Source organism: Mustelus asterias, unplaced genomic scaffold (assembly GCF_964213995.1).
Source record: "Mustelus asterias unplaced genomic scaffold, sMusAst1.hap1.1 HAP1_SCAFFOLD_2308, whole genome shotgun sequence".
Taxonomy (NCBI): domain Eukaryota; kingdom Metazoa; phylum Chordata; class Chondrichthyes; order Carcharhiniformes; family Triakidae; genus Mustelus; species Mustelus asterias.
The window spans coordinates 1-59,304 of record NW_027592253.1 but is presented as its reverse complement, the minus strand read 5'-3'; the positions used below and the strand labels follow the sequence as shown (position 1 = coordinate 59,304).

The 59,304-nt window shown below is 47.9% G+C and overlaps 1 protein-coding gene across 1 annotated transcript; it reads left to right on the top strand.

Annotated features, from left to right (window-relative positions):
• Positions 1 to 24,233: 24,233 nt before the first annotated feature.
• tspan11 (tetraspanin 11) lies at positions 24,234 to 57,331 on the top strand (the record flags this gene model as incomplete). Its single annotated transcript, XM_078207423.1, has 7 exons — positions 24,234 to 24,245; positions 28,559 to 28,654; positions 36,153 to 36,344; positions 44,615 to 44,689; positions 45,076 to 45,180; positions 49,261 to 49,419; positions 57,245 to 57,331. Coding segments are annotated over exons 2-7 (705 nt in total), but the record flags the coding sequence as incomplete, so codon positions are not given.
• Between the last annotated feature and the right edge of the window lie 1,973 nt (positions 57,332 to 59,304).

Sequence of the window (59,304 nt, the reverse complement as noted above, 5' to 3'; positions counted from 1 at the left end):
GCTGTCCATCTCCTGACTTACTCCATTCACCTATCACCCCAGTGCTTGTTGACCACCCAAGTAACAATTTATTCCAAAATCCTCATCCTTGTTTTCAAAGGTTTTGTCCCTCTCAGTATCTCCCACAGTTCTGCAACATAGAAGCATAGAAGATAGGATCAGGAGGAGGCCATTCGGCCCTTCGAGCCTGCTCTGCCATTCACCACAATCATGGCTGATCATCCAACTCAACAGCCTAATCCTGCTTTCTTCCCATAACCTTTGACCCCATTCGCCCCCAGTGCTATATCCAGCCGCCTCTTGAATACATTCAATGTTTTGGCATCAACTACTCCCTGTGGTAATGAATTCCACAGGCTCACCACTCTTTGGGTGAAGAAATGTCTCCTCACCTCCGTCCTAAATGGTTTACCCTGAATCCTCAGACTGTGACCCCTGGTTCTGGACTCCCCCGCCCCCAAACCCCCCACATCTTCCCCTCCCCCAACCCCCCCACACCTTCCCCTCCCCCCCCCCCCCCCCCCCCCCCCGCCCACCAATGGGAACATCCTCCCTGCATCTACCAGTGAATATGTCCCTGCATCAACCTTCTGAGATATCTGCTCTGGCCTCTGACCTCTTGGGCAACCCCGATTTTAACTACTCGATCACTGGCGGCCGTGCTTTTACTTCCTGAAGCCCGAAGGGCGTGATCTTACCGGCCGTTCCCCGCCACACTCCCGCTGCAGCGAGGTCGGAGAATTTGGCGTCCGGTGAAATCTCCGTTCACTGCACCGGGATGGGAAACTCCCGCCGGTGTGAATGGTGGTAATGTTCCGGCCCTAAGCTCTGGAATTCTCTCCCTGAACCTTTCTGTCCTCTCCACCTCGCTTTCATTCTTTATAAACAGCTCAAAACCTACCAGCTGATCAAACACCTCCTAACTGCAAGGCCTGGATAGAGTGAACGTGGAGAAGATGTTTCCACTGGTAGAAAAAACTAGAACCAGAGGGCACAACCTCAGGCTAAAGGGACGATCCTTTAAAACTGAGATGAGGAGGAATTTCTTCAGCCAGAGAGTGGCGAATCTGTGGAACTCTTTGCCGCAGAAGGCTGTGGAGGCCGGGTCACTGAGTGTCTTTAAGACAGAGATAGATAGGTTCTTGATTAATAAGGGATCAGGGGTTATGGGGAAAAGGCGGGAGAGTGGGGATGAGAAAAATATCAGCCATGATTGAATGGTGGAGCAGACTCGATGGGCCGAGTGGCCTAATTCTGCTCCTATGTCTTATGGTCTTATGGTTTAATGTGCCTCAGTGTCACGTTTTGTTTTATAACGCCCGGGTGAAGCATGTCGGGATGTTTCATTATATTAAAGGTGCTATATCAGTTGAAGTTGTTGTTGTGTGGCCCAGTTTCATGTGGTGTCTGTGAATTATTGCTGTGAAGAGTTTTGGGGTGTGTTACTATGTTAAGGATGTTGTATAAACACAAATTGTTCTTGCATGTCAAGGGGGAAAATAAATGTTTGGCAAAAAAAGAATGAAATAAGCTTCTGGGAAACAACTTTGGCAGTGGAGATGTTGGAGTTTCAGAAGAAAAAGGGCGGCACGGTGGCGTAGTGGTCAGCACTGCTGTCTCACAGCGCCAGGGACCGGGTTCGATTCCCAGCTTGGGTCACTGTCTGTGTGGAGTTTGCACATTCTCCCCGTATCTGCATGGGTTTCCTCCGGGTGCTCCGGTTTCCTCCCACAGTCCAAAGAAGTGCTGGATATGTGCATTGGCCGTGCTAAATTCTCCCTCAGTGTACCCGAACAGGTGTCGGAGTGTGGCAACTAGGGGATTTTCACAGTAACTTCACTGCAGTGTTAATGTCAGCCTACTTCTGACACTAATAATAAATAAACTAAAAACCAAAAAAGGATCATTCGCTGAACCACAAAAAAATTAAAGTTAAAGTTTATTTATTTGTCACAAGTAAGGCTTACAGTAAATTAACTGCTTCTGAAGCCTGTGGAGGAACAGAGAGATCTTGGGGTCCATATCCACAGATCTCTAAAGGTTGCCACTCAAGTGGATAGAGCTGTGAAGAAGGCATATAGTGTGTTAGCTTTTATTAACACCAGGTTAAAGTCCAACAGGTTTATTTGGTAGCAAAAGCCACACAAGCTTTCGGAGCTCTTAGCCCCTTCTTCAGGTGAGTGGGAATTCTGTTCACAAACAGAGCTTATAAAGACACAGACTCAATTTACATGAATAATGGTTGGAATGTAAATTGTAAATTGAGTCTTGTAAATTGAGTCTGTGTCTTTATAAGCTCTGTTTGTGAACAGAATTCCCACTCACCTGAAGAAGGGGCTAAGAGCTCCGAAAGCTTGTGTGGCTTTTGCTACCAAATAAACCTGTTGGACTTTAACCTGGTGTTGTTAAACTTCTTACTGTGTTTACCCCAGTCCAACGCCGGCATCTCCACATCTTAGCTTTTATTAACAGGGGGTTGGAGTTCAAGAACCGTGGGGTTATGCTGCAACTGTACAGGACCTTGGTGAGACCACATTTGGAATATTGCGTGCAGTTCTGGTCACCTCACTATAAGAAGGATGTGGAAGCGCTGGAAAGAGTGCAGAGGAGATTTACCAGGATGCTGCCTGGTCTGGAGGGTAGGTCTTATGAGGAAAGGTTGAGGGAGCTAGGGCTGTTCTCTCTGGAGCGGAGGAGGCTGAGGGGAGACTTAATAGAGGTTTATAAAATGATGAGGGGGATAGATAGAGTGAACGTTCAAAGACTATTTCCTCGGGTGGATGGAGCTATTACCAGGGGGCATAACTATAGGGTTCATGGTGGGAGATATAGGAAGGATATCAGAGGTAGGTTCTTTACGCAGAGAGTGGTTGGGGTGTGGAATGGACTGCCTGCAGTGATAGTGGAGTCAGACACTTTAGGAACATTTAAGCGCTTATTGGATAGGCACATGGAGCACACCAGGATGATAGGGAGTGGGATAGCTTGATCTTGGTTTCAGATAAAGATCGGCACAACATCGTGGGCCGAAGGGCCTGTTCTGTGCTGTACTGTTCTATGTTCTATGTTCTAAGCCGGATGGTGCAGGGAGGAAACCAGACCCCAATCTTTTAGCTTAATACTAGATTTACAGAATTCAATATTACAAATGACTACCTCCTCCCCAGCCAGCACTCAATGTCCCTGAAATCTTTCTTTCCAATCTTCTGAGAACCAGTAAAATAGATGAAGTGACAAATTAACTAATTAGCTAATTGAAAGTCTCTTAATACTCTTTTAAATAAATCAATCATCAATAAATTAAACACAAGTGACAGGAGTGACAGCCCCTGGTGGGGCGCTGTAACTAAAATAGAATATCAAATCGGAACTTAGCTAATTAAAACAAAATATCATTCCTGGGGGTCATGGCGCACCCCAGCCCCTCCTGGTGCCCACCAGTCATGGAAGGAAGTCTCTCTTTACATGTGTTCACGATATTTAATCAATCAATGCCCCCCACATGTATATTTTTAACCTTAATAATACAAGTAGCATAGAATTGGGTCGGCACGGTGGCACGGTGGTTAGCACTGCTGCCTCACAGCGTCAGGGACCCGGGTTCGATTCCCAGCTTGAGTCGCTGTCTGTGTGGAGTCTGCATGTTCTCCCCATGTCTGCGTGGGTTTCCTCCGGGTGCTCCGGTTTCCTCCCACAGTCCAAAGATGTGCGGGTCAGGTTGATTGGCCATGCTAAATTGACCCTTAGTGTCAGAGGGATTAGAATCATAGAATCCCTACAGTGCAGAAGGAGGCCGTTTGGCCCATCAAGTCTGCACCAACCACAATCCCACCCAGGCCCCATCCCCATAACCCCACATACTTACCCTGCTAATCCCCCTGACACTAGGGTCAATTTAGCTTGGCCAACTAGTCGGGTAAATATGTGATGTTAAGGGCCTGGGTGGGATTGTGGTCGGTGGGCCGAATGGCCTGTTTCTGCACTGTAGATATTCTATGGTTTCTTTTAAGAAATAACAAGGAGTAGATAATGGTACCAGCATGGATGTAATGTTTTTGGGTTTTTAGAAGAGTGTCGATAAGCCATTGCATAGAGAACCCAAGACTAAGGACAGGACATGTGGAGTTCGTATAAGCAGCAGAGTGGACAGCAAACTGGCACAGAAAAGGAAACAGATGGTAGGGGTTTTGAGATAGTTACTCAGATTGGCAAATGTTGGGAAGTGGTGTTCGATAGGAACCGGTGCTGAGATCCCAGTTGTTCACTATTTGGAGTTGGGAATTGGAAGTTCATTTTCAACATTTGCGGTTGACATCAGTGTTTAAGGATTCGCAAATAACCAACACAGACAACAGAACCATTAAATAAAACCCAATAAAGCATTGGGGTTCATTTCTAAAAGATGGGATTGGAAAGCAGAGAAGTTGTATTAAACTTGGATCAGACCATGGTTAGACCATGAACAGCTACAGCCTCCATATTTCAAAAGTGATGAAGAGGCGTCAGGGAAGATTTGCAAGGATGATATCAGAAGGGGATCAAAGGGGGGAAGGCGGATTCACACTATTGAGTTGGATGATCAGCCATAATCATAATGATTGGCAGAGCAGGCTCGAGGGGCCGAATGGCCTCCACCTGTTCCTATTTTCTATATTCTATGAATGGCAGTCAAGATATAAAGAATGTATAGAAATATAGAAGTTACAATGTGCAAATAGGCCGTTGACTCAATCTGGCCATGTTGCCATTTATCCCACACTTGAGCAAATAGTTCTAATCAGAACCCGCACCCCGCCCCCCCTCCCCCGCCCCCCCACCCCCCACCCTGTTCCCTTCCCCTTTCCTCCAATCTCCTCTCCAACCTAATCTTCAATGTAGATCTAGTTTCAGCCTCAACCACTAATCCTGGGAGTGAATCCTACAACCTCACATCTCTCTGACAGAAGACATTTCTTCTGCTCCCTGTTCGAAATCTCGGACATTTAATCTTGTATCTTGCCAGTTTGCCTTTCTGACTGAAACATAGAAGCATAGAAGATCGGAGCAGGAGGAGGCCATTCGGCCCTTCGAGCCTGTTCCGCCATTCATCGCGATCATGGCTGATCATCCAACTCAATAGCCTAATCCTGCTTTCTCCCCATAACCTTTGATCCCATTCACCCCAAGCGTATATCCAGCTGCCAATGTCTTGGCATCAACTACTTCCTGTGGTAATGAATTCCACAGGCTCACCACTCTTTGGGTGAAGAAATGTCTCGTCATCTCCGTCCTCAATGGTCTACCCCGAATCTTCAGACAGTGACCCCTAGTTCTGGACTTCCCCACCATCGGGAACATCCTCCCTGCAGCTACCCTGTCTAGTCCTGTTAGAATTTTATAAGTCTCTATGAGGCCCCCTCTCATTTGTCTGAAGATGGCCGTTTCTTGTGTGTGTAGAGCTATCTGTTGTGTGTTCTAATGGGGCCGCAGAGCCTGATTGCAGAGCTGCGGGGCTTCCTGCAGCACAGGCCAGGTTGAACTGTTGGATTTTTGCTGGGATTACTTGGCCTTTTGTCTTTTGCTGCGTGTGTCCTTAGCTGCTTGAGGAGACAACGGCACTGCTCGGCAGATCTTCCCTGTCTGTGCTGAACAGGCCACATTTCCTGAGGTTCACCTTCAAGGAGTCCTTGACCCTGAATCTCAGCCCACCTCGCAGGCATTGTCCAAGTTTAAGCTGTAAAGACATGGCAGCCTTGGGGATTTTATCATCAGTTACTCGCACTGCATGTCCACCCCATCTGAACTGAGCTTTGATGATGACTGCTTCGATTCCAGACATTCCCACTCCTTGGGGTGGTCACTTTGTCTCCCAGTCAATCTCCATGATTTCCCGGAAGCATCTCATGTGGAATCTGTCCGGCTGCTTAAGTTTATTTATTAGTGTCACAAGTAGGCTTACACTAACACTCCAATGAAATTAGTGTGAAAATCCCTACTGAGGGAGAATTTAGCAAGGCTATTGCACCTAACGAGCATATCTTTCAGATTGTGGGAGGAAACTCGGAGCACCCGGAGGAAACCCATGAGGAAATGTGCAGTGACCCAAGCCGGGAATCGAACCTGGATCCCTGGCACTGTGAGGCAGCAGTGTTAACCAATATTATCATAGAACCTCTACAGTACAGAAGGAGGCAATTTGGCCCATCAAACCAGCACTGACAACAATCCCACCCTATCCCCATAACACCACATACTTACCCTTCCAATCCCCCGAAACTAGCATCAATTTAGCATGGCCGAATCAACCTAACCCACATATCTTGGGACTGTGGGAAGAAACCGGAGCACCCGGAGGAAACCCACGCAGACACGGGGAGAATGTGCAGACTCCACACAGACAGTGACCCAAGCCAGGAATCGAACCCGGGTCCCCTGGCGCTGGGAGGTAGCAGTGCTAACCACTGTGCCACCGTGTCGCTCTCAAAAACAATGGCGCCCAACGTGGGGCCCTTGCCACGCATGCATTGAGGAGAGTTGGTACTACCACAACTTTGGGCACAGCAAAGTTTGGTTGTGAATCTCATTACTCAGCCATGATTAAACAGAGAATATGCAATCAATTAGAACACAGTATTTTAAACATTGATCTAATGTGCATTTATTATGGTCCAACTAGACTTTGCGATGTGAGTTTAAAATTGAGTCCGTAATTTACATTTCGACATTTATGTGCGATGCTGCATTTAAAATAGACCTTCAATTTCCCTCAGTGTAAGGGGGCCACTGATGGTACAATGTAAGGGGGTCACTGATGGTACAGTGTAAGGGGGTCACTGATGGTACAGTGTAAGGGGGTCACTGATGGTACAGTGTAAGGGGGTCACTGATGGTACAGTGTAAGGGGGTCACTGATGGTACAGTGTAAGGGGGTCACTGATGGTACAATGTAAGGGGGTCACTGATGGTACAGTGTAAGGGGGTCACTGATGGTACAGTGTAAGGGGGTCACTGATGGTACAGTGTAAGGGGGTCACTGATGGTACAGTGTAAGGGGGTCACTGATGGTACAATGTAAGGGGGTCACTGATGGTACAGTGTAAGGGGGTCACTGATGGTACAGTGTAAGGGGGTCACTGATGGTACAGTGTAAGGGGGTCACTGATGGTACAATGTAAGGGGGTCACTGATGGTACAGTGTAAGGGGGTCACTGATGGTACAGTGTAAGGGGGTCACTGATGGTACAGTGTAAGGGGGTCACTGATGGTACAGTGTAAGGGGGTCACTGATGGTACAGTGTAAGGGGGTCACTGATGGTACAGTGTAAGGGGGCCACTGATGGTACAGTGTAAGGGGGTCACTGATGGTACAGTGTAAGGGGGTCACTGATGGTACAGTGTAAGGGGGTCACTGATGGTACAGAGTAAGGGGGTCACTGATGGTACAGTGTAAGGGGGTCACTGATGGTACAGTGTAAGGGGGTCACTGATGGTACAGTGTAAGGGGGTCACTGATGGTACAGAGTAAGGGGGTCACTGATGGTACAGTGTAAGGGGGTCACTGATGGTACAGTGTAAGGGGGTCACTGATGGTACAGCAGCCAGCACTGAGTAAAGACACCAGCCTACAATCTGGTTGGCGTTGCTCACAGATTAGTAATGAAAATTACTCTTGTGTTTGACAAAGGTTCATTTAAAAAGAAAATGCTACTTGGGGAACGAGAAAACGCCGGATTCCGTTCCTCCGAATTCTAATGTGTTTGTGGCACTGAATGAGTGACCACAAATTGGGCGCCATGCAATGGACTACCATGAGGAGATGTGGGCATGAATTAAAGATGGGGCAATCACTGAGGGGGAAAACATGAAAACTCTGTTAACTGAGTCCACCAAATGGAAGGGATTCAAATTTTAGATTCTGACATCTTCAATTATACAACAACATTGAATTAACTGTGTTACTGGTGGCACGGTGGCACAGTGGTTAGCACTGCTGCCTCACAGCGCCAGGGACCCGGGTTCGATTCCCGGCTTGGGTCACTGTGTGGAGTCTGCACGTTCTCCCCGTGTCTGCGTGGGTTTCCTCCGGGTGCTCCGGTTTTCTCCCACAGTTCAAAAGACGTGCTGGTTAGGTGCATTGGCCATGCTAAATTCTCCCTCAGTGTGCCCGAACAGGCGCCGGAGTGTGGCGACTAGGGGATTTTCACAGTAACTTCATTGCAGTGTTAATGTAAGCCTACTTGTGACACGAACAAAAAAACCCGACAGAATCATAGACTCCCTACAGGGCAGAAGGAGGCCATTCAGCCCATCATGTCTGCACCAACTCAGCATCCTACCCTGGCCCACCCCCTTGCCCTCTCCCTGTAATCCCACAAATTTATCCCGCTTATCCCCCTAATCAACACATCGTTGGACACTAAGGGGCAATTTCGTACGGCCAATCAATCCAACCAGCACGTTTTTGGGACTGTGGGAGGAAACCGGAGCACCCGGAGGAAACCCACGCAAACACGGGGAGAACATGCAAATTCCACACAGACAGTGACCCGAGCCAGGAATCGAACTTGGGTCCCTGACACTGTGAGGCAGCAGTGCTAACCACTGTGCCACCGTGTCGCTTCTCAACTTGATTTTGCCATTTAAAAAAAAACAAGGCTTCAACCTATCTTTCACTCCCATTGAACCCGCACCTAGTAAAAATCTAGACTTTTCAATATCCGTGGTGGCACAGTGGTTTTCACTGCTGCCTCACAGCGCCACGGACCTGGGTTCAATTCAAGGCTTGGGTCACTGTCTGTGTGGAGTCTGCACGTTCTCCCCGTGTCTGCGTGGGTTTTCTCCGGGTGCTCCAGTTTCCTCCCACAGTCCAAAGATGTGCGGGTTAGGTGGATTGGCCATGCTAAATTGCCCCTTAGTGTCAGGGGGACCAGCTAGGGTAAATGCATGGGGTGACGGGGATAGGGCCTGGGTGGGATTCTGGTCGGTGCAGACCTGATGGGCCGAATGGCCTCCTCCTGCACTGTCAGGATTGTATTCTATTCTATCCCATTTGTGCAAATTAGACTGTCAGTAACCAGCTTGGAACAGTTCAGAGTTAAACACACACATTGCAAATTCCGAATGATACAAACTTCTCCATCTTTGAACTTTTTAAATGTTCTATTTAGGAATGAATCTATTGGGATATATATAAAGTATCTGCTACAGAGGCTACAGTGCGTCACTGAGTGAGCACGGTCGGGGAAGATGATAGTTCACTGAATACTGGTATTGAAGGGTGAATGCATGGAACACTCAGCACAAACTGGAGGCTGTTTTCAGGGAGCTTATATTTAAATAAGAAAGGAAACACTACTTAACTGACTCCCCATTAGAAATAGGAGCAGGAGTTATCTCAAAGTTATGGTGGCACGGTGGCACAGTGGTTAGCACTGCTGCCTCACAGCGCCAGGGATCCGGGTTCGATTCCCGGCTTGGGTTCACTGTCTGTGTGGAATTTGCATGTTCTCCCCGTGTCTGCGTGGGTTTCCTCCGGGTGCTCCGGTTTCCTCCCACAGTCCAAAGATGTGTACGTTAGGTGAATTGGCCATGCTAAATTCTTGCTTAGTGTCAGGGGATTAGAATGGTACACACATGGGGTTACAGGGATAGGACCTGTGTGGGATTGTTGTCGGTGCAGATTTGATGGGCCGAATGGCTCCTCCTGCACTGTAGAGATTCTCTGAATCATATAGGCCCACCCTATAGGACTACTCAATCCTGTCATCCGGGAATCTACCTTGTGAACTTTGCTGCACCATTAGAATGGCAAGTACATCCTTCCTTAGATATAGAGACAAAAATCTGGGTATAATACTCCAAGTGTGGTCTCACCAAATTTCGGGATAATTGGCAATCCCAGTGCATTTAATGCAATCATGCCATTTGCCTTCCTGGTTTTTTGATGTACCTGTGTTTGATGTACCTGTGTTTGATGTACCTGTGTACCTGTGCTGATATACCTGTGTTGATGTACCTGTGTTTTCTGATGTACCTGTGTGCTAATGTTCTGTGTTCCTTGAATGTGGCACAGGAATCTTTCTGACTGTCAACATTTAAACGTTCCTCACCATTTAAAACATCGGAACATGGGGCTCAGGAGCAGGAGTAGGCCATTCAGCCCTTCAAGCCTGCTCTGCCATTTCCTATCTGCCTATCTATCTTTACTATCCATCTTTCCTATCTACCCCCCTTGGTTCCCTCGTCTATCAAAAATCTGTCTTTTCTAATCTTCCTGCCAATGTGAATAATCTCTCACTTTCCAACAATTTACCCCATTTGCCAACTTATCGCCCACTCACTTATCGTGCCTCTGGCTTTGCATCCTCCTTACAGCCTACCGTCCCATCAAGCTTTGTGTCAAGAACATTATATCGTATCATCTTCTTTGGCTTCCTATGTCTCGAGACACGTGGGGAAGAGAAAGCCTCCATCTGTTTCTGTAGTTTGTTTTTCCTGTGGCAGTTTGCTAGCCTGAAGCTGTATATAGCTTGAGGAACACCACTCCGCTTACTGCCTGCCATGGATGTGTTGGGAGGATTTATAAGTTGATATTTAACCTTTGTGGCCACATGATTAACACACCGTCCATGGTCATCAACTCCTGGAGTGGGACTTGAACCCCCAGGTACACCTGGCTCAGAGGCAGGGACGGTACCCACTGCACCACAAGACCTCCATTTGTGTCATCAGAAAACATTTTTAAAAATTAATTTATGGGATGTGGGCGTCCCTGGCGAGGTCAGCATTTATTGTCTATGAACCGGGATAGATTACCCACGGTAAATAATCGAAGTCATTAATATGGACCGTCAATAGGTGAGGCCCCAGCACTGACCTTTGTGATACTCTACTCTGGGGCGGCACGGTGACTCAGTGGTTAGCACTGCTACCTCACAGTGCCAGGGACCTATGTTCAATTCTGGCCTCGGGTCACTATCTGTGTGGAGTTTGCATGTTCTCCCCACTTTTCTGGTAACTGCTGCCGGGCTACTTGTTCTCTGTTTTCTCTCTCTCCTTTCTTGAATAATGCGGTTATATTTGCTACCTTCCAATCCACTGGGACCACACCAGAATCTGAAGATCACAGTTGAAGCAACCACAATCTCTGCAGCGACTTTCCTTTTGGAACACTAGGATGTAGGTCATCAGGTCCATGGGATTTATCGGCATTTAGCATTTCTCCAGAACTTTCTCTCTCCTGATGTTAATTACTTTAAGTTCCTCGCTTTTATTAGAATTTATTAGAATCAGCGTGGGTTTCCTCCGGGCGTTCCGGTTTCCTCCCACACTCCAAAGATGTGCGGGCTATGTGAATTGGCCATGCTAAATTGCCCCTCAGTGCCAGGGGGATTAGCAGCGCAAATACATGGAGATACGGGGATAGGCCTGGGTGGGATTGTTATTGATGCAGAATTGATGGGCCGAATGGCCTCCTTCTGCACTGTAGGGATTCTATGATACTGGCCATAGCCTGAAAACTTGAAGGCGGCCCATTTTAGTCCACTTTCTGATTTTTGTCATTAGCCAGTCTTCTGCCCATTCTGATATATTATCCCCCAAGCCCATGAGAGCTTCACTTGCGTAATCACCTTTCATGTGAAGCCTTTTGGAAAATCCACTCCTCAAAAAAACTCTAATACAATTGTCAAATCCAATTTCACTCCGAGAAAGCCATATTGACTGCTTAATCGTATTACAGTTTTCAAAGTAACTTATTACAATCTCTGTAATAACAGCTTCCAGTACTTTTCTGGTAACTGCTGTCGGGCTACTTGTTGAAGCAACCACAATCTCTGCAGCGACTTTCCTTTTGGAACACTAGGATGTAGGTCATCAGGTCCATGGGATTTATCGGCATTTAGCATTTCTCCAGAACTTTCTCTCTCCTGATGTTAATTACTTTAAGTTCCTCGCTATTATTAGAATTTTTTTCAAGTTAGAATCCCTACAGTGCAGAAGGAGGCCATTCAGCCCATCGAGTCTGCACCAACAACAATTCCACTCAGGCACTATCCCCATAAACCCCACAGATTTACCCTACTAATTCCCCTGACATCCCCTAACACTAAGAATCAATGCCTCAGCAAAGCAGCCAGCATAATTGAAGACTCCAAACACCCCGGACATTCTCTCTTCCACCTTCTTCCTTTGGGAGAAAGATACAAAGTCTGAGGTCACGTACCAACCGACTCAAGAACAGCTTCTTCCCTGCTGCTGTCAGACTTTTGAATGGACCTACCTTGTATTAAGTTGATCTTTCTCTACACCCTAGCTATGACTGTAACACTACATTCTGCACTCTCTCCTTTCCTTCTCTATGAACGGTATGCTTTGTATAGCACGCAAGAAACAATACTTTTCACTGTATGTTAATACATGTGACAATAATAAATCAAATCAAACCAAAACAAATCAAATCAATTTAGCATGGCCAATCAACCTAACCAGCATGTCTTTCAGACTCTTGGAGGAAACCAGAGCACCCGGAGGAAACCCACGCAGATACGGGGAGAACGTGCAGACTCCACACAGACAGTGACCCAAGCCGGGAATCGAACCCAGGCCCCCGGCGCTGTGAGGTAGCAGCGCTAACCACTGTGCCACCGTGCTTCCCCTAAACTCTTCCCTAGTTTCCTACTATTCCTGACAGTGGGCGAGATTTTCCGGCCACACTCGCCCCAAAACCGGAAAGTCCCGCCCTAGGTCGACAGACCTTTGCATGATCTCCCCCCTCCCCCCACTCCCCCCCCCCCCCCCCCCCACCCCACCCGGTCCCCCAGGCCCCTCACCCGGTCCCCCCACCCCGGTCCCCCATGCCATTCTGATTCCCGTGGCGGGTAGAATGGGAAAACTGCCCCCATTGTTTTTGTGACTTCTGCCGTGAAGGCAGATACAAATGCCGGAATTCTCTGGCCGTTCCCACTGGCGGGATTCTCCAGTCCTGCTGCAATGAACGGAGATTTGGCTGGGTGCCAAATTCTCCAGCTTTACTGCAACGGGACTGTAGCGTGAAGTAAGACGGCGCCCAAAATATTCATCTCACTTCTCTACTGTTGCTTATTTTCCATCATAATTTCTCCTGTCTGGGTCCCGAAAGGGAGTAAAGTTTATTTTTGACAATCTCTTCCTTTTTACATACTTACAGAAACTTTTACAATCTGTTTTAATATTACTTGCTAGCTTTGAATCATAGAATCCCTCCAGTGCAGAAGGAGGCCATTTGGCCCATCGAGTCTGCACCGACCACAATCCCACCCAGGCCCTACCCCCATAACCCCATGCATTTATCAAAGCTTGTCCCCCTGACACTCAGGGGCAATTTCGCATGGTCAATCCACCTAACCCGCACATCTTTGGACTGTGGGAAGAAACCGGAGCACGTGGAGGAAACCCACGCAGACACGGGGAGAATGTGCACAGAATTTACATAGAGGATGGTGGCTGCCTGGAACTCGCCGCCGGGGGAGGTAGTGGAAGCGGATACGGTAGTGAATTTTAAGGGGCGTCTTGACAAATACATGAATAGGATGGGAATAGAGGGATATGGTCCCCGGAAGGGTAGGGGTTTTTAGTTCAGTCGGGGCAGCATGGTCGGTGCAGGCTTGGAGGGCCGAAGGGCCTGTTCCTGTGCTGTAATTTTCTTTGTTCTTTATTCCACACAGACAGTGACCCAGGCTGGGAATTGAACCCGGGTCCCTGGAACTGGGAGGCAGCAGTGCTAACCCACTGTGCCACCATGTCACCCATGGTGGCACAGCGGCCAGCACTGCTGTTCTAATCCCAGCCCATTCCCACACTTGCTCCTGCCTGGTGTCCTTGTTTATAGCCTGTATGGTATGGTTTCCCTATTTATAGCCTGTGTTTCTGATTGTGGTCTTGAATGTGTAAGGTGATGAATTTGGAATGAAGGAGCCCAGTGGTAAAAATGATAAGTTTCTCCCCCCCCCAAAAAATCTCGACATTGAAACTCTAATTGGCTCCAAACTCCAGTCAGGAGGGAGCGTTCCAGCTTTCCGCCTGCCTTCGTCTGAATAAAAGCAAAACACTGCAGACGCTGCAATCTGAAACAAAGACAGAAAATGCTGGAAAATCTCAGCAGGTCTGACAGCATCAGTGCGGAGAGAAAAGAGCCGACGTTTCGAGGCTGGATGACTCTTCGCCAGAGCCCAAACTCTGACAGCTCTAATGAAGGGTCATCCGGAGGTTTCCTCTATTATCTCCCCACAGCACGGTGGCACAGTGGCACAGTGGTTAGCACTGCTGCCTCACAGCGCCAGGGACCTGGGTTCGATTCCCGGCTTGGGTCACTGTCTGTGTGGAGTTTCCACAGTAAGAAGTCTCACAGCACCAGGTTAAAGTCCAACAGGTTTATTTGGAATCACGAGGTTTCGGAGGACTGCTCCTTCATCAGCGCTCCGAAAGCTCGTGCTACCAAATAAACCTGTTGGACTTTAACCTGGTGTTGTGAGACTACTGACTATGCCTACCCCAGTCCAACGCCGGCAACTCCACATCATGTGTGGAGTTTGCACATTCTCCCCGTGTCTGCGTGGGTTTCCTCCGGGTGCTCCGGTTTCCTCTCACAGTCTGAAAGACGTGCTGGTTAGGTGCATTGGCCGTGCTAAATTCTCCCTCAGTGTACCCGAACAGGCGCCGGAGTGTGGCGACTCGGGGATTTTCACAGCAACTTCATTGCAGTGTTAATGTAAGCCTACCCGTGGCACTAATAAATAAACTTAAAAGAACACAGATGCTGTCAGGCCTGCTGAGATTTTCCAGCGTTTTCCGTGTTTGTGGCCTTGGGTGTGAAGGCTTTGTGAGCGTTTTTCAAATAGTAGAATTTTTCAGAATGAATTAACCGGAAGATTCATTCATCTAAACTGTCTCCAAAAATATTCAGACTGATCTTTCCTTCTTCAGAAGTTTCAAGCTGATTCCTCGCTGTCAGAGTTTGATTCAATTTTGGTTTGAATGAAACGGCTTTTCGTAAACGTGTTCTGGAAAAACATCGCTGGCACCTCCCTGTAGATTGGAAAATGAAATCGCAAAAGGAATTACCAGCCATAAGACCATAAGACATAGGAGCGGAAGTAAGGCCATTCGGCCCATCGGGTCCACTCCACCATTCAATCATGGTTGATTTCAACTCCATTTACCCGCTCTCTCCCCATAGCCCTTAATTCCTCGAGAAATCAAGAATTTATCAATTTCTGTCTTGAAGACGCTCAACGTCTCGGCCTCCACAGCCCTCTGTGGCAATGAATTCCACAGACCCACCACTCTCTGGCTGAAGAAATTTCTCCTCATCTCTGTTCTAAAGTGACTCCCTTTTATTCTAAGGCTGTGCCCCCGCGTCCTAGTCTCCCCTGTTAATGGAAACAACTTCCCTACGTCCATCCTATCTAAGCCGTTCATTATCTTGTAAGTTTCTATCAGATCTCCCCTCAACCTCCTAAACTCCAATGAATATAATCCCACGATCCTCAGACGTTCATCGTATGTCAGGCCTACCATTCCTGGGATCATCCGTGTGAATCTCCGCTGGACCCGCTCCAGTGCCAGTATGTCCTTCCTGAGGTGTGGGGCCCAAAATTGCTCACAGTACTCCAAATGGGGCCTAACCAGTGCTTTATAAAGCCTCAGAAGTACATCCCTGCTTTTGTATTCCAAGCCTCTTGAGATAAATGACAACATTACATTTGCTTTCTTAATTACGGACTCAACCTGCAAGTTTACCTTTAGAGAATCCTGGACTAGGACTCCCAAGTCCCTTTGCACTTTAGCATTATGAATTTTGTCACCGTTTAGAAAATAGTCCATGCCTCTATTCTTTTTTCCAAAGTGTACGACCTCGCACTTGCCCACGTTGAATTTCATCAGCCACTTCTTGGACCACTCTCCTAAACTGTCTAAATCTTTCTGCAGCCTCCCCACCTCCTCAATACTACCATTTACCTGAGGCTGAAGATTGAATGTTCCCTTTCTGCAGCGCAGCCTGTAACTGTGTCAGGACAGGCCTGGAGAAAGGTTGTAGCTCCACTCGCTGTTAAAGAACTATTTTAGGAAGGGTGTCACGGCCCATTTGCACCAACCGGTATCACGTACCAACCGACTCAAGAACAGCCAAGAACAGCTTCTTCCCTGCTGCCATCAGGCTTTTGAATGAACCTACCTTACAGAGGGTGGTGAATCTCTGGAATTCTCTGCCCACTTAAGTGGTGGAGGCTACCTCGTTGAATATGTTTAAATCACGGATAGATGGATTCCTGATCGGTAAGGGAATTAGGGGTTATAGGGATCAGGCGGTTAAGTGGAACTGATCCACTTCAGATCAGCCATGATCTTATTGAATGGCGGGGCAGGCTCGAGGGGCTGGGTGGCCTACTCCTGCTCCTATTTCTTATGTTCTTATTAAGTTGATCTTTCTCTACACCCTAGCTGTGACTGTAACACTATATTCGGCACCCTCTCTATGCCTCCCCTATGTACTCTATGTACTCTTTGTCTGTATAGTGCGCAAGAAACAATACTTTTCACTGTATACTAATACATGTGACAATAATAAATCAAATAAAATAATATCAAATCATTGAGAGGATAAAGAAATCACCCGTCATGATCCTGCTTCCGTATTGAGGAGGGACTGAGGAAATTGGAGCTCTTTTCATAGAATCCCTACAGAGCAGAAGGAGGCCATTCAGCCCATCGAGTCTTCACCGACCACAATCCCATCCAGGTCCTATCCCCATAACCCCATGCATTTACCCTATCTCACCCCCCCCCACCCTGGCACTAAGGGAGAATTTAGCACGGCCAATCCACCTAACCCGCACATCTTTGGACTGTGGGAGGAAACCGGAGCACCCGGAGGAAACCCACGCAGACACGGGGAGAACATGCAATCGCTACACACAGTGACCCAAGCCAGGAATTGAACCTGGGTCCCTGGCGCTGTGAGGCAGCAGTGCCAACCACTGTGCCACCCTGCCCTCTTCATTAGAAGAGAGACGGTTAATAGGAGGTCTCATAGAAATGGATTCAAATTTTTAAGGATTGGGAATTGGGAAAAACAGTTTTCAGTACTTGGGGAGTCAATAAGAACATAAGAACTAGGAGCAGGAGCAGGCCATCCGGCCCCTCGAGTCTGCTCCGCCATTCAATAAGGTCATGGCTGATCTTTTCGTGGACTCAGCTCCACTTACCCGCCCGCTCACCATAGCCCTTAATTCCTTTACTGTTCAAAAATGTATCTGCTTGTTAATGTCTTTGCCTCAAGATAACTTCAACTGCTTCACTGGGCAGGAAATTCCACAGATTCACAACCCTTTGGGTGAAGAAGTTCCTCCTCAACTGAGTCCTAAATCTGCTCCCCCTTATTTTGAAGCCATGACCCCTAGTTCTAGTTTCACCCGCCAGTGGAAACAACTTCCCTGCTTCTATCTTATCTATCTTAGATGTTTTTATAAGATCTCCCCTCATTCTTCTAAATTCCAATGAGTATAGTCAAAGTCTACTCAGTCTCTGCTCATAAGCCAACCCTCTCAACTCCGGAGCCAACCTAGTGAATCTCCTCTGAACCCCCTCCAGTGCCAGTATATCCTTTCTCAAATAAGGAGACCAAAACTGTACACAGTACTCCAGGTGTGGCCTCATCAGCACCTTATACAGCTGCAACATAACCTCGCTGTTTTTAAACTCCATCCCTCTAGCAATATAGGACAGGATAGAAATTAAGCAGCGTGGTGGCACAGTGGTTAGCACTGCTGCCTCACAGAGCCAGGGACCAGGGTTCAATTCCTGGCTTGGGTCACTGTCTGTGTGGAGTTTGCATGTTCTCCCCATGTCTGCGTGAGTTTCCTCCGGGTGCTCCGGTTTCCTCCCACCGTCCAAAGATGTGCAGGTTAGGTTGATTGGCCATGCTAAATTGTCCATTAGTGTCAGGGGGGATTAGCAGGGTAAATATGTGGGATTACCGGGATAGGGACCTGGATGGGATTGTGGTCGATGCAGACTCAATGGGCCGAATGGCCTCCTTCTGTACTGTAGGGATTCTATGATTCGAAGAAGATTGTGAGCAAAGGGAGATGTTGGGGACTTTTTTCTTTGGTAGCGTTCTTTCGGAGAGCTGTCAGAGGCATGATGGGATGAATGGCTTTCTCTGCTGTAGCACTCTGTCCTGGTGTTGTTTCACAATGACCATTAGCCAAGAATTAGGAAGGTTTCATTGGCCTAGAGTAACTCGCAGCATCTTTTGCGACCACCTGAATGGGCCGTTAATGTCTCAGCTTGAGAGGCTGGGCCTCTGACAGTCAGGGCAGGGTTGGGGCTATGCTCCCAGTCCTTCAATGGCTGCCTCCTGGACTGGCTCCTTCAATGAACAAGTTTCTGACTCAGAAAGTGCCACCCACCAGGCCAGGGAGGCCTCACACAGCAAAGATACTGATTTATCTTCTGTCACTGATGTGCTATCATCATCAAGGTGCCCATGTTAGTGCCAGCTGGGGAAATCGGGAGAACGTGAACATTGCCATTTACGGTCATGAAGACAAAGCGTTCAGCCAGGATTTAGACAATAAGACACAGGAGCAGAAGTAGGCCCTTCGACCCATCGAGATTCTCCCGCCATTCAATGAGGTTGTTGTGAGCGCCATGGGGCATCATCGATAGATCTCCCCCGGGATCTCATTGAGCTTGGGCTCCCCGCTATTAGGCGAGTGGAGGTTTGCCCAATAGGGAAGGAGCCGTGGGGGGGGTTTTAAACCAGCTGGCTCAACTCAGGCCGGCAGTCAATAGACTCGGGACTTATCCGCACACTGTTAAACGGCACTGAACTACCAGCGTAAAGAAAGGGTGATTGGTTACGGGAAACTGGTCTTGGTGAGATTATTGCAGGGGTCATGGCTGATCTGATGTGATAATCCTCAACTCCACTTTCCTGCCTTATCCCCATAACCCTCGATTCCCTTACTGATTAAAAATCTGTCTACCTCAGCCTTGAACACACTCAACAACCCAGCCTCTGCAGCCCTCTGCGGTAAAGAATTCCACAGACTCACCACCCTCTGAGAGAAGAAATTCCTCATCTTTGTCTTAAATGGACAACTTCTTACTCCAAGTTGATGCCCTCTGGTCCTAGACTCTCCCACAAGGGGAAACAACCTCTCAGCATCGACCCTGTCAAGCCCCCTCAGAATCCTGTATGAGGTCACCTCTCATTCTTCTAAACTCCAATAAGTACAGGCCCAACCAACTCAAGCTCACCTCATAAGAAAATCCCTCCATACCTGGCTGGGATCAACCAAGTGAACCTTCTCTGGACTGCCTCCAGTGTCTTTCCTTAGATAAGGGAACCAAAACTGTTCAGAGTATTCCAGGTATGATCTAGCTGACTTCATAGAATCCTACAGTAGAGAAGGAAGTCATTCGGCCCATCGAGTCTGCACCGGCCACAATCCCACCCGTAATTCCCGTAATCCCTCATATTTACCCCGCTAATCCCCCCGACACTAGGGTTAATTTTAGCATGGCCAATCAACCTAACCTGTGCATTTTTGGACTGTGAGAGGAAACCGGAGCACCTGGAGGAAACCCACGCAGACACGGGGAGAATGTGCAAACTCCACACAGACAGTGACCTGAGGCCGGAATTGAACCCAGGTCCCTGGCGCTGTGAGGCAGCAGTGCTAACCCACTGTGCCGCCCCTTGTGCCTTTTACTTGGTGGAGAGGAGTGGGGAGTCAGGAGGTGAGATACCCATTGAAGGATTCCCAGCCTTTGACCTGCTGTTTTAGCACCAGTGTTTATATGGCTGGGTCCAGTTCAGTTTCTGGTCAATGGTAACCCCCAGGAATTTGATAGTGGGGTGGGGTGGGGGGAGGGGGGATTCAGCGATGGTAATGCCATTGAATGTCAAGGGGTCAGACTTTCTATTGTTGGAGATGGTCACTGAACCTGCACGGTATGAATATTGCTTCGAGAAGCGTGGGTTAATGAGATCAGCTAGCAGACTATTGTTAAAGGCAAATCATGTCAGTCTGACCTGAAGCAGCTGAGAGGATTAATAGAACAGTGCAGGAAATGTAAATATAGACAAATTGCTAAAGAGCCACCTAATACTTATTTGGAACAGGAACAAATGATATCAAAAGGACATTGATAGCTTGAATATATAATTATCATTATGAAGTGCTTCGAAAGGTTAGTCATGGCACGAATCAATTCCAGCCTCCCGGACTACCTGGATCCACTATAGTTTGCCTATCACTGCAGCAGGTCCACAGCAGACGCCAATTCCCTGGCCCTGCACTCAACCCTGGAACACGTAGATAACAAGGACACCTATGTCAGACTCCTATTTATTGACCACAGCTCAGCCTTCAACACTATTATTCCCACAAAACTCATCTCCAAACTCCGTGGCCTGGGCCTCGGCACCTCCCTCTGCGACTGGATCCTGAACTTCCTAACTCACAGACCACAATCAGTATGAATAGGCAACAACACCTCCTCCACGATCATCCTCAACACCGGTGCCCCACAAGGCTGTGTTCTCAGCCCCCTACTATACTCCTTATACACCCATGACTGTGCGGCCAAATTCCCCTCCAATTCGATTTTCAAGTTTGCTAATGACGGGGGTCGGATCTCAAACAATGACGAGACAGAGTACAGGAATGAGATAGAGAATCTGGTGAACTGGTGCAGCAACAATAATCCCTCCCTCAATGTCAACAAAATGAAGGAGATTATCATCGACTTCAGGAAGCGTAGAGAACATGTCCCTGTCTACATCAATGGGACGAAGTAGAAAGGGTCGAGAGCTTCAAGTTTTTAGGTGTCCAGATCACCAACAACTTGTCCTGGTCCCCCCATGCCGACACTATAGTTAAGAAAGCCCACCAACGCGTCTACTTTCTCAGAAGACTAAGGAAATTTGGCATGTCAGCTACGACTCTCACCAACTTTTACAGATGCACCATAGAAAGCATTCTTTCTGGTTGTATCACAGCTTGGTTTGGCTCCTGCTCTGCCCAAGACCACAAGGAACTACAAGTTCAAAGGTCATGAATGTAGCCCAATCCATCACGCAAACCAACCTCCCATCCATTGACTCTGTCTACACTTCCCGCTGCCTCGGCAAAGCAGCCAGCATAATTAAGGACCCCACGTACCCCGGACATTCTCTCTTCCACCTTCTTCCTTCGGGGAAAAAGATACAAAAGTCTGAGGTCACGTACCAACCGACTCAAGAACAACTTCTTCCCTGCTGCGGTCAGACTTTTGAATGGACCTACCTTGCATTAAGTTGATCTTTCTCTACACCATTGCTATGACTGTAACACTATATTCTGCACTCTCTCGTTTCCTTCTCTGTGAACGGTATGCTTTGTCTGTATAGCGCGCAAGAAACAATACTTTTCACTGTATGTTAATACATGTGACAATAATAAATCAAATCAAAAATCAAAAAAATAATTGCAAAGTGATAGGAGCAGAGCACTGGAGTAAAGTATTCAGTGGGACTCCAGGGATTGGAATGAGGGACATTGCTTCCCTTGTTAAAGATAAATCATGTGGATTTGGGCTTAGGGAGTAAAATATTGAAGTTTGTGGGTGATACAAGTCTTTAATAGTGAGATGGAGAGGAGGTGGTCTCAGGAGGGCTAGATTGGTGAAATGGACAGATGCAATGTCATGCGGATAAATGTGAGGTGAGGCCCTTTCAAAGGAACAACAGGGAGAGGTGGTGTTTAACCTAAATGGTGCTATGGTGAGCGCGAAGCAAGAGGATTGGTAGCAGGGGATGCAGATGTATAAATCCCTGCTAGCACAAGTTGACAAGGCCGTGACGAAAGCCTGTGGGAAATTTGGCTTTGTAAATTGGGGCGTTGAACACAAGAAGAACTTTTACAAATCACTTGTTAGACCCCGGCTGGAGAACCGTGTCCCGCTGTGGAGACACAGTTCAGTGAGGACGTCAGGATCTTGGAGAAGGCAGAGAGGAGAGTGGTATCGGGAATGAGGGACTTTAATTCTGCGAGGAGATTGAAGAAGCTGGAATAGTTCTTTTTTAAAGTGGAGAAGTTTAAGGAGGGATTTAATTGAGGGATTCAAATTCTGAGGCGTTTTGAAGATAGAGGAAGCAGGGGGGAGATTTTCTTTTGGCAAGTACACGGGCAAATGGGACTCGTTGGGAGGGCACCATGGTCGGTGTGGACCAGGTGGGCTGAAGGGCCTGTTTCCATGCTGTATTGTTCTGTAACTCAATGACTCTAAGTAGATCAGTAAAGAGAAACCATAGATTTAATTAGATGGTAAAAGACTGAGAGGAGAAATTTTTCCACAAAGATGGTAGTTAAAGCTTATTTATTAATGTCACAAGTAGGCTTACGGTAACACTGCAATGAAGTTACTGTGAAAATGCCCTAGTCGCCACACTCCGACGCCTGTTCGGGTACACTGAGGGAGAATTTAGCATGGCCAATGTACCTAACCAGCACATCTTTTGGACTGTGGGAGGAAACCGGAGCACCCGGAGGAAACCCACGCAGACACGGGGAGAACGTGCAGACTCCGCACAGACAGTGACCCAAGGCTGGGAATGGAACCCGGGTCTCTGGCGCTGTGAGGCAGCAGTGCTAACCACTGCCACCGTGCCGCCCACAACACGCTCCCTGAAAGTGGAATCAGATTCCACAGGAAGGTTTTGAAGGTGATTGGACATGGATTTGAAGATGATTAGTTTGGAGGATGAGGGGGAATGAGCAGGGGGAATATGGGACTAAGTGGATAGTACAGGCTCGAAAGGCCGAATAGTCTCCTGCCGCACAGTAAAATCCTGAGTCTGTTACAATTTTTACAAATATATTGCTCACCGTATGTGTTCCTTTTTATAGTCAACAATTCGAAAGATCAAAGGGCTTCACATATTCGGATGAGTTTGGATTTTGAGTGTTTGAGTGGGTTTCTCTGGTACTCAAGCAGTAATTATAATTCACACACACCATCCAAAGCAAAGCTCAGACGATGCAGCTAGTGAAACCAATTTACTGTATTTGGATTTTTATTGATGAAAGCGGCTTCCAAAAGGGTCCTTGAGGATAAAGTGCCGAATCTAAACAGACGTAATCAAACACTTCAGATGCTGCCTTTTACTGCAGGAGCTTTAACCCTTCATTGGGAAAGGACCACTCTCTCTCAAAGGACAGCACAGTTGGGAAGGGGGGGGTAGGGGGCAGAGATGGATGGTGGGGGGTAATTGGGAAGAGTGGGGTGGGGGAGTGGGGGGGTGGAGGGGGAGGGGGTGTGGGTGGGGGCAGGGATAGTGTGATGGGGCTGGGGGAAGTAGGGGGGTGGGGGGAAGGTGAATGATGGGGTGGGGGGGTGTATTTGGGAAGGGTGGTGTGGGGGGGAGTTATTGTGGGTCAGGTCACGAAACATTCAGCTAAATGTTCTGAGGCTATGTAAACAAATAGGAGGTCTGGGTTGTTTGTGAGCAATGTGAACCCAAGGAGATCATTTGAAATTGTAATTCTAGAATCATAGAATCCCTGCAGTGCAGAAGGAGGCCATTTGTCCCATCGAATCTGCACTGGCTTTCCGACAGAGCATCTTACCCAGGCCCTCTCCCTGTAACCCCAGACATGTATCCTACTAATCGGTGGCACAGTGGTTAGCACTGCTGCCTCATTCGATTCCCGGCTTGGGTCACTGTCTGTGTGGAGTCTGCACGTCCTCCCCGTGTCTGCGTGGGTTTCCTCCGGGTGCTCCGGTTTCCTCCCACAGTCCAAAAGACGTGCTGGTTAGGGTGCATTGGCCGTGCTAAATTCTCCCTCAGTGTACCCGAACAGGCGCCGGAGTGTGGCGACTGGGGGATTTTCACTGCAACTTCATTGCAGTGTTAATGTAAGCCTACTTGTGACACCAATAAATAAACTTAAACCTAAACTTAAATCAAACAGCTACGTTTAATGGGAAGATGGTGGTATCGCGGTAATGTCACTGGGCTGGTAATCCAGGGGTCCAGGCTAATGCTCGGCTGATAGGCCTGTAGTTCCATGGTATTCATCTGTCCTCATTTTACAATATCCACAGGCGTTGTCTTCAGGTCTCGGGGAAACTAGCAATGTTTTATTAAACTGTTGAAGATAGGGACAAAGGACTCACACAGCATCTGTCCCATCCCCGAACAGGCGCCGGAGTGTGGTGACAAGGGGATTTCCACGGTAACTTCTTTGCAGAGTTGTGAGGCTGAACACGTCCACACGTCAGTTATTGGAGTTCCGGGGAAGATATTCAGTTATTGGGGTTGAGGGGAAGATATTCCATTATTGAGGTTCAGAGAAAGATATTCAGTTAGAAACCATAGAAACCATAGAAAATTACAGCTCAGAAACAGGCCTTTTGGCCCTTCTTGTCTGTGCCGAACCATTTTTTGCCTAGTCCCACTGACCTGCACTTGGACCATATCCCTCCACACCCCTCTCATCCATGAACCCATCCAAGTTTTGCTTAAATGTTAAAAGTGACCCCGCATTTACCACTTTATCCGGCAGCTCATTCCACACTCCCACCACTCTCTGCGTGAAGAAGCCCCCCCTAATATTCCCTTTAAACTTTTCTCCCTTCACCCTTAACCCATGCCCTCTGGTTTGTTTCTCCCCTAGCCTCAGCGGAAAAAGCCTGCTTGCATTCACTCTATCTATACCCATCAAAATCTTATACGCCTCTATCAAATCTCCCCTCAATCTTCTACGCTCCAGGGAATAAAGTCCCAACCTATTCAATCTCTCTCTGTAACTCAGCTTCTCAAGTCCCGGCAACATCCTTGTGAACCTTCTCTGCACTCTCTCAACCTTATTTATATCCTTCCTGTAACTAGGTGACCAAAACTCTACACAATACTCCAAATTTGGCTTCACCAATGCCTTATATAACCTTACCATAACACTCCAACTTTTATACTCGATACTCCGATTTATAAAGGCCAGTGTACCAAAGGCACTCTGTATGACCCTATCCACCTGTGACATCACTTTTAGGGAATTCTGTACCTGTATTCCCAGATCCCTCTGTTCAACTGCACTCTTCAGAGTCCTACCATTTACCCTGTACGTTCTACTTTGATTTGTCCTTCCAAAGTGCAATATCTCACATTTGTCTGCGTTAAATTCCATTTGCCATTTTTCAGCCCATTTTTCTAGTTGGTCCAAATCCCTCTGCAATCTTTGAAAATCTTCCTCACTGTCCACTACACCTCCAATCTTTGTATCATCAGCAAACTTGCTGATCCAATTGACCACATTATCATCCAGATCATTGATATAGATAACAAACAACAATGGACCCAACACCGATCCCTGCGGCACACCACTAGTCACAGGCCTCCACTCAGAGAAGCAATCCTCCACAACCACTCTCTGGCTTCTTCCATTGAGCCAGTGTGTAATCCAATTTACTACCTCCCCATGTATACCTAGCGACTGAACCTTCCTAACTAACCTCCCATGAGGGACCTTGTCAAAGGCCTTGCTGAAATCCAGGTAGACAACATCCACCGCCTTCCCTTCATCCACTTTCCTGGTAACCTCCTCGAAAAACTCTAATAGATTGGTCAAACATGACCTACCACGCACAAAGCCATGTTGACTCTCCCTAATAAGTCCCTGTCTATCCAAATATTTGTAGATCCTATCCCTTATCACACCTTCCAATAACTTGCCCACCACCGACGTCAAACTTACTGGCCTATAATTTCCCGGATTTCTTTTGGAACCTTTTTTAAACAACGGAACAACATGAGCCATCCTCCAATCATCCGGCACCTCCCCCGTGAATACTGACATTTTAAATATGTCTGCCAGGGCCCCTGCAAGTTCAACACTAGCTTCCCTCAAGGTCCGTAGGAATACCCTGTCTGGTCCTGGGGATTTATCCACTCTGATTTGCCTCAAGACAGCGAGCACCTCCTCCCCTTTAATCTGTAAAGGTTCCATGACCTCCCTACCTGTTTGCCCTATTTCCTATTTTGCCCTAGTTATTGGGGTTTGGGGAAGATATTCAGTTATTGGGGTTTGGGGGAAAATATTCAGTTATTGGGGTTCAGAGAAAGATATTCAGTTATTGGGGCTCGGGGGAAAATATTCAGTTCTTTGGGTTCAGAGAAAGATATTCAGTTATTGGGGTTTGGGGAATATATTCAGTTATTGGGGTTCGGGAGGAAATATTCAGTTATTGGGGTTCAGGGAAAGATATTCAGTTATTAGGGTTTGGGGAATATATTCAGTTATAGGGGTTCAGGGGAAGATGTTCAGTTATTGGGATTCAGGGGAATATATTCAGTTGTTGGGGTTTGGGGAAGGTATTCAGTTATTGGGGTTCAGAGAAAGATATTCAGTTATTGGGGTTCAGGGAAAGATATTCAGTTATTGGGGTTCAGAGAAAGATATTCAGTTATTGGGGTTCAGAGAAAGATATTCAGTTATTGGGGTTCAGGGGAAGATATTCAGTTTTTGGGGTTCAGGGGAAGATATTCAGTTTTTGGGGTTCTGAGAAAGATACTCAGTTATTGCGGTTCAGAGAAAGATATTCAGTTATTGGGGTTCTGGGGAAGATACTCAGTTATTGCGGTTCAGAGAAAGATATTCAGTTATTGGGGTTCAGAGAAAGATATTCAGTTATTGGGGTTCAGGGGAAGGTATTCAGTTATTGGGGTTCAGGGGAAGATATTCAGATATTGGAGTTCAGGGAAAATATTCAGTTTTGCGGGTTCAGGGAAGTGTTAAACTGCAGATGCTGGGGTTTTTTTGGGAATGGCGTATGAGAAGAGCTTGATGATCTTGGGTTTTTATTTTCCTTTGAAAAGAGGCGGCGATTGGGTAATGTGGTGAAAATGTTTCAAATTTTGAAAGATAACGGAGAAATTGCATCTGAGAATTATTTTCTACCGCATCCAGAATTTAAGCAGGTGTGGTCATACTTCCAACGCAAGCAAAGTGAAATTGTGGGAAGAACTGTAATTTACCTGAAGGCCGGTGAGTGTGAGGAACAGATTACCATCACAAGGTGACTAAACAAGAAACATTAACAGGGAGAAGAAACCAACACTGGACTCAGCGTCATTAGACCAGCAAGAAAGGAATATTGTGGATAGGAGGGATAGATGGGGCAATGGTCTCCTGACTGAAACCATTACTATGGACATGCTCCCCCCTTCAAAATGCAGACTTTTCAATGGATCTACCTCGTATTAAAACTTCGGGGCGGCACGGTGGCACAGTGGTTAGCACCGCTGCCTCACAGCGTCAGGGACCCGGGTTCGATTCCCGGCCTCGGGTCACTGTCTGTGTGGAGTCTGCACGTTCTCCCCATGTCTGCGTGGGTTTCCTCCGGGTGCTCCGGCTTCCTCCCCATAGTCCAAAGATGTGTGGGTTAGGTTGAATGGCCATGCTAAATTGACACTAGCGTCAGGGGGATTAGCAGGGTAAATGTGTGGGGTTATGGGGATAGGGCCTGGGTGAGATTGTGGTCGGTGCAGACTTGATGGGCTGAATGGCCTCCTTCTGCATTGTAGGGATTCTATGAAGTTGATCTTTCCCTACACCCTAGCTATGACTGTAACACTACATTCTGCACTGTCTCCTTTCCTTCTCTATGAATGGTATGCTTTGTCTGTATAGCGTGCAAGAAACAATACTTTTCACTGTATCCCAATACATGAGACAATAATAAATCAAATCAAAGAAGTCAAAAATTGTCAACTTATTGTTGAATAGGAACAGGCAAAACTACAAGAACAGAAAAGGTCTGTTCATACCTGGAAGTTAGCTCAGTATTCGGGCATGTTTTTCACTTGCCTGGATGGGTGCAGCTTCAACAACACTCAAGGAGCTCAACACCATCCAGGACAAAGCAGTCCACTTGATTGGCACCACATCCACCACTTTGAACATCCACCCCCTCCACTACCGGCACTCAGTGGCATCCGTGTGTGCCACCTACAAGATGCACTGCAGCAACTCACCCAAGCTCCTTCACACCTATCAAACCTGCAACCTCTACAGCAGATGCAGACAGCAGGACAGCAGACGCAGGGGAAACACTACCACCTGCAAGTTTCCCTCCAAGTCACTCATCATCCTGACTTGAAAGTATATTGGCCATTCCTTCGCTGTCACTGGGACAAAATCCTGGAACTCTCTCCCTAACAGCACTGTGGGTGTACCTACGCAGTAAGAAGTTTAACAACACCAGGTTAAAGTCCAACAGGTTTATTTGGTAGCAAAAGCCACACAAGCTTTTGGAGCTCCAAGCCCCTTGGTGTACCTACACCACAGGGACTGCAGCGGTTCAAGAAAGCGGCTCACCACCACCTTCTCAAGGGTAATTAGGGATGGATAATAAATGCTGGACTAGCCAGCGATGCCCAAATTCCAGGAAAGAGTTTTAAAAAAGCATTGCATCAAAGAAGCATCATTTTCTTGTGAATTCTGACTGAATAATTTGTAGAATTGAAGTGTTCCTTTTGTGTGTGTTTCAGTGAAAGACGATGACAGAAAAATATAAAGAGGATTCCGAAGACTACCTGACAATCTGCTTAAAGTACCTGCTGTTTGTTTACAATTTCCTCTTCTGGGTGAGTATGCCGGAACATTCCTGAGTTAAGGAAATTACCTGGGCTTCGATACTCGTGCAGTTGCTGTGACACTCCCAGAGGGGGGAAGGGCAGATTGGGTCAGAGTTACAAAGAACAAAGAAAATTACGGCACAGGAGCAGGCCCTTCGGCCCTCCAAGCCTGCACCGACCATGCTGCCCGACTGAACTAAAAAACCCCTACCCTTTCCGGGGACGGTATCCCTCTATTCCCATCCTATCCATGTATTTGTCACGACGCCCCTTAAAAGTCACTGTCGTATCTGCTTCCACTGTCTCCCCCGGCAGCGAGTTCCAGGCACCCACCACCCTCTGTGTAAAAAACTTGCCTCGTACATCTCCTTTAAACCTTGCCCCTCGCACCGTAAACCTGTGCCCCCGAGTAATTGACTCTTCCACCCTGGGGAAAAAGCTTTGTAGAGAAACTCAGAAAACAGAAAAGGTTCAATTTCAGCATTTCCACGCTTTGGTGACTGTTTGTGATTTAAATCTTCAAAAGAGAAAGTCAAAGTATCCTCTAACCTTTAATTAGGGCAAACAGACCTACATGATAAATTGCCTCCGAGTTACAGTCACCCTTGTAAAGGTAGAGGTGTCTGAGTGATGCAGAGTGAGCACTTTGCTTTAGTCTGCTCTGAGCAAGTGGGCCTGTAAGATCACCAGGCTTGGGGTGTGGAATAATTACTGGGAGGGTGTTATTCAAAGGTGCTGAAGAAATGATTCAGATCGAAGGCAGACAGATGGAGGCTAAGGGAATGTTTGAGATACTAAATGCTTTTGCATATATCCACACTAAAGAGGAGGTTGCTGCCAATATCACAGTAAAAGAGGGGGCAGGAGTGATTTTGGACAGAGTAAGAAAAGCTAAAGGAGAGCTGCCTTAAAATGTTGAGGTCCTAGAGGTTTACAGCACAGAGGCAGGCCCTTCGGCCCAACTTGTCCATGCTGCCTTTTTTTAACCACTAAACTAGTCCCCATTGCCCACATTTGGCCCATATCCCTTTATACCCATCTTACCCATGTAATTATCTAAAGGCCTTTTAAAAGACAAAATTGTACCCGCCTCTACGACTATCTCTGGCAGCTTGTTCTAGACACTCACCACCCTCTGTGTGAAAAAGTTGCCCCTCTGGACCCTTTTGTATCTCTCCCCTCTCACCTTAAATCTATGCCCTCTAGTTTTAGACTCCCCTACCTTTGGGAAAAGATATTGACTATCTAGCTGATCTATGCCCTGTGTTAAGCGTAGAGAAGAACATGCCCCTTTCTATATCAACAGGGATGTAATAGAAAGGGTCGGGAGCTTCAAGTTTTTAGGTGTCCAGATCACTAACAACCTGTCCTGGTCCCCCAATGCCGACACTATAGTTAAGAAAGCCCACCAACACCTCTACTTTCTCAGAAGACTAAGGAAATTTGGCATGTCAGCTACGACTCTCACCAACTTTTACAGATGCACTATAGAAAGCATTCTTTCTGGTTGTATCACAGCTTGGTATGGCTCCTGCTCTGCCCAAGACTGCAAGAAATGACAAAAGGTCGTGAATGTAGCCCAATCCATCACGCAAACCAGCCTCCCATCCATTGACTCTGTCTATACTTCCCGCTGCCTCAGAAAAGCAGCCAGCATAATTAAGGACCCCACGCACCCCGGACATTCCCTCTTCCACCTTCTTCTGTTGGGAAAAAGGTTCAAAAATCTGAGGTCACGTACCAACTGACTCAAGAACAGCTTCTTCCCTGCTGCTGTCAGACTTTTGAATGGACCTACCTTGCATTAAGTTGATCTTTCTCTACACCCTAGCTATGACTGTAACACTACATTCTGCACTCTCTCATTTCCTTCTCTATGAACGGTATGCTTTGTCTGTATAGTGCACAAGAAACAATACCTTTCACTGTATGTTAATACATGTGACAATAATAAATCAAATCAAATCAAAATCACACGCCAATGACAATTGATAAGAGAGGGAGAGTTTCGGGAGCAGCCATGTAATGGAAAGAAAGTTGGAGCCTCAACAACATGAATGTAAAAGCGAATGTCACCACTGCAACTCGGACTCCTTGAGTGAACTGTAACACAACTCCGCTTAAAGAGGTAGGCAGGGTTCAGGGTTGGGATGTTACACAGACTGGAGGGGTTGGGATACTGAGGGACCCGGGTTCGATTCCAGGCTTGGGTCACTGTCAGTGTGGAGTTTGCACGTTCTCCCCGTATCTGGGTGGGTTTCCTCTGGGTGCTCCGGTTTCCTCCCACACTCCAAAGATGTGCAGGTTAGGTTGATTGGACATGCAGAATTAACCCTTAGTTTACTGGGATGTGATAGGTTAGAGGGATAAGCGGGAATAGAGCCTGGGTGGGATTGTTGTCGGTGCAGGCTCGATGGGCCGAATGGCCTCCTTCTGCACTGTAGGGTTTCTATGTACCTCAACTCTCAGAGAAAGAAACACTCTTGTACAACAGAATCTCAGAGAAAGAGACTTATTACCTGGTAGATTCCAGTCTCCAACTTCAGAGAGGGGAAGAGAGCGGGTTCCTGAGGGGTATCGACAGGGTGGATGTGGAGCGTTTGTTTCCTCCTGTGGGGGAATCTAGAACTAGGGGTCACTGTTTAAAGATACGGGACTGCTCATTGAAGACAGAGATGAGGAGAGTTTCTTTTCTCTGAGTGCAGTGAGTTGCTGGAACTCTTCCTCAAACAGCAGTGGAAGCAGAGACTTTGAATATTTTTAAGGCAGAGTTGGATAGATTCTTGATTAATAAGGTGGTGAAAGATTATCAGAGGTAGGCACAGAGAAAAGGCAACATGGTGGCTCAGTGGTTAGCACTGCGGCCTCACAGCGCCAGGGACCCGGGTTCAATTCTGGTTTTGGGTCACTGTCCATGTGGAGTTCTCCCCGTGTCTGCGTGGATTTCCTCCGGGTGCTCCGGTTTCCTCCCACAGTCTGAAAGACAAAGAACAAAGAACAAAGAACAATACAGCACAGGAACAGGCCCTTCGGCCCTCCAAGCCCGTGCCGCTCCCTGGTCCAAACTAGACCATTCCTTTGTATCCCTCCATTCCCACTCCGTTCATATGGCTATCTAGATAAGTCTTAAATGTTCCCAGTGTGTCCGCCTCCATCACCTTGCCTGGCAGCGCATTCCAGGCCCCCACCACCCTCTGTGTAAAATATGTCCTTCTGATATCTGTGTTAAACCTCCCCCCCTTCACCTTGAACCTATGACCCCTCGTGAACGTCACCACCGACCTGGGGAAAAGCTTCCCACCGTTCACCCTATCTATGCCTTTCATAATTTTATACGCCTCTATTAAGTCTCCCCTCATCCTCTGTCTTTCCAGGGAGAACAACCCCAGTTTACCCAATCTCTCCTCATAACCAAGCCCCTCCATACCAGGCAACATCCTGGTAAACCTCCTCTGTACTCTCTCCAAAGCCTCCACGTCCTTCCGGTAGTGTGGCGACCAGAACTGGACGCAGTATTCCAAATGCGGCCAAACCAACGTTCTATACATCTGCAACATCAGACCCCAACTTTTATACTCTATGCCCCGTCCTATAAAGGCAAGCATGCCATATGCCTTCTTCACCACCTTCTCCACCTGTGATGTCACCTTCAAGGATCTGTGGACTTGCATACCCAGGTCTCTCTGCGTGTCTACACCCTTTATGGTTCTGCCATTTATTGTATAGCTCCCCCCTACATTATTTCTACCAAAATGCATCACTTCGCATTTATCAGGATTGAGCTCCATCTGCCATTTCTTTGCCCAAATTTCCAGCCTATCTATATCCTTCGTGCCGGTTAGGTGGATTGGCCATGCTAAATTGTGCCCCTTAGTGTCCAAAGGTGCGTAGGTTGGAGGGATTAGCCATTGTAAATGCGTGGGGTTACGGGGATAGGATGGGATGCTGTTTCGGAGAGTCGGTGCAGATTAGATGGGCCGGATGGCCTCTTTCTGCACTGTCGGGATTCTATGGAATGTGGAGTTGAGGTTATAAACAGATCGGCCATGAGCTTACTGAATGGCAGAGCAGGTTAGAGGGGCCGAGTGGTCTCCCCCTGCTCCTAGTTCGTGTGTACAATGAGGGATTTTAGTTACATGGAGGAGCTGGGGCTGTTTTCCTCAGAGCAAGGAGTTCATTTGACAAGAGATGTTCAAAATCAGAAAGGCTTTTGATGAGAAGGAGAGGGAAGGGCCTGTGACCAGGGGGAAGAGATTTCAGATAATTGGTGAAAGAAACAAAAGGTGACAAGGGAAAATATTGATGTAACGCAGCGAGTTGCTATGGTAAAGAATGCAATGACTGAAGAACGTGCAAGAAAATTCAGTCAGAACTTTCAAACGGCAGTTTGATAAAAAGAGAAGTTACAGTTTAGTGAAGCCAATTAAAATGATATTCGGAGTTAGAGATTGTTGTGTATATTGGTATTGGTGACACTTGGTAACACGAAAACATTAATAGAAATGTGTGTGACTATTCCTTCATCACAGCAGAGGGTACGGAGGAGATTACTGTCGCTGGTGCCAGGAATGGTGAATTCTAGCTATGTATTATTAATTAATTAAGAATAATTGAAGTAAGAGTGGAAACTTTAAGTCACACGCAGCAGCCTCCAGGCACAGAGGATGCCAGACTCCTGTCTCTGTCCGGGAGGCTGCATGCGGTTACTTTCTTTGACTGGGATTTACTGGCCCTGCACATTGCCGGGATCTTCCAATCCCACCTGGATCTTCCAGTCCTGACTGATCTTCTAGTCCCACCGGGATCTTCCAGTCCCGCCTGGATCTTCCAGCCCTGCCAGGATCTTCCAGTCCCACCTGGATCTTCCAGTTCTGCCTGGATCTTCCAGTCCTGCCTGGATTTTACAGTCCCATTTGGATCTTCCAGTTCCGCTGGGATCTTCTAGTCCCGCCTGGATTTTCCAGTCCCGCCTGGATTTTCCAGTCCCGCCAGGATCTTCCAGTCCTGCCTGGATCTTCCTGTCCCGCCTGGACCTTCCAGTCCCGTCAGAAGTCGATGGACCATTGGCTGGCCTGCCTCACCTCCCACAGTGGTTCCCACCATGGTGAGGCCAGGATATCCCAGACTTTGCAACAGAGGCGGCAATGATTTGTTTATGATTTGTTTTGATTTGATTTGATTTATTCTTTTCATGTGTATTTGGATACAGTGAAAAGTATTGTTTCTTGCACGCTATACAGACAAAGCATACCATTCATAGAGAAGGAAAGGAGAGGGTGCAGAATGTAGTGTTACAGTTATAGCTAGGGTGTAGAGAAAGATCAACTTAATGCGAGGTAGGTCCATTCAAAAGTCTGACAGCAGCAGGGAAGAAGCTGTTCTTGAGTCGGTTGGTACGTGACCTCAGATTTTTGTATCTTTTTCCCGACGAAAGAAGGTGGAAGGGAGTATGCGAGAGTATCCGGGCCGGCTGCTTTTCCGAGGCAGCGGGAGGTGTAGACAGAGTCAATGGATGGGAGGCTGGTTTGTGTGATGGACTGGGCTTTGTTCACAACCCTTTGTAATTTCTTGCAGTCTTGGTCAGAGCAGGAGCCATACCAAGCTTTGATACAACCAGGAAGAATGCTTTCTATGGTGCATTTGTAAAAATTGGTGAGGTTTGTAGCGGACATGCCAAATTTCCTTAGCCTTCTGAGAAAGTAAAGACATTGGTGGGCTTTTGTAACTATAGCATCGGCATGGGCGGACCAAGACAGGTTGTTAGTGATCTGGACACCTAAAAACGTGAAGCTCTTGACCATTTCCACGTCATCACCGTTGGAGTAGACAGGGGCATGTCGTAAGGGAAGATTTAATTGAATTGTGTAAATGTGATGAGAGGCAGCGATAGAGCTGGGGCAGAATGAATAGAAAGGAGAGAGAGCGACAACTGGAGGAATGGATTTAAAGTTGGCAGTGGAAGGGTTTGTGCGGAGTTGAGGAGAAATTATTTCCATCCAGAGGGTGGTGGTGTCTGGAACATTCGACCTGATAGAATGGGACAGGCAGAACCTCTCAATGTCTTTCAATTACACTGGGATATGCACTTTATCAAGAGCTGAAATTATTTGATTTGATTTATTATTATCATATATTAGCATACAGTGAAAAGTATTGTTTCTTGCGCGCTATACAGACAAAGCATACCGTTCATAGAGAAGGAAAGGAGAGAGTGAAGAATGTAGTGTTACAGTCATAGCTAGAGTGTAGAGAAAGATCAACTTAATGCAAGGTAGGTCCATTCAAAAGTCTGCAAGAGATTGAAGTAGAGTGTTATTAGAGAGTTTAAAAGAGTTAGAATAAAGGTTTAGAAGCATTGAACAAGAGTAAAAGATAGAATTAGAAGGTATGCTGGGCACAGCTTGCAAGAAATCACCTCATGCCATCTTGACAAACAAAATGTGATTATGTGAGATTAGGCAGACACAGTCATGATGGGCTGAATGGCCTCAGTCTGTGCTGTAAATTGCTCTGATACTTGAAGGGATAGATGTCCAGGATAATGGGGAAAGGACAGAGGACTGAGATGAACTGGATAGCGCCCCCAAAGAACCAACAAAGACCGGCACTGGTATTTTGGACATGCCGGACTCCTGTTGTTCTGTAGAATTCTCGGAGCCTGGGAGAGATCCCACCACCAGACAGGTGGACACAATCCAGAGAAATGTGAAATGATGCAAGTTGGCGAGGGCAGGGGGGGGGAGGGGGGGGGGTGGGAGATAAGAAAGGGAAGTGCACCGAGTAAAGGTATGCAGGTCAGGGAGGAAGATAGTGCAGTCTGAGGTGAATCAGTTCTACGTTAAACCAAAGGATATATTGGATGGGCAGTGGAGGGGAGAGTTAGGCTGCATTGTGGAATTCTCTGTCGGAAACAGCAGCGGAGAAGAATCCACGAATAAGAAGATGGAAGGGAATGGAAAATGAGCAAGAGTGGGGGAGGGTGGTGCAGTGACGGTGGGGGGGGGGGGGGGTGGCGGCGGTGGTGTGGGGGGGAGGGGGTGGGGCAGGGGGGAAAATGGAGGCAGGGTGGGGTGTTGGGCCAGGTAGTTTCTGCAGGGAAGTATTGGAATGGGGCAGATGGACCAGAATCGCAGAATACTACAGTCCAGAGGTGGCCCTTCGGCCCATCGAGTCCGCATCGAATGGCCTCAATATCTGCTGGAACGTTCCAACATTTTTACCTTTACACTTGAAACGGTGACTGTGACATTGAACGAAGAGATTCTCTTTGGGGCTAAAGGGATATGAGAAGGGGAAGGGGGGGATCAGGATATTGAATTTGGTGATCAGCCAGGATCATAATGAATGGCGGAGCAGGCTCGAAGGGCCGAATGGCCTCCTCCCACTTCTAGTTTCTGTGTTTCGATTTGAAATGCCCCGACTGGTCCAAGATGTAACAATATTCTTATGTTTATTGTGTCACTGGTGGAGAGGTTTGTGTAATGGGCGTTTGTGGTTGTGTTCTCAGATGGCAGGAGCTGGAGTGATGACCATCGGAGTTTGGGCGCTGAATGAGAAAAGGAGCTACTTGAACCTCCTGCCGTCCAGCACGTTTGCCGTCTCTGCTGCTATCCTGGTCTTTGCCGGTGGCCTTGTGATAGTCACTGGATTCCTTGGGTGCTGTGCTGTTGTTCGAGAGCAGAAGGCCGGCCTTGTTGCTGTAAGTACTCACCCACCGGCATCGTAACAGAACACAAGCTGCTTCCGAGAATCACTGAGAATGAGGGCCCTGGCGCAACTTTCCAAAATATTAGAATGTTATCATTTGTTTCCTATTCCAAGAGTCAATCCCCTTCAACAGCACCTTCCAAATCCACAACCTCTACTTCCTTAAAGGACAAGGGCAGCAGATACATGGGAACATCACCATCTGGAAGTTCCCCTCCAAGCCACTCACCATCCTGACTTTTGATTTGATTTGATTTATTATTGTCACATGTGTTAGCATACAGTGAAAAGTATTGTTTCTTGCGCGCTATACAGACAAAGCATACCGTTCATAGAGAAGGAAACAAGAGAATGCAGAATGTCGTGTTACAGTCAAAGCTAGGGTGTAGAGAAAGATCAACTTAATGTGAGGTAGGTCCATTCAAAAGTCTGACAGCAGCAGGGAAGAAGCTGTTCTTGAGTCGGTTGGTACGTGACCTTAGACTTTTGTATCTTTGTCCCAACCGAAGAGTGTCCGGGGTGCGTGGGGTTCTTAATTATGCTGGCTGCTTTTACAAGGCAGCAGGAAGTGTAGACAGAGTCAATGGATGGGAGGCTGGTTTGTGTGATGGATTGGGCTACATTCACGACCCTTTGTAGTTTCTTGCGGTCTTGGGCAGAGCAGGAGCCATACCAAGCTGTGATACAACCAGAAAGAATGCTTTCTATGGTGCAAGATGCACAAAGGACTTGGAAATATGTTGAAATCCTGGAACTCCCTCCCTAACAGCACTGTGGGTGCACCTACACCACATGGACTGCAGCGGTTCAAGAAGGCAGCTCACCACCACCTTCTCAAGGGCAGTAAATGTTGGTCTGTCCAGCGATGCCCTTAAGCCATGACAGAATATATTTTTTAAATCGCTTGTATTCTCATGGGTGTCTGGTGAGGAGATTGACAAAACCGCCAGATAAACAGTGTAAGCAGCTAAATCTCCGCAGGTTATCCCGATTCCCCAGGCTTTCAGCTGCGGTTATATCTGGAGAAACTGCAGAAATTCCCGCCAATGTCAATTCTAAAACATTCCTGCGGTATTCCTGTTCCAGTCATTCGGGTATTGTTCACCAAGTTTCAAACTAACAATACAGTGCGGCCCCGTTATAACACGATGGTTGGGGTCCATAAAATGTTATCGCGAAAAAAGCGGGGTCGCGCTAAATCGGGGTCGTGCTAAATTTGCCAATTTTTTGCGGAAAAAAAAGGGTCCGATGATGCATCACGTTATGTCCGAATTCGCGCTAAATCGGGGCGCGTTAAATATGAGCTGAATACAACGCTCACAGGCCACTGAAGGCACACGTTAGTTGCCATGTTCTGACTTCCTGGGCCCACTGTTACCCGATAATACACTAATTGCTGCCAATTAGTGGCATGGGCGGGTTACAGACCATCAGCCCCTCCAAGGCGTGCGAGAGGGCGGGACGCCTGGTCTTGGGGACTGCAGGCCTCGATTCAGCACCAGGTAACCAGCAGCATTGAACCAGGCGTCACAGTCTGAGGATTCGGGGTAGACCATTTAGGACGGAGGTGAGGAGATATTTCTTCACCCAAAGAGTGATGACCCTGTGGGATTCATTACCACAGGAAGTAGTTGATGCCAAAACATTGAATGTATTCAAGAGGCGGCTGGATATAGAACTTGGGGTGAATGGGATCAAAGGTTATGGGGAGAAAGCAGGATTAGGCGATTGAGTTGGATGATCAGCCATGATCGTAATGAATGGGAGAGCAGGCTCGAAGGGCCGAATAGCCTCCTCCAGCTCCTATCTTCTATGTTTCTATGTGTTCTGGAAGGGGAAAAGATGCCCCCGGATTCATTGCCCGGGTGCCCTCCTGCCTGCAGCACATGATAAATGTGACCAGCGCGCGCCTGTCGCTGGGAAGAGGAGGAAGCCCTGCTGTGTGGGAGGGGGCGGCCAACAAGGTCAACAATGACAACCTGCTGAGGGGGACTAGATCCCAGCTCCATCAAATGCTCAATGACCTGGTGAGGTCAGTTGCAGGTAGCTCTACTGGTGTACCCTTGGGGCGGCATGAGTGCTTCTGCTGAGGGTTCCTCCTACCCCTTGGGGTCTGGTGTTGTTCTGCCCCCTTTCCTGAGGAACCACAGAAGCCTGAACCCCTCTCTATTCCCTTCTCCTCACCCTCCTCTCGATCTAACCCTTCTCTCCTCCTTCTTAGAGGTTGAGCCTCCAACTCCGACAAGAATCCCCATCCCTCTCATTTTGTGGAGGCTTTAAAAATGTGATTTGTCTCAGGCTAACAGGTGACCTTCCCATTGAGTAAAGATCTGAAAGTGTCCAATGTAGCAAGGTTGGGTTTGAGATGTAACCTGATGGTCTATTTGTGTAAAATCCCAGGTGTGATTGTGCTAGAATTTTCCGCAATGCCGCGTTGTCCCAGATAATGTGGAAGATGCACCTGTCAAACTCCAAAATCCTTTCGTCTCTTCTGTTATTTTTGCCTCTTACTCTTTAACACTGGGGATTTTATGGTGACACGTGTTGGGTATTTTTAGAGTTTAAGAAGGTTGCAAAACTGGGAAAGGGGAAAGAGTTTGCGGTTCCTCATCAAACTTAACTTCCACTCAGTATTCTAAAGCCTCAAACCTAGCAGGTGCTATTATTAAAAACTGGTACAGTTTTCTATATATATATACATATATAGATATGTTTCCCTATATATAAACTCATGCATGTGACTCCAAACTCTGCCTGCACAGGTTCCACATGTTTCCAATGTCAGCCTGTAGTATATCAGAATCTCTTTCTAACTCTGTGTCAGCGATAGAGTTATAGCTGACAGATTCTGAATTGTGAAGCCTGGTCTCTGACCAGTGCTGTCAATTAGTTCTCGGGATATTTTCCAGATTGCCTGCTCTGTTTTATCCGGTACCCCTGTGCCATGTATCTGTTTGTGCTTTGCTTTCAGCGAATGGAAGATTTTCTCTTTCCAGGCGCCAACTGTTGGCTCCGAGTGGTTTCGTGTCAAGAATTGCAAAGTCAACTGTAGGGTAAAGCTTTCTCTAATCTTCCCAACAGAGCGCAGCAACTGCCAAACAACAGTCTGGACACACAGCTACTGTTCCCCGTACGAGGAACCTGATTGTGCTAAATCGCATTGAACCCCCCCACTGCCAAATCTAATTTCACTGTGTCCACCACGGCTGGAGGGAGGAGGCACCTTCTCAGTCGAAATGGGTGTGATTCCGTCTGGGAATTGGGATGGGGGTAGGGGAAGGGTTGGATACTCCCTCGTCTCTCTCTGACAGAGTGGTTATCATGTGGAATTATCTACTGCATCATTCACTCGAGCTTGTTTCAGGAATGGAATCTCCTGGGCACACCTCACAGTAGATGTTTTGTTTTGGGTTTTATAATCACATACAGTGTGGAAGAGGCCCTTCGGCCCATCGAGTCTGCACCAAGACGCGAGAAACGCCTGACCTCCCACCTAATCCCATTTACCAGCATGTGGCCCATTGCGGCCTGATGGAGTACGGTCTGCATTCTACCTGTCACACACAACTAAAAGAACATGTTAACTGTGATTCTGCGCTTGGGCAGCACTTTCTGAACAACACTGAGTGCGCTAATAGCTACACTAATAACTAATTGAAGATAATCGGTCCAGTTCGTAATGTGGCTCATTTATACTTGCTGGAAATGAATGGACATTCATACAAAACATACAAAAGGAAAGTGCTTTAACCTTTTTGAAATACCCGGAGGCTTCAGGAGCTCATAGTTTCCCTTACTTACTCAAAGGCAATGATTCGGCCAATCAGAGTTGATTTGCCAACCAATCAGCACCCGTTTCTCTGAGCATAAATTGTAATAATCATTTGAAATTTGGCATTCTTGCATTTGTCCTGGTGAATTCGAGATCAGCGAGACTAATGTTGGTGGGAAGGCAGTTGCTAGAGTCCATTATCAAGGATTCCATAACTCGGCATTTGGAAGGCAGTGGTTTAATCAGACAAAGTCAGCATGGATTTACAAAAGGGAAATCATGCTTGACAAATCTATTGGAATTCTTTGATGATGTGACTGGTAGAGTTGACCAGGGAGAACCAGCAGATATGGTTTACTTAGATTATCAGAAAGCTTTCGACAAGGTGTCACGTAACAGACTACCATGTAAAGTTAAAGTGCATGAGATTGTGGATAGTGTCTTGAGATGGTTAGAAAGCTGGTTAGCAGATAGGAAGCAAAGAGTTGGAATAAGTGAGTCTTTTTCTGATTGGCAGTCAGTGACTAGTGGGGTTCCTCAAGAATCTGTGCTAGGACCCCAACTGTTTACATTATATATTAATGATTTGGACAAGGGAACTAAATGTATTATCTCCAAATTTGCAGATAATACAAAGTTGGGTGGGAGGGTGAGCTGTGAGGAGGAGGCAGAGATGCTTCAGCGTGATTTGGACAGGCTGAGTGTGTGGGCATCTGCATGGCAGATGCAGTATAATGTGGATAAATGTGAGGTCATCCACTTTGGTAGCAATAATAGGAAGACAGATTATTATTTGACTGAGTGTAAATTGAGAGAGGTGGATACTCAACGAGACCGTGGAGTCCTCGTGCATCAGTCACTGAAACTAAGCGCACAGGTACAGCAGGCAGTAAAGAAGGCAAATTGTATGTTGGCCTTCATAGTGAGAGGATTTGAGTATAGGGATAGGGATGTTTTGCTGCAATTGTATAGGGCTTTGTTGAGGCCACACCTGGAGTATTGTGTGCAGTTTTGGTGTCCTTATCTGAGGAAGGATGTCCTTGCTATGGAGGGAGCGCAGCGAAGGTTTACCCGGCTGATTCCTGGGATGACAGGTCTGTCATATGAGGAGAGACTAAGTCGGTTAGTCTGGAGTTTGGAAGAGTGAGAGGGGATCTCATAGAAACTTCTAAAATTCTAACCGTGTTAGACAGGTAGATTCAGAAAGAATGTTCCCAATGGTGGGGGAGTAAAGAACTAGGGGTCATAGTTTGAGGATAAGGGGTCAACTGAGGTGAGGAGAAATGTCTTCACCCAGAGGGTGGTGAATGTGTGGAATTCACTGCAACAGAAAGTAGTTGAGGCCAAAACGTGTGTGATTTCAAGAAGAAATTAGACATAGCTCTTGGGACTAAAGGGGTCAAGCGATATGGGGGGGGGAGGGGCGAGGGGGATCAGGATATTGGATTCGATGATCAGCCATGATCAAAATGAATGGCAGAGCAGGCTGGAAGGGCTGAATGGCCTCCTCCTGCTTCTAGTTTCTATGTTTCTGTGTAAGATGGAAAGTTTTAGCAATGTCTCTCCTTTCAGCAATATTCTGGTTGTGAATCTACTCTGAGTTCATTGTGGGGTTACCCCTGTCCCTGCGGTAGCTTGGGCCTTCTCACTGTCTCACCGAGAGGTGATTTTACTTGCAAATCATCTGCCAGTTTTCATTTCTTTCTCAGTTTTAAAAAAGACAACTAACCTTTTGCCCACAAAGTTCATGAACTCTCTGAGAGAAGACTGAATTCTTGATCTTTATCTTGTGTTGTTGATGCGGCCACACCTGGAGTATTGTGTATAGTTTTGGTGTCCTTACCTGAGGAAGGATGTTCTTGCTATAGAGGGAGTGCAGCCGTAGACTTGTGTTTCCAGCGATTCTCCTTTAATTCCTAATTTTCTGCCGCTGCAGCTTTTCTTTTTTTCTCAACTGTTCAGAACCCCGAGTTCTGGACTCCCCCACCATCGGGAACATTCTTTCTGAATCTACCCTGTCTAACCCTGTTAGAATTTTATAAGTTTCTATGCGATCCCCTCTCACTCTTCTAAACTCCAGTGAATATAATCCTAACCGACTTAGTCTCTCCTGATATGAGATCTGCCATCCCAGGAATCAGCCTGGTAAACCTTCGCTGCGCTCCCTCTATAGCAAGGACATCCTTCCTCGGATAAGGACACCAAAACTACACACAATACTCCAGGTGTGGCCTCACCAACGCCCTATACAATTGCAGCAAACAATCCCTATCCCTATACTCAAATCCTCTCGCTATGAAGGCCAACATACCATTTGCTTTCTGTTCTGCCTGCTGTATCTGTGCGCTTACTTTCAGCGACTGATGCACGAGGACAACTCTTATCACCGGCTGTTCTTTCTCCCCAAAGTTCTCTCATTTTTATCCAGTCCTCAGAAGGTTAATGAGCGTACTTCCCTCCTCTGACATAATGTCTACTCTGAAATATTAACTTGTTGAGATGCCTGTAGACTTGCGTTTCCAGCGATTCCCCTTTAATTTCTGATTTTCTGCCGCTGTAGTTTTTCTCAGCTGTCGAAATGCATCCGAGCGTATTGCTGTTCGGACTGGAACGACAGACTCGTTCTCTTTGGCCGTGTGAGCTGTCCTGGTTAAGGCTTCGCTCGGTGAGATGTGAGCTTTGTGTAGTCAGGTTCACCGTCCCAAGAGCCTCCCTGTCAGTTAGAGGGAGCAGGAGTCGACATTCTGTGTCGAGGCTGTTCCTGACCCTCCGGCAATCTTGAGACAGATTCTCACGCAGCTGAAGGCCACTCGGTCCCGATAATCAGGTTTACTTTGGCCACTCGGGAGGCCCTGACAACTGGGACTTCAGCAGCCAAGGCCCAGACTCTGGAATTCCTTCCCCAAGTCTCTCCACCTCTCCCTTCAAGTGTTCCTTTAAATGTACCTCTGACCACAGTGACTAATAAATAAAATTAAATTTAAAAATGATTTGGTTTTTTTTTCAAGTTTATTGTCACAAGTAGGCTTACATTAACACTGCAATGAAGTTACTGTGAAAATCCCCTAGTTGCCACACTCTGGCGCCTGTTCACTGAGGGAGAATTTAGCACGGCCAATGCACCTAACCAGCACGTCTTTCAGACTATGGGAGGAAACCAGAGCACCCAGAGGAAACCCACGCAGACACGGGGAGAACGTGCAGACTCCGCACAGGCAGTGACCCAAGCCGGGAATCGAACCCGGGTCCCTGGCTCTGTGAGGCAGCGGTGCTAACCACTGTGCCACCCCAGGTTGTGCAAGATTATGTTCGACAATGCTCCTGTGAAGTATCTTGGGATATTTTACTACAATGAAGGGCGCTACATAAAGGAAGCTGTTGTTGTAAGATTGTTGCCTTTCCTTACTCAGGTGTTTTGAATGGTTTTAGTACAGAGCGGAGGAAATTAGAATTCTCTCCTTTGATTTTTGCACTCAGACGCCTCGTTAATCCTTCTATATCTGGCTCTGGGACTGACACGTTGCTCTGCAGAGAGCTAGCACGGATTGGATGGGCTGAATGGCTTCCTTCTGCGCCATTGTGATTCTGTGACATTCTGCCTTGCTTTCTTTCACGCTAATGCTTCTTCTTGCATGGAATCCTGGAAAGCTCTTCCGCCTCTACCCAGGAATCATTAACCGCTCAGTGAGATATAGTCCAGGCTTGTCCTGAAATGCTGGCCAAAAATGAAGCTTGAACACGTATAAGGCTTTAGGAGGTACAAACATCTCAAAGCGGTGCACACGGTTATCTCCTGTCTGCTGGAGTGACATGAGCAGGGAAACGGTGTGTAATTTTCCGTGTTGCTTTTGTGGCTGTACTTGTCTCTATCTGTGGGCCTGGCCTCCTTGATCCTCGCTGCCACTCGTGTTCACCCTCACGCTCTAGCTTAACACACTTAACAAGAAAATGAAGCTCAGCTCTGCCAAGACAAATGAGTAGTGACACCTGGCGAACCGGTGTCCCAGCTAATTATTGACACCATCTGCTGTCAGCCAAAGAGAAGCCAATTAAAATGAACCAAACCGATTGCTAAATTCCCATTGCCAACACAGTTAACCAGGACAACAAAGAACAGTACAGCACAGGAAACAGGCCCTTCGGCCCTCCAAGCCTGTGCCGCTCCTTGGTCCAACTAGACCAATCGTTTGTATCCCTCCATTCCCAGGCTGCTCATGTGACTATCCAGGATGGTCGCATTTGAAAACTTGATATCAACCACATAATCACCGAATGTTACAGCACTGTCAGGAGGCCATTCAGCCCACTAGTGCCCATGCTGGCTATTTGGTAGGGCTCTCCAATTTTTCCCATTCCCCATCAGGTGATGAAGGAGCGGCGCTCCAAAAGCTCGTGATTCCAAATAAACCAGTTGGACTTTAACCTGGTGTTGTGAGACTTCTTACTGTAAAAGATTAATAAGTTTATGCTTGCTTTGTTTTATTTTTCAGTATTTTTCCTTGCTGCTGCTGATTTTTCTGATTGAGTTGGTGGCCGGAATTCTCGCTTGTGTTTATTATCAGCGGGTGAGTTTAAAATCTTATTTTTTTCAATCGGTGATGAGCAAAGGTGAATGTTTATGTGGGGGGGGGGAATGCGATGGTGTTGGAGATCAGATACGCTGCACTGTGGAGGAAACCGGAGCAAAATAAGGAGAGGGAAGATCTTTTCTGTTACACAGTGTGCGCTGTCTGAAAGGGCGTCGGAGTGTGGCGACGGGGGGGATTTTCACAGTAACTCCGTTGCAGTGTTAATGTGAGCCTACTTGTGACTAATAAATAAACTTTAAACAAATAGCTAGCACAGGCACATTGGGCCGAATGGCCTCCTCCTGGCCTACGCTCTACGTTTGGTCAATAGCAAGCATTGTGCTCATGTCCTTTATGCATTTTTGTATTTTGTCTGTGTGCAGTTGAGTGAAGAATTAAAGCAGACTCTGAATAAAACGATGATGGAGAGTTACGCGGACCCTGGGGAGGAAAGTGTCACCTACTCCATCGACCAACTCCAACAAGATGTACGGAACTAACCGGCGGGGAACTTTCTTGTGGGAAGTGGTCTGTGACGTGTACATATCGCCCATTGACGCGTAACTGATTACTGATCCAATTATTGGTTGATAACAGGGGCATTATCCTGGTTGCGCCGGCCAATATTAATCTCGCAATCAATCTCACAAAAATATCTGCTGTCTGGTCATCATCACGTTGCTGTTTGTGGGATCTTGCTGTGCACACAGGTTGCCGTGTTTCCTACATTACAACTGTGACTGCACTTCAAAACTACCTCATTGGCTGTACAAAGAACAAAGAAAATTACAGCACAGGAACAGGCCCTTCGGCCCTCCAAGCCTGCACCGACCATGCTGCCCCGACTTAACTAAAACCCCCTACCCTTCCGGGGGCCATATCCCTCTATTCCCATCCTATTCATGTTCGGTGGTCATGAAAAGGCGCTATATAAATGCAAGTCTTTCTTTATCATTGGTTTCCGAAAATATCAGAGATAATTTACTTTGAGCAAAGGATCTATTTTTCTGAGCATAATTTTTCTTTTAACCGCCGTACATTTTAAAGTTCTGAGAATGTTGACAACAACAACTGATATTTATGTAGTGCCTTTAACCTTCTCCGATCCAAAATGAATAAGCTCACATTGAACTCCATCTGCTCAAGTTTTCTTCACCGACTTCACCCAGGTCCCTTCAAATCCTATTGGGTGGAATTTAATGAGTGCGACAGGGGTCCTGCTCATTGGTTGAAGAACTGGTGAAACCCCTCAACCTGATTGCTTCTGCCCAGGAGGCCCGAGCCAATGACCAGGCAGTCGGGCACTTACCTGGACAGCCTCCCATGCAATCAAGCCCCGGTGAGGGTGGAAACCCCACCCCTGAGAGACAGCAGCCAATCAAAAATCGCCAGTACCTGCAGCACCACCAAGAATGTTGGCCACTGCCGGTACAACACTCAGACCAACTTCAAGGGTGGCACGGTGGCACAGTGGTTAGCACTGCTGCCTCACAGCGCCAGAGACCCAGGTTCAATTATTGGCTTGGGTCACTGTCTGTGTGGAGTTTGCACGTTCTCCCCGTGTCTGCGTGGGTTTCCTCCGGGTGCTCCAGTTTCCTCCCACATTCCAGAGATGTGCGGGTTAAGTTTATTGGCCAAAATAAATTGCCCCTTAGTGTCAGGGGGATTAGCAGGGTAAATATGTGGGGTTATGGGGATGGGGTGTGGGTGGGATTGTTGTCAGTGCAGGTTCGATGGGCTGAATGGCCTCCTTCTGCACTGTAGGGATTCTATGATTCTGTGATCACTTGTGGATCATAGAGATGGATGTGGGTGGGATGGGGGTTACAGGGAGGAGGTCACCAGCTAGGTGAGGGGATTGGGGGCGAGGGGAAGTCGGAAGCCAGATCTGCAGGGTGGCTTTCAGAGGGCACACCCCCTTTCCCGATGTTGGGTTCCTCGATTAGGCACAGAATTCTGGTGAACAAGGGACCCAGCAGGCTCACTCCCTGTCTGCGGGCGGAATGATGTGGAGATGCCGGCGTTGGACTGGGGTAAACACAGTAAGAAGTCTCACAACACCAGGTTAAAGTCCAACAGGTTTATTTGGTAGCATTGGTACATTGGGGAGACCATGCAGACGCTACGACAATGGATGAATGAACACCGCTCGACAATCACCAGGCAAGAGTGTTCTCTTCCTGTTGGGGAACACTTCAGCGGTCATGGGCATTCGGCCTCTGATCTTCAGGTAAGCATTCTCCAAGGCGGCCTTCACGACACACAACAGCGCAGAGTCGCTGAGCAGAGACTGATAGCCAAGTTCCGCACACATGAGGATGGCCTCAACCAGGATCTTGGGTTCAAGTCACACTATCTGTAACCCCTACGACTTGCCTGGGCTTGCAAAATCTCACTAATTGTCCTGTCTGGAGACAATACACATCTCTTTAACCTGTGCTTAACGCTCTCTCCACTCACATTGTCTGTTCCTTTGAGACTTGATTACCTGTAAAGACTTGCATTCCAATCATTATTTTGTAAATTGAGTTTGTGTCTTTATATGCCCTGTTTGTGAACAGAACTCCCACTCACCTGATGAAGGAGCAGCGAGCGCTCCGAAAGCTAGTGGCGTTTGCTACCAAATAAACCTATTGGACTTTAACCTGGTGTTAAACCTGGACTTCTTACTGCGGGCGGAATACCAGGGGTGACCAGATTGAAGGGTCTTCATTGACCTCCCAGTGAGGAGGCTGCCCTTCACTGTGCCTGCACCAAGCTGAGCCATTCTGCACTCTCCAATCACTCCCCATCTCTAAACTCACCTCTGGGGGCGGGGGGTTGGTGGGTGGGGTTGTGGGGGTTTGCGAGGGGTTTAGGGGGATTGCAAGGGGGTTTGGGGGAGTTGTGAGGGGGTTTGGGGGGGTTGTGAGGGGGTTTGGGGGGGTTGCTAGGGGGTTGCGAGGGGTGATTTGAAAACTAAATAAAGATACATTTTAATGAGAGATGTGTTGCTGTCTGATATCGTATCCAATAATCACCGGGGAGTGGGTCCCAGGCTGTGCAAAGCTGCTTCACTCTCTCTATCTGAGAAGGGTAGAGAGGAGTTAGTGGATGGAAAACTGAAATTTTGTTCGCTTGAAGCTAACATGCACACTTGTACCAGCAGAGAGAGTCTGTAACAAGAGAACTGAAAGGAAACCATTGTTGGCTTGTTCAGATTTAAACTCTGTGTGTCTCTGGCTGTCTCTGTCCCAGGAATTTCACAGAGGTTGGGTAATATAAGGAAGAATCTAGAAAATCCTGAGGTAAAAAAGCAGAGTTCTTATACATTGCTGTCCCATCACTCACTTGTACAACAGTTTCTTCTGAGTGTAAACCTGTCCTTTATCTAACTCTGTCTGCAGTGTGTTTTGAAAATGTTGTTATCAAGTGTGTGTGTGCATTTGCAAATTTGATATGGGATTTGATATAACACAGCTGTGTTATATAACAGAACCGTGGGCGGCACGGTAGCACAGTGGTTAGCACTGCTGCTTCACAGCTCCAGGGACCTGGGTTGGGTCACTGTCTGTGTGCAGTTTGCACATTCTTCCTGTGTCTGCATGGGTTTCCTCCCACAGTCCAAAGATGTGCGGGTTAGGTTAATTGGCCGTGCTAATTTGCCCCTTAGTGTCCTGGGGTGCGTAGGTTAGCGGGATTAGCGGGTAATATGTAGGGTTATGAGGATAGGGCCTGGGTGGGATTGTGGTCGGTGCAGACTCAATGGGCCGAATGGCCTCTTTCTGCACTGTAGGGTTTCTATAAAAAAAACAGCTGTGGGATTTGGTGCATTGGTTTCACACTGGCCTCTCTGAGTTGCAGGCATGTAGCTCTCTCCTTCACTCTGTCTATGCCCTAACAGGGATTGGCAACACGTTCCATGTGTTGGTCTGTGGTTATGCTTGGCAAAGTACAGTAATGGTTTGGCATTCCCTTCTATTCTCCCACTCTCACCACCTGCCATCATTGACCTCCCAGTATATCTGGCTTACTGGTTAACACTCAACCCATTTGGCCACATTGTGAACACGCTTTCCTTGGCCATCAAGTCCTGGAGTGGGATTCGAACCTGGAGCTTCTGGCTCAGAGGCTGGGACCTGTCTGTGCGGAGTCTGTACGTTCTCTGCATGGGTTTCCTCCGGGTGCTCCGGTTTCCTCCCACACTCCAAAGATGTGCGGGTTAGGTGGATTGACCATGCTAAATTGCCCCTTAGTGTCCAAAGATATGTAGGTTAGATGAATTAACCATAGTAAATGTGTGGGGTTACTGAGATCGGGCAAGGATGAGGACCTGGGTTAGATTCCCTGTCAGAGATTCGGTGCAGACTCGATGGGCCGAATGGCCTCTTCTGCACTGTCGGGATTCTATGATTCTTTCTGCCATGCAGCTATACATTGTTCCAAAGCCCAGGAACACTGAGGGAGGGATCAATGCAGAAAAGCATCATGTCTCTTCCCCCGTTATGATCGGTAAAGGATATTCACATTTGTTCACCTCATCTTGTCAGAGGGCGTTGCCGACCGGTCTGTTGCTTTCTCTGTTGCAGTTCAAGTGCTGTGGCAGCAACAACTCAGCTGACTGGCAGTACAGCGCTTACATCCTCTCACCTGCGTCAGGTAACAGACTCGTACCTGACAGCTGCTGTAAGACAGTGACTGCGGCCTGTGGCCAGAGGGACCATCCTTCAAATATCTACAAGGTGGAGGTAAGCAAAGTATGGCAGCCTGCAACTTCTCTGTTGCTAAATGAAATCGCAGTGGTGATGTTATGGAGACGACTGTTGTAACTGCATTCTTAAAATTATCCCTGACACCCCTCCTCTCCAGGGGAGTGAGATTGTCCTCAGTCAACTGTGGAGCAGGTTCCAAGTTTACACATAACAGTTCAGTACTGTAATATTCACCGTGACGCTTCAACATCTAGAACATAGAATAGTACAGCACAGAACAGGCCCTTCGGCCCACGATGTTGTGCCGAGCTTTATCTGAAACCAAGATCAAGCTATCCCACTCCCTATCATCCTGGTGTGCTCCATGTGCCTATCCAATAACCGCTTAAATGTTCCTAAAGTGTCTGACTCCACTATCACTGCAGGCAGTCCATTCCACACTCCAACCACTCTCTGCGTAAAGAACCTACCTCGGACATCCTTCCTGTATCTCCCACCACGAACCCTATAGTTATGCCCCCTTGTAATAGCTCCATCCACCCGAGGAAATAGTCTTTGAACGTTCACTCTATCTATCCCCTTCATCATTTTATAAACCTCTATTAAGTCTCCCCTCAACCTCCTCCGCTCCAGAGAGAACAGCCCTAGCTCCCTCAACCTTTCCTCATAAGACCTACCCTCCAAACCAGGCAGCATCCTGGTAAATCTCCTCTGCACTCTTTCCAGCGCTTCCACATCCTTCTTATAGTGAGGTGACCAGAACTGCACACAATATTCCAAATGTGGTCTCACCAAGGTCCTGTACAGTTGCAGCATAACCCCACGGCTCTTAAATTCCAACCCCCTGTTAATAAAAGCTAAATCTCTTATATATCCTCACCCCTCCCTATCTGTGTCATCTCCTCCAACTCCGCAACCCTCTGATTTCCCTGCGTTCCTCTAATTTCAGCCTCTTGTTCATCTCCAACCATAATCACTCCATCACAGCCGGGCTCTGCCTTCAGTTGCTTTAGGCCGTAAGCTCTGGAATTGCCCCTCCACAAACATCTCCACTTTCCCTGTTTTATTCATTCGTGGGACATGGCCATCACTGGCTGGTCAGCATTTATTTCCCATCCCTAATTGCCTGCTGCCTCATCATGCCAGGGACCCGGGTTCAATTCCAACTTTGGGTGACTGTGTGGAGTTTGCACGTTCTTTGTGTGTCTGTTTTGTTTTATTCATTCGTGGGACATGGGCGTAGCTGGTTGGCCAGCCTTTATTGCCCATCCCAAGTTGTCCTTGGGGGGCAGTTGAGAGTCAACCACATTGCTGTGGCTCTGGAGTCACATGTAGGCCAGACCGGGTAAGGACGGCAGATTTCCTTCCCTAAAGGACATTAGTGAATCAGGTGGGTTTTTCCAACAATTGACAATGGTTTCATGGTCATCAGTAGATTCTTAATTCCAGATATTTTTTATTGAATTCAAATTTCATCATCTGCCGTGGTGGGATTCGAACCCGGGTCCCGAGGACATTAGCTGAGTTTCTGAATTAATAGTCTAGTAATACCACTAGGCCATCGCCTCCCCACCTTCCATCTCTCCCTTACCTTTCACCTTTAAGACACTCCTTCAAACTTCCCTCTTTGACCATATCTTACCTCATGTTATCAATGAGGTGTTGGAACTCTCCTCCTCAAAAGATGGTAGAAGCAGAGTCTATGAATATTTTAAATCAGGACTCGATGGGCTGAATGGCCTAATTCTGCTCCTATGTCTTATGAGCTTAACTGGAGTTCAGACAAATGAGAGGTGAGCTGACTGAAACATATAAGATTTGGAGAGAGTTTGACTGGGTCGAGAGGTTAATTTTCCTGGCAGGAATGTTTAAAACTAGAAGACACTGGGTGGGATTTTCCAGCACATCCCGCCAGTGGGATCTTCCAGTCCCGCTGAAGGCAACCCCACTCCCGCAGCAGGTTCCCCGTCCTGGGACACGCGAGCCACGCAAAACCCCATAGACCTTGGCGGGACTGGAAGATCCACCACGGGAATCGTAGTGGGTGAGGGGCGGGCCATGTAAAGGTCCGTTGATCTCGGGCAGGATTTTCCGGTCCTGGGATGGATGCGGCCGGGAAATCCCGCGCGGTGTCTCAGGTTACGGGATTGGTCAGTTAGGTCGGAGATGTGGAGATATTTCTTCACTCAGAAAGTTGTGAATCTTTGGAATTTTCCACAGGGGGGGTCACCGAGTGTGTTCAAGGCAGAGAAGATTAGATTTTTGGATACTTAGTGAACCAGGGGAAGTGAGGATTGATGGGGGATTGGGGGGGGTTGGGGGTGTTGGTGGGGGTGGGGGGTGGGGCGGGGGCGGTCAGCCGTTTCCTTACTCAATGTCTCAGTGACAGGTTTGCTAATCCCGTTCTTACCTCTCCTGCTATAAAGGCTGCCCTGTCTCTGAAGGATGGAAAAGTGATGGCAGAGAATGATAAATCCCACATCCTGCAAATCAGACTGATTATCTCACAAATCCCATTCCAGCAAACATCCCCCTGGAATCTGTGGGGAAATGAATCTTTCCTGTCCGATCTCTGCCTCTGGATTTGTTCCCTCGCTCCCCAAGCTAAAGAGATCCATCTGGAGATGAAAGCGTTGGAGATTGTTGGGATGTTTGAGTGCCGGGAGGAATGTGAGGATTCCAGCGCACAGACTATCAGTTTGATGTCTGTGGGCACTGCCTTGCAATCCCTCGATAATTCTGTTAAATCCACCGGACTCAAACCACATTCCACAGGGAGCTTGAGCTGGCACCAGCTGTCAGATGTTATTCCTGCTTTTGGAAAGGGGCCTCTACTTACCATCAAGCTGCATTCTTTCACTCTCTCTCACTCACTCACTCTCTCTCTCTCACTCTCTCTCACTCCCCCCCTCTCTCTCACACTCTCTCTCTCTCTCGCCCCCCCCCCGCTCCCTCTTCGCTCTCTCCCTCTCCCCTTCTCTATCTCTCTGTTTCCCTCTCTCTCTCTGTCTTTCTGTCTCTCTCTCTCTTGCTTACTCTCTCCCCTTCTCTCTCTCTCTCGTCCCCCCCCCTCCCTCTCTCTCTCTCTGTCTCTGTCTCTCTCTCTCTTGCTCTCTCCCTCTCGCTCACTCTCTCTGGGCGGGATTTTATGGCCTCGCTCATCCCAAAACCGTAACATCTCACCTGAGGCCCACGGACCTTTCCGTGTTCTGCCCCTCACCTGCTCCCATGGCGGGTGGGCCGGTAAAATTCCAGCCTCCCTTTCCCTTCCTCTCTCTCTCTCTGTCTCTCTCTCTCTTTCTGTGTCTTTCTCTCTCCTCTCTCTCCCTCTCTCAATCTCTACCCCTCTCCCACTCCCCCTTCTCCCCCTCCCCCTCTCCCCCCTCCATCTCTCCCCCTCTCCCCCCTCCCTCTCTCCCCCTCTCCCCCCTCCCTCTCTCCCCCTCCCCCCCTCCGCTCTCCTCCTTCCTCTCTCCCCCTCCCTCTCTCCCCCTCCCTCTCCTCCTCCCACTCTCCCCATCCCTCTCTTCCCCTCCCTCCCTCCCTCCCTCCCCCTCCCTCCCTCCCTCCCTCCCTCTCTCCCCCTCCCTCCCTCCCTCTCTCCCCCTCCCTCCCTCCCTCTCTCCCCCTCCCTCCCTCCCTCTCTCCCCCTCCCTCCCTCCCTCTCTCTCTCCCCCTCCCTCCCTCTCTCCCCCTCCCTCCCTCCCTCTCTCCCCCTCCCTCCCTCCCTCTCTCCCCCTCCCTCCCTCCCTCCCTCCCTCCCCCCCCCCCTCCCTCCCTCCCTCCCTCCCTCTCTCCTTTGCTCTCTCCCTCGCTCCCTGGCTCACAAGTTGTTAACAGTTGAAGATGTGTTGACGGGTTGTGGGCTCCGACAGCCGGTGACGGTCCAGCAGACACTCAGATTATTCACCAACAGCTCTTTTTACCCAAACGTAATCAGTAACTGAGTATCTCACCTCCCTGGCTGAGTTTTACCTTTCAGTGTCAGTATGAACTCTGGCAAGTTTGGCATTTCCATTACGCACTCTCTTATCTTCTCAAGGAATTTGGTTATGTTTGTCAGACGCAATTTGTTTTTTATAAATCCCAGCTGACTGTCCTCAAGAAAGCCGTGTCTGTTTCGGTCAGAGTTAATTCGCTATTGTTCAGAAGCTGTCCCACTGCCTGATGTTCAATTAATTTGATCTCTCGTTACCTGCTTTATTCTTTATTCCTCCCTTTTTTAACTGTTGCCCTCAAACTCGGACCAACTGACACTGTGGACATCGACACTCAAACTCTTGAATTATTGTACAACAAATCTCCTTTATTGTGCTCCATCAAGTTACCACCAAAGTATCAAACTCTGCGACACAAACTTTAGTGACCAGCCATCAAACTTCATTCCGCAAATAGTAACTAAACTTTGTCTTTACTTTGTTACATACAAAGTAACTAATCTCTGACCTATTTCGCTGCACAGTAAGGAGTCTAACAACATCAGGTTAAAGTCCAACAGGTTAATTTGGTAGCAAACGCCACTAGCTTTCGGAGCGCTGCTCCTTCATCAGGTGGAGTGGGAGTTCTGTTCACAAACAGGGCATACAGAGACACAAACTCAATTTACAGAATAATGATTGGAATGCGAGTCTTTACAACTAATCAAGTCTTAAAGGTACAGACAATGTGAGTGGAGAGAGCATTAAGCACAAGTTAAAGAGATGTGTATTGTTTCCAGACAGGACAGCCAGTGAGATTTTGCAAGTCCAGGCAAGTCATGGGGGTTACAGATAGTGTGACATGAACCCAAGATCCCGGTTGAGGCTGTCCTCATGTGTGTGGAACTTGGACTTGCAAAATCTCACTAACTGTCCTGTCTGGAGACAATACACATCTCTTTAACCTGTGCTTAATGCTCCCTCCACTCACATTGTCTGTACCTTTAAGACTTGATTAGCTGTAAAGACTCGCATTCCAATCATTATTCTGTAAATTGAGTTTGTGTCTCTGTATGCCCTGTTTGTGATCACATCTCCCACTCCACCTGACGAAGGAGCAACGTTCCGAAAGCTAGTGGCTTTTGCTACCAAATAAACCTGTTAGACTTTAACCTGGTGTTGTCAGACTTCTTACTGTGTTTACCCCAGTCCAACGCCGGCATCTCCACATCACGACTATTTCGTTACACACGAAGTATTCAAAAGATAAGAAAAGCTTCACAAAATATCCAATCTCATGAGTTAGACTTAGAGATACTACCCGTGGCGAGGCAAACTAATCAGACACCCTCCTGATGAGCTTTGTTCCGATGTCTCCGAACCCCAGACTCGGGGTCTTGCTGCTTCTTCTGCAGTGGTTGATCCCAGGTTACTGCTGTCGATGTCTCCAAATCTCTCCTCCTATACAGATGTTGCTGCCACTGATCATGTTTCCAGTCACGCACTCGCAGGACAGGCACTGATCAATCACTGTCTTTCTGGTCACGAGTGCTGAGGAGTCGTGCCTCTGTCAGGGGGTTGTAATTCTCTCAGGAACACAGGGGTCTGCGTTCAACCACTGTCTGTTCAGGCGCAGCAGCAGCCATTGTCCAGTCAATGCCTGTGCTTGTTCTATGGCTACACATCCTGTTCCTTGCTGCTCCCACAGTCCTTAGCCTGATACAGGGTTAGCTCTTTTAACCATCAGTCTGTGCTGGTGTCTTCACTTTGCCGGTGTCTTTATGAATACCCATCCGGCTACATATCAGTGGCGTTACATTGATAATCCTCCTGTCCTTTGGTCCAACTTCTATGTTCCAGGATTGTAGTCAGAGTATCTCCTGGTCCTCCCTGGTTTCCAGGACACAGCCTGGTCCTTTCCCGTTCTGAGTCACACCTCTAAATTGTATTTTCATTGTATTTAACTCGATGCAGGCAGGGGACACCAATTGGCATTTCACATGAGCACATGTAAAGAGAAACTTACTGAAACTGTGGCCGGGGCATTGGCGGGCAGCGATGGGGGTCTCACTCGCTGGTCAGGGAACCAACAGGGCACCCCTGTCAGTTTCGCGGGGGAGTCTAGCAGAATCAAACGCTCTTCCAACACTTAATTGGCCCCCGTCAGACCTACCCTGCTGCTGGAGGCGCTGGATCCACCCCAGGCTCAGGATCACTGAGAGACCCCAGGCTGTGTGTGAGTGAAGGTGGGCTTGGGGGGGTGGGGGGGGGGGGGGGCATCTGGAAGGAAAAACAACGGTTTGGACCCGTATTCTTTCACTGTTTGTTCCTTCTTCGTGTGAGGCAGGGGGTTTCACAGGGGAGTGAGGCAGGGGTTTCACAGGGGAGTGGGGAGGGGGTTTCCCAGGGGAGGAGGGGGTTTCCCAGGGGAGTGGGGAAGGGGTTCCCTGGGGGAGTGAGGTGGGAGTTTCAGAAGGGAGTGAGGACGGGGGTTTCACAGGGGAGTGAGGAGGGGGTTTCCCAGGGGACTGAGGAGGGGGTTTCCCAGGGGAGTGAGGAGGGGGATTCCCAGGGGAGTAAGAAGGGGGTTTCCCAGGGGAGTGAGGAGGGGTTTCTCAGGGGAGTGAGAAGGGGGTTTCCCAGGGAAGTGGGGAGGGTGTTTCCCAGGGGAGTGAGAGGGTTTCCCAGGGGAGTGAGAGGGTTTCCCAGGGGAGTGAGGAGGGGGTTTCCCAGGGGAGTGAGAGGGTTTCCCAGGGGAGTCAGGAGGGGGGTTTCCCAGGGAAGTGAGAGGGTTTCCCAGGGGAGTGAGAGGGTTTCCCAGGGGAGTGAGGAGGGGGTTTCCCAGGGGAGTGAGAGGGTTTCCCAGGGGAGTCAGGAGGGGGGTTTCCCAGGGAAGTGGGGAGGGGGTTTCCCAGGGGAGTGAGGAGGGGAGTTGGTGGCAATGGAATTGCCAACTTGCCAACTGTGGTTAAATGTATTTCTGGAGGTTTCATCACGTGACTTTCCCCTCCACACTCCAGCTGTGAACACGTCCATCCCTGTGACGTACGGCCTGCCCCAACTGGAAAGCAAAAAGACCCATTAGGCAATCTGATGTCAGCCAAACAGTGCCCCCCCCCCTCCCCACCTCCCACCACCCCCCCTGCCCCCGCCCCCGCCCCCACCTCCCCCGCCATGGGGGAGAAGGAAAGGAGAGGGTGCAGAATGTAGTGTTACAGTCGTAGCTAGGGTGTCGAAAAAGATCAACTTAATGCAAGGTAGGTCCATTCAAAAGTCTGACGGCAGCAGGGAAGAAGCTGTTCTTGAGTCGGTTGGTACGTGACCTCAGACTTTTGTATCTTTTTCCAGACGGAAGAAGGTGGAAGAGGGAATGTCCGGGGTGCGTGGGGTCTTTAATTATACTGGCTGCTTTGCCGAGGCAGCGGGAAGTGTAGACAGAGTCAATGGATGGGAGGCTGGTTTGCGTGATGGATTGGGGCTGCATTCACAACTCTTTGTAGTTCCTTGCGACCTTGGGCAGAGCAGGAGCCATGGTGTAATCGGAGTCAATGGATAAGCGGCTGTCTTCCTTTATGTATCTCATGGTTTTATCTGGAGATTTTGACCTTCTCATTTACCCCCATCAGCTGTCTGTCTCTTGTTCATTTTAAGTCTAACACATCTCAATCTACTCCATTCAGTTAACTGTAACGCAGCCTACCTTGTGACTCAAATTGCTGATTGGTGTTCTGCTGATTTAGTCGGCTTGCACATTCCCCGGAGAGGCGTCCGCAGATTTCCAGGTGTATCCGATCCATTCCTTTTCTCCCCGACGGGCTTTTTGACTTTTGTTTTTAATCCTTCCACCCAGTAAGTATCTGGAGTGAGACCGGACCTGGTTTCCGTCAGTAAGGGCTTTTCGCACTGAAGCCACGCGTGTTTTAGGTTGAATGTGTTGCTTGCAGGGTGGATGCGTCACCGTATTGGAACAGGCCCTGGAAGACCACACCTTGATTATTGGAGCCGTTGGCATTGGTGCGGCCTGCCTTCAGGTGAGTCACTTTGCCAGATGTGGAGCACCACCTGGAATCCGAGTGAACAAACCTTCTGCAGATGTGTGCAATCTGATCTGATCTGAACCTCACGATGAATTAGTAATACCGGGTCAGGCCGGGGGGTTGAGGGGGGGGGGGGGCGGTGGTCTGCTTGATGCCCCATTCAGGTACACGCAACAGAAGCCTCCTTCTCAGACAACACAGCTACACACACGACTGCTCGAGCACTGACCATGTCTGTTACTGTTTTGCAACGTGACTGTGTCTGCCACTATTTTTGTTTCTTCCCCCTCTGTCTCTGGGGCATTGATAGGTGGTCCGAGGTGGGGGGTGGTGGGGGGAGGGTGTTGGCATCATAATTCCACTGCATTTGGGCGCTGGTCCCAGCACCTGGATATCTTGTTGGGTGCTGAATGAACCAATCTGCTGGAACATGAGTCAAGAAGTGACCCTCCAGCCTGATTGTCTCTGCAATGGGTCTAATAAGAACACAAGGAATAGCAGGTATAGGCCGTTCAGCCCTTCAAATCTGTCCTGTCAATCATTGAGATCATGGCTGATCTACTTCAACATCATTTTCCCGCACTATCCCCGAATCCCTTCACGTTTCTAATATACAGAAATCTCAGTCTTGAACTCACTCAACAACTGAGTTACTACTCTGAAACCCAGGGAGAAAGAAAAAACAAATGGACAAAAATGAATTAACTCAGATTAAAACAAACACATTCCGAGCTAAACTCAATCATCAGCCTGCATTCTCAGCATGTGAGCTGCCCGGTGCAGACAAATCGGCACCGTGTAAAACGGAGATGAATTTTAAACATACCCCTCACAAGAAACATGATATAAATACATTCCTTAACGACAGAGTATCATCACACCCACAAGACATTTTGTTGACTGGTGCCCACGCGCAGGATTGCCACACTCCACTGATTTCCATCTGCGTAGTTTTTTCTTTTCGGTCTGACTGAAGTGATTTGCACGTAAAGCGAGGGTGAGTGAAGTGAGGTGGGTGCTGATTGCTCACAACACTGACTGTGAGAGCCGTGCGCTCCCTCTGTGTCCAAAGTGTCAATATTTCTTTTGTTTTTACCATTTGAAGTTGATGAGAGTTCTATTAATATATAAATGATGAAGCATTTTCTATAACTCATAATGAAATATTTAGCGTGTATTAAATGTATTTAATCTTATTCATGAACAAGCCTGATTTTAATCTTGTGGCCCACTGAGATGAAGGAGCGCCACTCTTTTTTAAATTCATTTGTGGGACATGGGCGTCGCTGGCTGGCCAGCATTTATTGCCCATCCCTTGTTGCCCAAGGGAGCTGAGAGTCAACCACATTGCTGTGGCTCTGGAGTCACATGTAGGCCAGACCAGGTAAGGACGGCAGATTTCCTTCCCTAAAGGACATTAGTGAACCAGATGGGTTTTTCCAACAATCGACAATGGTTTCATGGTCATCAGTAGATTCTTAATTCCAGATATTTTTTATTGAATTCAAATTCCACCATCTGCCCTGGTGGGATTCGAACCCGGGTCCCCACAACATTAGCTGAGTTTCTGGATTAATAGCTTAGCGATAATATCACCAGGCCATCACCTCCCCTCATGCGGCCCGCTCACAGATTCACAGAATACTACAGTGCAGAAGAGGCCCTTTGGCCCATCGAGTCTGCACTGATGCATGAAAGGCCCTGGCCTGCCCACCTAATCCTACTTGCCAGCACTTGGCCCTTAGCCCTGAATGTTATGATGTGCCAAGTACTCATCCAGGTACTTTTTAAAGGATGTGAGGCATCCCGCCTCCACCACCCTCCCAGGCAGCGCATTCCAGACCATCACCACCCTCTGGGTAAAAAAATTTTCCTCAAATCCCCCCAAACCTCCCACCCCTCACTTTCAACTTGTGTCCCCTCGGAACTGACCCTTCAACTAAGAGGAACAGCTACTCCCTATCCAC